The following is a 72,089-nucleotide window of genomic DNA, read 5'->3' on the forward strand; positions in this document are numbered from 1 at the left end:
CATAACCTTCATTCTCAAAAGTTTCTTATTCCAGAGAAGGGTTGGAAGATGGCAGCAGAGTAGAGGACTATAGGCTCATCTCATCACAGGAATAAACTAGATAACTATCAAATCATCCTAAATACCCCAGAAATTGACCTGAAGACTGAAAGAACAAACTCTACAACTAAAAGGAGAGAAGAGGCCATATGGAAGAAGTAGGTGGAAATGGAAATGGATCATGGCCACTGTTGCAGGTGATAGGAAGCATGGTCACAAAGAAAGGTGAAAGAATAACACAGAAGAGTACGCAGGAAAAACAAATCCCTGTGGCAATTGGCTTGGAAAGTGACAGGGGGTGAATTTTTTGAGTTCTTATTACCAGTGGGACTTAACGATCTGAAATTTTAAAAATAAGTGTGCTTGACTCTGGGAGAGCTCAGAGGCTGCTCTCGGAGAAAAAGCAAGGTAAATAGCCTGGGGATATATAGCATAGAAAAAGTCATCTGAAGAGCTTGGAGCACATCCCAGAGAGACAGTGTTGTTAGAGAGACTGCTATAGGAACAAAGGAACTTGCTGATGTCATTTTCCTTTCCCATCCCTCTGCATAAACACAGGGCCTCATGCAGAAACAAGTACAGTGACCACACTTGCAACAAACTTGCTTATACCAAGCCCTCTAAAAAGAAGAACATCCTGGGGCGCCTGGGTGGCTCAGTGGGTTAAGCTGCTGCCTTCGGCTTAGGTCATGATCTCAGGGTCCTGGGATTGAGTCCTGCATCAGGCTCTCTGCTCAGCGGGGAGCCTGCTTCCCTCTCTTTCTGCCTGCCTTTTCATCTACTTGTGATTTCTCTCTGTCAAATAAATAAATAAAATCTTTAAAAAAAAAAAAAAAGAAGAAGAAAAACATCCCATTTCAGTTACACTTGCTTCAGGCCCAGCTTGGTGGGCCTCATCCCCAAAAGAATGGCCAAATCCCTGCTCATACCATGTTTCCCAACATGGGGTTTTTTGGGGTGTCAGTTCCAGTGAGAGTGGCAACAGATCTCATTTCACAAATAGGTGAGGGGATACTTGGTTAAAACCTGCCACATTTAGGCCAGGAATCAAACATTATCCACAACCAGCAGAGAGTCTGCAGACAACTGGCCTGAAAGATAAAATGGCCAAGAAAAAACAGAAGAGCATAAACACCACACCTCAGAGACACTCCTGGAAGTGTCAGTTTCTAGGGAACAGGTAACACTATACTGTGGTATACTACAGGACCTCTTCTTCATAAGGCCATTACTTTGAAGCACAGGAGACATAGATAGAAATAGGCACAGAGTCTAATCTTATTGGCCATGGTCTTCTCCTGTCCTTACATTTGGGATAAATTCCTCAGTTTTCTCATTTTATGCAAGTGTAACAGATATAGTAACATTCCAGATAGAGAATTGAAAGTAATGATCATAAGGATACCCACTGGACTTGAGTAAAGAGTGGAAGACATGAGTGAGACCCTTGACACTTAGATAAGTAATAACACAGAAGAGAAAAAAGTTTCAGTAAATGAAATGAGGAGCATGCTTGATGGATTGAATAGCAGGATGGAAGAAACAGAAGAATGAATTAATGACTAGAAAATAAAAGAAAGTAATCAAACTGACTTTAAAAAATTACATAAAATGAGATTAGAGAGGGAACACAGTGACTCTGTCAAACATAATAATATGTATATTATAGGAGTCCCAGAAGAAGAGAGAAAAGAGGGAAGAGAATTTATTATAAGAAATAATAACTAAAAACTTCCATAACCTGGGGAAGGAAACAGTTATCCACATCAATAAAACTCCCATCAAAATCAACAAAAGACACATTGTAATTAAGCAGGTAAAATATAGTGATGCAGAAAAATGTTTTAAAGCAGAAAAACAAAAGATGGTAACTTATAAGGGAAAACCTATAAGGCTGGCAGGAGATTCTTCAACAAAAATGTAAGTCAGAATGGAGTGGCATGATATATTCAATGTGCTGTAAGGAAAAAAAAAATGAAGCCAAGAATAGTCTTTTCAGCAAAGCTAGCATCCAGAATAGAAGGAGAAATAAAGAGATTCCCAGAAAACAAACAAACAAACAGCAATAACAACAAACCCTAAAGGATTTCATGACCCCTAAACCAGCCCTGTAAGGAATATTAAAGGGGATCTTAGAGTGGAAAGCTAACATCAAGTTTCATGGGGGAAAATGTATGCTTTTTCCCTTAAGGTTAGGAACAAGTCAAGGATGTCCACTCTCACAATATTTATTAAACATTGTTCTGGAAGTCCTAGCCACAGCAATCAGATAACAGAAGAAAGAAAAGTCATCAGAATTACAAAGGAAGAAGTAAGACTTTCACAATTTGCAGGTGACATGATACTCTATGTAGAAAGCCCAAAAGATTCTACCAAAAAACTACTAGAACTGATTTAAAGAAAAAATTCAGGACACAAAATCAATGTACAGAAATTTATTGTAGTTCTATATACCAATAATGAGACAGCAAAAAGAGAATAAAGAAAATCTCATTTACAAGTATACCAAAAATAAGATACTATAATACAATATTACCTTATATATTATTATCTTCTATATTATATCTTATTACTATCTTATATTATTTTGGAGATAATATAATACCTTATTTTTGGTGTGATTATAAATGTACTATTTTCTTAATTTTTCTTTCTGTTGCTTCATTATTGGTGTATAAAACTGCAATAGATTTAATCTGCACATCTCTGTATTGTTCACTAGCATAATGCTGATTGAAAAAAAGGATTCCCAGAAGACAACATAGACCATCATGATTGTCCTCTTTGTAAGTTCAAAAAAAAAAAAAACCAAACTTCAACATATTGTGTAGTTAAACAAATACGCATGATACAAGTTAAAAAATGATTTTTTTTTAAGCATTTGGATTATGTTCAATCTGAGAGTGATATCTGGATGAGACTGTGGGGAAGACAAAAATGTTTAGTATTGGCAGCATTCTGGATTTGAGAGTTAAATGGTAGCTATTATAGCTAATTATTTGATAGTATATTTAAATAATAAAAATAGATACATAATCGGTTTTTATAGTACAGTACAAAATTATTTTTTTTCTAATTCTGAGGTCTATAAAATATTATAAAAATAAAAAACCAGGTAATTTAATAGGAGATGATAATAGAAAACTAGTTAGTTTTATATGAGGAGTTCATCTCAAAAAGGTATATTATGGTCCAGTAAACAAATACCATTCTGAAGCTGTGTTGTGTGCAGGGGTGTGTGTGTGTGTGTGTGTGTGCATGTGTGTGTGTGTAAATGATATTTTGGAGGAGTATATAGGTGTATGTGTATGTATAAATGTGAAAAAGTAGTCTGATATGGGCAATATACAGCAAACTCATATAATTTAATTATTTTTAACACATGTGTGTTTATTTTTAATTTAAAAATTTTTTAAAAGATTGTTATTATTTGAGATAGAGAGCAAGAGAGAGCATGAGCAGTGGGAGGAGCACAGGGAGAAGGAGAAGCAGGCTCCCTGTTCTAGAAGATAATTCAGTATAATGCTCTCAAATGTATACACTATGACACCACAATTTTGGAAATAGAACCCAAAAATAGTCTCATAAGAGTACTTGAGAAAATATCAATGGAGATAGTCACCTTTGTTTTTGGTGACAGTGATATATTCAAAGCAATATTCAGGTTCAATCAGTGGGAAAGTGTAAAAGGAAAATATCATTCATGCAAAAAGTGACAAGGTTTTGGGATTGAGCCCTGCCCCATGAAAGACTCCCTGCTCAGTCCCCCGACCCCTGTTTATACTCACTCTCTTTCTCTCTCTCTTTCTCAAATAAATGGGTGAAATCTTAAAAAAGAAAAAAGAAAGTAAATACTTTTGATAATAAAAGAGGAGGGATTAAGCAAACCAGAGTAATAGTTTTGCATAAAACTGACAAATATATCAAAAGATGTTACTAAGATAGGGTAAGCCCCTAAGTATAGTTTTTCTTGTCATGGTGTTGCATCAAGGAAGATGAAGCAATGAAAAAGTTTCTCCTCATTAGAATAGTCTTAAGTTTTTATAACATTTAATAATAGTAAGTAATATCTTTTGGGCATTCCCTTATTCATGATACTGATCTATGATATTTATATTTATTACATAATTAAATTTTATTACAACACAATGAAAATATATGATTATTCTTAATTTTATTAGAAAATAGAACTTCAGAAACTTTAGCATGCTTAACCTCATGCAGAAGTAAACCACATTCTGACTTTCCATGTTGTACTGTTAACTATCAAATGAAAACATTCATATTACAAATTCAAAGATAAAAAGTTATTTATCTGAAAAACAATCTTTTGTTACCAGACAAGTGCCCATCAAAAATGAATACCACTCCCATTTTCTTTGTTCTCTATAGTATTTGAATTTCTAGTATTTTACACATCTTACCTTTTAACTTCTATCAATGTTTTGGAAATATTTTTATTTCTATCATAACATATTATGATATCCATAGTTCCTTATTAAATCATCTTGGTCAATCTTTACGATGAAAATATGAAAGTGTTATCAGCCTTTTTATATAACTACAGCTCAAAGAAATTTTTTTTTTTAATTTATTTGACAGACAGAGATCACAAATAGGCAGAGAGGCAGGCAGAGAGAGAGAGGAGGAAGCAGGCTCCCTGCTGAGCAGAGAGCTTGATGTGGGGCTCGATTCCAGGACCTTGGGATCGTGACCAGAGCTGAAGGCAGAGGTGTTAACCCACTGAGCCACCCAGGCACCCCTCAAAGAAATTTTAACTAAGATCATACTACTAATAAATGGTAATGTATCAAGATAAGAAATTAATTTTGATAATTCAATAATTACTCTTACGTTATTCTAATGTTTTTAGATTAAGCCAGCAATTTAAAGAGCTCTTATGCTAGAAGATACTTTCTCTTTTTGAAATTTAAAGAAATAATAAAACATTGAAAGTTCAAAACATACATAAAATATTTTTTAGCAGGGAAATTATGTTCTACAAAATACAAGACTTTTACATCCACATGAGCTTACAACATTCCTGATCTCAATCCAAAATAAGGATATCTCAAGTGCCAATGTACAAATATTCTCAGAATTTCTAAGTAAAGCAAATAAAGATCACATTTCTAGACTTATATATGAAGATTAGTCATTTGAAATGAATCTCCAATGGAAGTTTTTAATATTCATTTTATGTGTATTGGAGCTTATTATTATAAACAGATATAAACAGATATAAACCCAGAACAGTGTATTTGTTGAAATATAAATAGGATATATTACTATATGTTATTGAAAATGAAAATCTCTGGAATTTTACTCATTTTCATATATATAATAATTTCCATTTTTTAATATTAAGTGATTATTTTACTAATGATTTTAACTAGAGTCACTATGAAGAAAAAAGTTCCAACCAGTCTCAAAACAAAGACTTTTTTTTCTTTATTCTTCAGGTGTATACTAGAAGGGATGAAAAGAGACAAATGCAGGGTTGTGTGGTCAACAGCCAGTTAAATGATATTGATATTTAACTTAATTGTTATGAAAATGTAAATACCATGTTTATCTATATTTTAAATATAATTCAAGACAATAAAATCAAATTCTGCGTTAAAATTTATGATCTACTTTGATTCAATTTAAATGTATATACAAGGAAATAACATGGCCTTTTTTACTCTAAAATTACACAAATATTTAAGTATTTTAAACAGGAGTCTTTTTCTCTTTTAAATGGCATACTGTTCCATAAGCTGTTATTTAAATACTATATATATAGTATGTGTATGTGTGTATGTATATGTGTGTGTGTATATATATATAGTATATATATATATAATTATATATGTCATATATTATATATATATAATATACAATGAATTTCATACAGCATTTCATATAGCATATTATTGCTGATTCAAGAGTTTTAATATGAAATTTAAAGTGTTAAATTCTTTTTATAAAGTTTAAGGACTAAAAGGCTAAATAAGAATTTCGTAGTTGTGGCACCTGGGTGGCACAGTCAGTTGGATAAGCATCCAGCTCTTCTCAGGTTGTCATCTCAGGATCCTGAGATCAAGACCTTCTTTGTTCAAGCTCTGTGCTCAGCATGGAGTAAGCTTAACATTCTCTCTCCCTCTCCCTTTGCCCCTTCCATTTGCGCTTTCTCTCTTTCTCAGATAAATACATTTTTAAAAAAAAGAAGAAAAAGAATTTCATGGTTGTGAATTAGGAAGCTAAATAACATAACTCAGTCACAGTAAAAGAGGCATTTAAACACATGCTCTCATAAGGAATATAGCTGAGAAAAGAGAAAACTTCTTTCCTGTATTCTAATTGACTTAGATATATTTTGAGTAATGAGACATTAAGTTTGTTATCATTAAAATGCCTAATTCAGTTAAACATTAAATTTCACTTGAAATTTTTTAAACTATAAATAATTTATAAGAGTAGTACAACAAAAATCTTCATCTTCTACACAGATCCACAAATTTTTATTTTTTCTACTTTTGCGTTATTTTCTGCTTCATAGATATTTACTTTCACACATATGCTCTCTATCTATAAATTCTTTTTGTTTCTATGTGCCATGAAGTTATACATAAAAAATACTATCAATTACTCAAGATGAAATGTAAAGTTTAACCCACAGCAATGCACAAGACAATCATAACAAAAAGAATCTAGAACAAGAAGAAATGGAGAAAACTTGATACTGTTTTCTGTTGTGATTGCACTAATTAACATTCTTGCTAGCAGTGTATAAAGATTCCTTTTTTTCCACATCCTTGTCAACACTTGTTACTTCTTTGACAGTGGCCATTAAGACAGGTGTGAGGTGCTATATATTTTGTGGTTTTATTTGGACTTCCCTTATAGTGACATTTCATGTGTCTGTTGACCATCTGTAGTACTTCTTTGAGGTAAAAAAAGTGTATTCAGGTCTTCTTCCCACTTATTAAGTGGATTATTGTTGTTCAGCTGTGTGAGTTATTTATGTATTTTAGATATCAGTACCTTATTATGTAAATTATTGCAAGTATCTTCTCTCATATAGTAAGTTGTCTTTTTATTTTGATCGTTTCTTTTGCTGAGCAAAACTTGCTTACATTTGCTTTTGTTGCCCTTGCCTGAGGAGACACAATAGTGTATATGTTAAGATAATACATCTTCTGTAAGACTGATGTCAAACAAGTTACTGCCTATGTTTTCATCTAGTTTTATGGTTTCAGGTTTTGCATTGAGGTATTTAACCCATTTTTAGTTCATTTTTGTACATGGTATAAGAAAGTGGTAGTTTTCCCAATACAATTTATTGAGAGACTGTCCTTTTCCCATTGGATGTTTTTGACTTTCTTTGTTGTAGATTGACCATATAAGTATGGATTTATATCTGGGCTATCTGTTCCATTGATCTAGGTGTCTTTTTCTGTGCCAGTATTGTAGTGTTATGGTAACTGTAGCCTTTTAGTATAGTTTGAAATAAGGGAGCATGATGCCTCCAGCTTTATTTTTTTCTGAAGATTATTTTGAAGAGTTCTGAGTAGTACAGTTGGATGGGAGCCCAACTCTTGGTTTCTACTCAGGTCATGGTCTCAGGATTGTGAAATTGAACCCCACTTTGGGCTCAATGATCAGTGTAGTCTGCTTGAGACACTTTCCCTCTGTAATTCCCCACCCCTAACCTCTCTCTCAAATAAATAATGAAAAGTCTTTAAAGAATGCTTTGATATTTCAAGGTCTTCATGGTTCCATACATATTTTAATTTTATTAAAATTTTGTAAAAAATTATGTTGGTATTTTGGTTAGTATCACATTTGAATCTATAGATTGCTTGGGGTAGTATGGATATTTTAGCAATATTTTTTCAACATGTGCATGGTATATTTTTTCCATTTGTTTCACCTTCAATTTCTTAATGTCTCAGTTTTCAACATATAGGTATTTCATCTTTTTGGTGAAATTTATTCCTAGGTAATGGATAAAGAAGATGTGGTATACACACACACACACACACACACACACACACACAATGGAATACTACTCAGCCATCAAAAAACTGAAATCTTGCCACTTGCAACAATGTGGATAGAACTAATGGTATGATGCTAAGTGAAAAAGTCAATCAGAGAAAGCAATTATCATATAATGTCACTCATCTGTGGAATTTAAGAAAGAAAACAGATGATTATTAGGCAAAAAGAGGAAAAAATAAAACAAGATGAAACCAGAGAGGGAGACAAACCATAAGAGACTCTTAATCATAGGAAACAAACTGAGGAATGCTGGAGGGGAAGGGAGTGGGATTATCAGGTAACCAGGAGATAGACATTTAAGGAGGGCATGTGATATAATGAGCACTTGTTATTAAATAAGAGTGACGAATCACTGACTTCTACCTCTGAAACCAATAATGCATTTATTTTAATTAATTGAATTTAAATTAAGAAAATGAAAAAATTAAAAAATTTATTAGTTGTCTTACTTTTTTGATGCAATGGTAAATAGAATTGTTTTGTTTTCTTAATTTCTCTTACTGATAGTTTGTTACTTCTGTTCAGGAATGCAATTACAATCTGCAACTTTGAAACAAAGACTGTAAGATGAGATAAATCAAACCATTGTATAATGATATGGGATGAATCAAAAAAGAGGATATAACAATTGTAAATATCTAGGTGCTCAATATAGAAGCATCATATATAAAGCAAATATTAACAGACAGAAATGAAGAAATTGACAATAATCCAATAATAGGGGACATTAACACCCACTTACATCAATGAATATATAATCCAGACAGAAAAATCAGTAGGAAACATTGGACTTAAAAGATGTGTAGACCAGATGGACTTATTGATACATACAGAACACACCATCTAAAAAGTAGAATATATTTTCTTCATATACATATGAAACATTTTCCAGGATAGCTCAAATTTCAGGCCAAAAGACAAATCTTAATAATTTAAAAATACTGAAACCATATCAAGTATTTTTTTTTCCAAATACAGTGTTATGAAACCGAAAACCAATTACCACAAAATGGCACCAAAAAAAAAAAAATGTGGAGGCTAAACAACATGTTATTAAATAACTAATGGACAACAACAACAAATCTAAGAGGAAATTAAAAAAAATACCTGAGACAAAGAAAAATGGAAACACAACACTCCAGAATTTATTAATGCAGCTAAAGCATTTCTAAAAAAGGGAAGTTTATAAAATTACAGGCCAACCTCAAAAAACAGTAAACATTTCAATCTAACCTTAAACCTAAAGGAAGTAAAAGGAGAACAAAGCTCAAAGTCTGTAGAGGGAAAGAAGTAAGATCAGAGTGCAGATAAATGTAATAGAGACTACAAAAATAGAAAAGATCAATCAAACTAAGAGCTGATTCTTTGAAAAGATAAACCAAACTTCATATACCTTTAGTCAAACACAAGGAAAAAAAAAAAACACTTAAGTAAGATGAGAAATGAAAGAGACAAAGTTACAGCCAACGTCACAAAAATAAAAAGGTTTATAAAAGACTATGCAAGACAAAAAACTGGACAATCTAAAAGAAATGGATAAATTCTTAGAAACATACAGCCTTCCAAGACTGAAGCAGAACCAAGTAGAAAATCTGAACACACCAGTTACTAGCAATAAAATTGAACCTGTAAACAAAAAGTGCCCAACAGGGGCACCTGGGTGGCTCAGTGGGTTAAGCCTCTGTTTTAGGTTCAGGTCAGGGTAACAGGGTCCTGGAATCAAGCTCCGCATCGGGCTCTCTGCTCAGCAGGGAGCCTGCTTCCCCCTTTCTCTGCCTGCCTCTCTGCCTACTTGTGGTCTCTCTCTCCGTCTGTGAAATAATTAAATAAGATTTAAAAAAGAAAAAAGTGTCCAACAAACAAAGGTCCAGGATCAGATGGTTTCTCAAATGGATTCTAAATATTATATTATATTATTATATTATATTATATTATATTATATTATATTATATTATATTCATTTAAATAGTAACTACTCTTTTCAGGGGAGGCAGGTCAGGGGAATGGAGAAACAAAGGATTGGGCATTAGGAGGGCATGTGATGTAATGAGCACTGGGTGTTATACACAATTTATGAATCGCTGAACTCTACTTCTGAAACAAATACTATGCTATATGTTAATTAATTGAATTTTAATAAAATAAGTAAATAAATACTACCTACTCTTCTCAAATTAACCCAAAAAACAAAAGGAATGCATCCAAACTCATTTTGCAAGGCCAGCCAAAACTAGACAAAGACATCACACACACACACACACACACACACGCACACACACACACACGTCCCTGTGCTAGGCCAATATTCCCAATGAAGAGAGATACAAAAGACCTCTACAAAATATTAACAAACTAAGTAAAACAAGACATTAAAAGAAGCATACACTCTAATCAAGTAAGACTAATTCTACTTGGGATTCAAAGATGGTTCAATATCTACAAATCAACTCACAGATATATATCACATAAAGCATTAAAATATATGATCATCTCAATAGGTGCATAAAAAGCATTTGAGTAAATTCAACATCCATTTATAATAAAAACTCAATGATCATAGATCTGTACCCCTGGGGCTAAAAATACATTATATGTTTATAAAAAAATTTTATATAAAAAAAAAACTCAGTGAAGCAGACATAGAAGAAACATACATTAACATAGTAAAGGCCATATACAATAAGCCCACAGCGAACATAATTTCGTGGTGAAAAGCTAAAAGGTTTTTTGGGATTTGTTGTTTTTTTGTTTGTTTGTTTGTTTTTGTTTTTGTTTTTTTCCTAAGATCAGGAACCAGATCAAGATAACCACCATTGATACTTTTATTGAACATAGTACCAAAGATATAGCCACTATAATCAGAAAAGAAACAGAAATAAATTTCAACCAAATTGGCAATTAAAAAATAAAAGTCACTGCTTGCAGCTGACATGGTATTATATACAGAAAATCAGAGTGCCTGGGTGTCTCAGTTGGTTAAGCAACTGCCTTTGGCTCAGGTCATGATCCTGGGGTCCTGGGACGGAGCCCAGCATCAGGCTTCTCTTGCTCCACAGAGAGCCTGCTTCTGCCTTTCCCTCTTCCTGCCACTCTCCCTGCTTGCTCTCTCTTTTTCTGTCAAATAAATAAATAAAATCTTAAAAATAAAAAAAGGAAAAAAAAAAAACAATGATTCTACCAAAAAGCTATTTGAACTAAAAAAAGTTCAGTAAAGTTAAATATAAAATTAAACAAAAATCTGGTGTGTTCCCACACACTAATAACAAACTAGAAGAAAGAGAAATTAACTAAATCATCCTGGACTTTGTTGCTTAAGTAGGCAGGAAGATGGAATAGGAGGAGGATCCAGAGCTCACAGCATAGCATAGACACACCGACACAACATCTCTATCCCAGTAACTAACTCTGAAAATACCTGAAGGCTGGCATAATAGTCCACCTACAGTTAATTGTAAGAGAAGGCCATATCAAAAAATGTAGGAAGGGTAGAGACATGGTTGGAAACCAAGCCCCTGGCAAGACTAACCATGAAAGGAAAGGATATAACTGTCAAAGAGAAACATCCCATGTATCCATTGACAAGGGAATGTATAAAGATGTGATACGTGTATATGTATGTATGGAATATTACTGTCACAAAAAAGAATGAAATCTTGCCCTTTGTGATAACATGGAGAACCTAAAAGTTATTATGCTAAATGAAATAATTCAGACAAAGAAAAATACCATATGATTTCACTTATGTGTGGAATTAAAAGCAAGCAAACAAACGAACAAACCAAAACAAATAGACTCATAAATACAGAGAACAAACTGGTTGTTGCCAGAGGGGAGGAAAGTGTAGAAATGGGTGAAATAGATGCAAAGGATTGAGAGGTAAAAATGTCCAGTTATAAAATAAAATAGAGAGTAGAGATGAATAGCACAACATAGGGGATATAGTTGATAATACTATAGAATAAATGGTGACACTGTGAGTACACCTATTATGGTAAGCACTGATTAATGCATAAAAGTGTCAAATCACTATGTGTATACCTGAATTAACACTGTATGTTAGTTATGCCTCAATAAAAATAAGAATACATAAATAAAAATGAGACAATCCTATTTACAATTCCAACAAAAGAATAAAATACCTAAGAATGTATTTAACCAAGAATATGTAAGATCTGCACCCTGAGAAATATAAGATATTGATAGGGGAAATTGCATATGAAACAAATAAGAAGGATATATCATACTCATGGATTTGAAGAATGAATATTATGAATATGTTCATACTTTTTAAAGCAGTCTACAGATTTAATACAATACTCAAAATACCAATAGAATTTTTCACAAAATTAGAACAAATAGCCCTAAAATTTGTATGGAATCTTAAAAGACCCTGAATAGCCAAAGAAATCTTGACAAAGAAAAACAATGTTGTAGGTATACATAGTAGGTATACATAGTAGTAGGTATACATAGTACTGGCACAAAAACAGACACATAGACCAATGGAATAGAGGGCCTAGAAATAAGCACTATGGTTAATCTACAACAAAGGGGGCAAGACTATAGAAGGGGGAAAGACTCTCTCTTTAATAAATGTTGAGGAAACGGGACATCTACATGTGAAACAGTGGAACTGGACCACTTTCTTACAACATATACAGAAAGAAACTAAAGATGGATTAAAGACCTAACCATAAGACCTGAAACCATAAAACTCCTAAAATAAAAGATCAGCAGTAAACTCCTGGACATTGATATTAGCAATGTTTTTTGGTTCTGACTTCTCAGGCAAAGACAACAATAGTAGCAATAAACAATTGGGACTATATCAAAATAAAAGACTTTTTCTACAGTGAAGGAAACCATCAAGAAAATGAAAAGACAACCTACTGAATGGAAGAAGATATTTGCAAATGATACATTTGATAATGGGTTAAAATAAAAAATATATTAAGAACTTCACACTCAACACGAAGAAAAACAATCTGATTAAAAAGTGGACAGATAACCTGAATAGACATTTTTTCAGAGAAGATCGATAGATGGCTAAGAGACACGTGAAAAGATGTTCAATGTTACTAATTATCAGAGTGATGTAAATCAAAAGCACAATGAAAAATCATCTCATGTCAGTCAGAATAATGAGTATTATAAAGAATAAATAACAAGCATTGGCAAGGATATGAAGGAAAAGGAAGCACTGTGGAAAAGGAAATTGGTGCTGCCATTATGGGAAGAAACTATGGAGGTTGTTCAAAAGATTAAAAATAGAACTACCATAATATCTAACAATTCTAGTTTCTGGGTATTTATTAAAAAAGATCCCCCTCCATGTTCATTGCAGGATTATTTACAATAATAAAGATATGGAAGTAATCCAAGTGTGTCCAAATAGATGAATTGAAAAAAAGATGTGATACACATAGACCCAGGAATATTTCTTAGTCATAAAAATAAATGAAATCTTGCCATCTGTGACAACATGGATGGACTTAGAACATATCATTCTAAGTGATATAAGACAGAAGAAGACAGATACCATGTGGAACCTGCTTCAGATTCTCTCTCTCCCTCTGCCCCTCTACTCCTCTGCTAGCTTGCTCTCATTCTTGCTCTAAAAAATAATAATGTAGATGTTTACATATACAGCATAGGGAAGATGGTAAATAACATTATAATGACTTTGTATGGTTATAGATGCTATCTAAATTTTTTATAATCACTTCATAATGTATATAAGTATTGAATCATACCTAAAACTAATATTATATATCAACTATACTTCAAAAGAAAAAAATCTCAAGTTAATAATTCAAACATTTTATTTTCCTCAGGAAAAATTAAAAACAGATTTTCAATAATATGCTTCATTTTAATGTCACTTGTAGTCTAACAAAGAGCCAGAGTATTCATGTATTTTTAAATGTTTTTGAAAGAATGGGTCTCTATAGAATTACTTTCAATCAAATGTAGATTATTTCAAATATTTTAAATTTATTTTATCTTTTAATAAACATACATTTACATTTAAGTTAATGTGTTTTTATGTGGCAGAACATAATGCGTTTAATGTGGCAGAAAACTACCCTGGCTCATCAGTAAAGAAGGCAAACTGGCATATTTAACTGAAAAAGTCCACATGTTGAAGAAGTAGCCTATTAGTGTTCAGTCAAGGCTTTAGCTTCTTTCTGCATATCTCTCAGCTCTGAGTTTGCAGTTTTAGTCTTAGTCTGAAGTAAAATGCACTTTTTCAAATGTATGATGTTATACAGAGGAAAAAAGCTACCTCTTGTTTATTCAGCAACAATCTCTTATCAGAAAATAAATGAATAATCTGAGATCTCTCTAGAATACTTCTCCCATCTACTTGGCCTGAATTGAGCACATAATTATCTGAAATAGTCCCTTGTTGAGTGCAATGCCATGCTCCAATTCTCTCAATTCTGGATTCCTTAAATGAATCACAAGCAAAGCAAAGGGCTTATCCTTAAGAATCAGTTCTGACTTTGGATAGGGGTAGAAACCTGCTTTTTAGAGAGACATGGTTTGTGTGGTCAGAGTACATAAGAAAATGAAAACAGAAACTACTAATGAAATGGAAAGTGGATACTTTTCAGGCAATGGAAGTGTGTTTTATAGTTTCAAAAATTAAAATCACTGATCAAAGTTTTCAGAATATTTTTTGAAAAACAAACTTTTTGAGTTATCCCTAGAAATTTCATGATGGGTTGCAATGCTTTGATGGGTATTACTATAATAACACCATATGCATAATTATTTAATGGATATAAACACAAAATATATAGATTATTATAAAACTGGGAAGGGACACAGGTACTATTTTAAAGGAAGCACAGTGCCACATTAGGAAAAATATTTGAATCTTGGAGCTAGTACACCTGGATTCTTGTCCAAGATCAAAAATTAACCAGATTTTTCTTCTCCTCCTTCTCTTTAAATTAGTGTATTAAGGATGCCTGGGTGGCTCAGCTTGTTATCCTAAAAATATATATAAATCCCAATCTGTAAATAAGTGTGCTAGACTCCAACTTCAAACAAGTACACTAAAGAAGTCTCAGTCATTTGAATATTCTGAAACTGCAAATAAGGGAAATGAGAAAATAAAATCCCATACAAATCCCTAACAAAATGTAAAATGTAAACAACATACATAAAGGTTGTTACGATCACTGAAATTTGGCTAAGTTAAGGAAAGAGAGTGCTGATTATTATTGATTTAGGGTAAGTGAACAGAGACAGGAATTTTATAGACTAGATTGCGTACTCAGAGGGGAAAAAAAATATGTCCTGTTTGGTATAATGCAAACAGAATGTTTGGGCTGGCTACAGGGGTTTTCCTAAAGTTATCTGCCACTATAAAATGACAGCACATATGGCACTAAAAGGAGATATATGTACGTTCATATGGCAAAGTGGCATTGGATATAGTTCTCAATGAAGACATAGCACACTCATTTTCTTTGCGAGTAGCAGCTTATGTTATGACTGGAAAAGCTAAACATAAAAGACAATCAGCTTTACAGCAACTATACTTGATCAATGAAAGATGAGTAAAAGCATATTAACACACACTCCCAGGAAGATTTTCTGCCAATAAGAAAGAGATCTATACTTAAAGTCAGAATAGTGATTAAAGATTTCTCCACAGACAAAATTAGCTCTATTTTTGAAGCACACAAAATCATTTCAAGAAGATCACAGTTGATAATTAATTGCTGGGAAACAACCACAGGTGAAAAAGTTGAATTCTGAAATAAAGTATAAGTGGAATAAAACAAGAAAGGATCTTATTTTAGTCAGTGTAGAATACTCTATAACATATTATATATCAAATAACAGTTTTAAAATATATAAACTAAAAATTGTTTTAAGTAGTAATTTATAGCAGCAACAAAATAAGAAAACGTATTCATGGCAGTTTATATATACAACAAGTAGATATGGTATATACACATATATATGCTTATGTGTGTATTTATGTATATGTCTGTATATGATGAGCAACTGAGGCTACATGTGATGAATAAGTAAATCTCACAAAGAGAAGTTTTTAAGTATTTTAAGCCATGTTTTATTTATTTATTTTTAAAAAGATTTTATTTATTTGACAGAGAGAAAGCACAAGCTAGTAGAGGGGAAGGCAGAGGGAGAGGGAGAAGCAGGCTTCCCACTGAGCAGGGAGCTGGAGGCAGGGCTAGATCCCAGGACCCTGAGATCATGACCTGAGCTAAAGGGAGATGCTTAATGGACTAAGCCACCCAGGTGCCCCAAAGCCATTTTTGAATAAACCCGAAAATTAATAAAACATAAACTAAAAATCTTAAATATTTAAAAATGGTTAAGTGATCATGAACAACTTACATGAAATCAAAACATCAATGCTATAATGCTTTAAGATATATATATGATATATATATATATATCATATATATATGTCCAGTATATAAAATGAAAAAAATGAAATATCCACCTAACTCATGGAAATAAGAACAAGAAAATTCTTTGGAAAACAGAAGAATCTTATACATAGTAGTAAACAAAACTGAATTATAAAAGGAACACAACTGAAAATTATCTCAAGTAGTTTAAACATACTATAGTTTATAGAGTATACTAAATGAAAAAGGATATATAGCTACAAATCTGAGAAGACAAAACAAACCATGGAAAATACAAAAATTTACAAGTCAAATACTTGAAAATCTAAAAGGAGTGACTAATTTTCTAAGAAAACACAGATGTTAACATATATTAACACCAAAAATGTAAAGTTTTTACTAATAAATACCTACCGAAGTATTTCCCAAATTATCCTGATCATATGAATCTTCAGGGATACTTGTGATAAATCTTCGCCTGGAGATTCTGACCTAGTAAGGACAATGGGACTTTGGAGTCAGTATTTTCAACAAGCACTGGTGAATATTCGATGAGGAATGTTTATATATTTTGCCTCAATAAAGTTGCCAGGTCTAGAGTTTATTACAGATGAATTATAAATTTTTCATGACTGTATATTTTATAAGCTACATAAACATCTTCACAGGCTGCAAAAAAAGAGAAAATTTTTATTCTGTGAAACTTTAATTCTTATCAAAATATGTCAGCGATGCAGAGAAAATATAAAGCAAACTCGAAAACACAAAGGTTTACTGACCTTCATTAATAGCTGATGACTGAGCAAAAGCTCTTCTGACACTATTGTTCAGAAATATTAAAATCTACTGCTTAATATAGGACTGACACCAAAAGTGAACACCAAAGAAAGAAGAGAAAAGGATTAATAAAACCAGGAAATAACATCTAGAAACTGTTTTTAAACAAGACGGTCTCATTCTGCAGGGGCTGTTTACATTTCCTAAGAAAATCAGAGAAAAGCATTACCCAACACAGCCGCATTCCTATCGGCTTCCAGGAGATCCCTTGATATCAATAAAGGAAGATATTAAAGACAGATTTAGACACTTCTCATATTACTTTTGAAATATGTATAAAGGATTAAAGTTTTTGTCTGGAACATAGATGCATCAGACTACCCACATGTTTCTTTAGTAAATAAATGTATTTTCATTTTCACACTACAAAGAAACAGATGCAAAGCATTATGGACATTGGGGAGGGTATGTGCTTTGGTGAGTGCTGTGAAGTGTGTAAACCTGGTGATTCACAGACCTGAAACCCTGGGGATAAAAATATATGTTAATAAAAAATAAAAAATTTTTTAAAAAGTTGATTTAATACTTATTGTGGAGGAGATATAAACCCCTTATGACTTTAAATAAATTACTTTTGGTGTTTAAAAATTAGATCAATATTAATAATAACTACAGCATTTCTATGCATCTATGGGCCCTCAAGAGAAACCCTTTTTCCTCATGTTGGTTACATAAAACATACGAATGCAACCCGCAGAGGGCCTGACATGCCTGTTTGTTGTGACCAATTTCTCCAGTTTTTTAAAAAAATTTGATTTCTGGGGCACCTTGAGCGCCTCAGTCCTTTAAGAGGCTGCCTCTGGCTGAGAATAGGATCCCAGGGTCCTGGGATCGAGCCCTACTCTGGCCTCCCTGCTCAGCAGAGAGCCTGCTTCTCCCTCTCCCTGCTGCTCTGCCTTGCACTATCTCTCTGTCAAATAAATAAATGAAATCTTCAAAAAAATTTATTTCTTCCCGGCATCAGGACATATTTTTAACTCATCATCCATCCTTGGGGACATTTTAGCCTGAGTATACATTTGTGTGCTTCTTTCCATCAACTCCTGATCATTCTCTCAGATTCAGATATTGCTACATATAAAGGATTCATGTGATATTTATTATTTATGTGCATATATACCATGAGCAGATATAACATGTTAGTGCTCTTAGATAAATAAGCCCTAACTTGATTAAAAGAAATATGGATTCAGAATTTAGTGAAGAGGGTTCTTAGTGACGGTGTTTTCATATATCATACTGTGCAATAAGGATGTAATTTTATGTAATGTGCTCTCAAACCTATGTTATATAAAATAGTTTTATGTAACACATGTATATGTACACATTTAGAGATCTTTAAAGAGGTGAAATGGAATATTAGAATGATTTAGAACTGTATTTTTTTCTAGAATAGGAAGTATATTATTTGTATTTATATTTTCATAAACTTGTTTGCTAATTCCAGGGTTTTGCAGCCATCAGAAAAAAAATATATTGGGAAAGGGGCAAAGTTTATGGCATCACATCTATTATCTAGCCATAGGTCAGATATTTATTCATAAATTTATACTATTCTATAATAAACACATCTTTATCATTTCTTACTTTTGCTTTTTATTTCTATTGCCATATTGGGAATTTCTGTGTTGGCTAGAGAACATTATATCAAAGAGAATATCATTTATAAACTTTCAGTTAAATCATTTCTAAAAAAAGAATCACTTTAATCATTTTATAACCATATTCAATCAAAGGTGTTAAAACATTTTATCATAATAGTTTGACTAATTTGAATATCCTTTTATTGCATATGAGCCTAAATAGAATAGTCTTATGAAGAAGAAATACATAAACATTATTTTATGCCAAATAGCATATGTAATTATATTATTGTGTTTTGTATCGTTACTATAATTCATTTTGTGACCACCCTTAAAATCTGTCCCTACCTAAGAAAATAAACAGTGAAAAAATTTTTGGCATTTGTGCTTGTATATAACAATCATTTTAACAACTATTTTAAAACTTCTTGTATTAGAAATCTTTTTTGGTGTATATTCTTTGTCTGATTTGAAGATCTCAGTTAATGGAAATGCTCTTATTAACCTTCAAAAGACATTATGTCAACACATTTATAACAACAACAACAAAAAACAGCATTCTCTCAGTGTTTTTATAAGAATAGCATGTCATATTTCTTTTATACATTGTAAAATAATGTTAAACAGAGCTTATTAATTTATTCACAATTGTTTAGTTTGACAAGCTTGTCACAATTGATCTGTCACCTGCTCACCTGCTATTCATGACAAGTCTCTAACATTAATTCATAATTACTTGGGGAAAATTAGTGTTTGGCCTTTAGCAGTCTAACCTAACTAGGCTTATAAAAGCTGTACACTTTCTTGCTTTGGATAAAAAGACCTAATTAAAAATTAGATTATATATGGAATGCATAAATGTATACCTACAAAGCCAAAAGTACATATGCCAAAAGTGTACAAGCCAAGACATAAGGGGAACATATTAAGTTTACTTCCAGATTATATAATTACTAGAACATGTTGATTTATACATTGGTCACAACAAATAATTTGACATGGTTAGCTTTATTATATGCCATTTGCAAATCGCACACCTGACTGCCACTTCAAAACTCCATTTTCCATTGTGAACATGTTTTTATACATGATATACACATATATTGCTGATTTTTATTTTCTGCTTTTGTCATTCTAAGTTAAATATTTACTTATATTAAACGTGGGACTCACATTCTCAAACTCCTGCCTCTGTATAGACAAACATACTAATATAACATCTTAATTCAAATCAAAATGAATATTTAATATTCAGTGAATTGAAAATTAAATAATATAGCATGAGACAAAATTTAAGACAGAGGTAAAGGCCTAAGACATTTTGTGGGATCAAAAAAAATACTAGATTAAGATTTTCTACCTAAAAAAAAAAAAATGGAAATCAGAAAACAATTTTAAGATTCCTAATTCAAATGAAAATCAGGAAAAACAAATTGGATTTGCATAGCTCTCACTCTCTAGGTACTTTCAATTTATTTCTCTATCAAAGATACTAATGCAATTCATTTAAAATTTTAGTTTCCATACATTTGCTTTGAAATCACATTTGTATAGGGAAGTTAAGTTAGTTACATTTGATCTTAAGTATAGTTTTAAAATAATGTCAAAGTTGTTTTTTCTTTGCAATGTTAACATCTTTTATTAATTAATCATTAATTAATTTTCTTTTTTTTTATACTGGGTATTATCTCCAGGCCAGTGGAGTGATCAGTAGTGGGCACCTTTGTCTTTCTGATAAAGAAAGGATTGTCTCTTTTGACAAAGAAAATTTTGTATTCTGTCTTTATCTTTCATTTATTATATTAAATCATATAGATTTATTTTATATTAATGAAACAAATACTATTTCTTTATATTTAATATTTTATTTATTTATAAATATATAACAGAGAAAATTGACAGAGAGAGAGAGAGAGAGAGATCACAAGTAGGCAGAGAAGCAGGCAGAGAGAGAGGGGGGGAAGCAGGCTTTCTGCTGAGCAGAGAACCCCATGCGGGGCTCAATCCCAGGACCCTGAGATCGTGACCTGAGCCGAAGGCAGGGGGTTAACCCACTGAGCCACCTAGGCACCCCCTAATACTATTTCTTAAATAAACTCAATTTGTTCACATTGTATTATACTTTTATTCTTTTTTTTTAATTTTTTCTCCTAGAGTCAGGTCAGTTAAGTAGTATTTTCTGTAAGATGATACTAATGTTAATTGCATTTTCAAATGCATTAGCATAATGTTATCTGTAAGATTTTTAATTACCTGCTTAAACCACCAGCACTGGCAGCTAGGTTTTCTTATTCTTAATATTTCCTTTCTTAATACTTTATTAATATATATTTCTAGATGTTGCTATTAGATAAAAAGACAAAAATTTTAGTTACATTTGCTTTCTCATTGTTTTTGTATTTTCCTTTTTTCTTCTTTCCATTAAATTACTTTACCTCTTAAATTGGATGTTTAAATGATTATATATTAGCCACTCATTAAATATGTTTCCATTCACTTTAGCTTCAATCTATAATTTTTTAAAATCTTTTCATTGTTTATGCACCATACCCAGTGCTCCATGCAATACATGCCCTCCATAATACCCACCACCAGGCTCACCCTAACCCCCACACCCTCTCCCCTCCAAAACGGTCAGTTTGTTTCTCAGAGTTCACAGTCTTTCATAGTTTTTCTTCCCCTCTGATTTCGCCCAATTTGCTGGGTGCATCACATTGCCTGATTCTAAGCCTTATTACAAAGCTGTGGTCACTGAGACAGTATGGTACCAGCACAAAAACAGACACATAGTCCAGTGGAACAGAGTAGAGAGCCCAGATATGGACCCGCAACTCTGTGGTCAAATAATCTTTGACAAAGCAGGAAAAAATATACAGTGGAAAAAACACAGTCTCTTCAATAAATGGTGCTGAGAAAGTTGGACAGCTATGTGTAGAAGAATGAAACTCGACCATTCTATCTTTTTTTTTTTTTAAGTAAGCTCTATGCCTAAGGTGGGGCTTGAATTCATGACCCCCAGATCAAGAGTCTCATGCTCTATTGATTGAATCAGCCAAGCACCCTTCAACCTATAATTTTTGAAAATAAGTATTCTCATCAAGTATTACCAATTATGCATTCTTTCTTTTTTTAGTTGGGTTTCTTTTATTTTGATACAATATCTATCTAACATTTATTAATATTATTAATTATATTATTATATTAATTTATATTATTATTTATTATTATTAATATTCTGTATAATATTTGTTCTCAGTGAAGGTGTCATGTATACCAATACTTTTCACTTTGATTGGATCTTGTTGCTTGACTTTGAAGATGGCCAAAATTCATAAATGCCACATTATGTGTCAGAATGGCTAGACTAAAAAAAACAACAAATAGCCAGTGTTGGTGAGGATGTAGATAAAAGGGAGCCCTCCTCATATGATATTTATTGGTGGAAATATAAGTTGGTTTAGCCATAATAGAAAATAGTATAAAGGTTCCTCATAATATTAAAAATAGAATTGTAATACCACCATCAATTCCATTTCTGGTTATTTATTTGAAGGAATAGAAAATGCTAATTTAAAAAGATTTATGCACCTCTATGTTAATTGTGGAATTACTTACAACAGGCAAGATATAGAAGCAACCTAAGTGTCCATCACAGTGTCCTGTGAAATATGTCACAGGAAAACAAAAAAGCATATGATTTCATCCATATGTGTAATCTAAAAAGCAAAACAAATCAGAAGTAGACTTACATATACAGAGAACAAAACTCTTCTTATGAAAATTATTATTAGATGATCAAGAGCTAGAGGGTGTGAAAGGTGAATAGCTAGATACTATAGGTGTAGGGAATTAAGAGGTACAAAATTTCAGTTATAAAATAAGTCACAGGGATGTAAAATATAGCATAGGGAATTTAGTCAATAATATTATAATTATTATGAAGACAAAGGGTAACTAGACTTGTTGTGGTCATTTTGTAATGTGTATAAATGTCAAATACCTTTGCTGTATACCTAAAACTAATATAAGATTGCATGTCACTATACTTCAATAAAAAAAGAAAAAGGAATGCATACCTTTTTGTCATGACAGAAATGTACCTTTCTCTTTATTTATTCTGGGAAGAACAGCTGATTGACAGCCGCTGACTGACAGCCTGCCTGTGTCTGCTGCCTTCCTTGATCTACTTTTGCATTCATGCCAAGGCCACACTTCCCCCAGGATGCTTCCCAGCAATGACTGAGCATAGTAGCATGCAAGTGCAGATGCATTTCTGTATTATATGGACCTCCTCAATTGCACAACTCTGGCTTGAGAACTATGTTGTGTAGGCTATAATAAGGGCCAGAAATGTGGCTTTAAACAACTGAAATTCTTTGTCAGTCAGTTGTTGTAGATGCTAGAATTCTGAAATCAGTAGCATTGGACTATAATCAAGGAGTCTGAAAAGAAGTGTTTTCTCTGGATGCTCTAGGGAGGAGTCCATTCTTTGCTTCTTCCAGCTTCTGGTAACTGTTGGCATCTTGACACTAGTGGCTGCATCACTCCAATCTGTCTTTGTGGTCATATTGCCTTCTCCTCTTCTGTGTCTTCTTTTTTTCTGTGAAATATCCCTCTGCTACTCTTATGGGAACACATCTGATTGCATTTTCAAGATTATGTCCACAGCTCAAGATCCTGAATTTTACCTTATGTTTTACCACATAATGTAACATCCATAGATTCCAGGAACTAGTGCCTGATACTTGGGGAGGAGTGTGCATTTTCAGCATACCACAATGTGTCTCCCTTTTATCCTGGCCAAAATGTTCTTAAAGGTATACTTCTGTATAAGATATATCCTATTCAGTTGTCCTTTACTACCTCATTAATTTCACAGTTGGAAGATCTGCATTGCTATCTAAAGATTCATTCTGTACACTCCTGCTTTCTATTTTTTAACCCATCACTAGTAATATTTTTCCTGTCTAAATCTTCTTAGTCTTTACTATGACTCAACAACAGAACTAGCACATGTGCATATTAACAGAGTAGTCAAAGTAGCAGAAGTAAAGGTCCTATATGGTCCCCAGAGCATAAATTGCTACTTATCAGGTTCAATCTAGCCACAGATATTTCTGAATATCCAACCAGTCTGCAGCAAAGATCAATGCTGAGAAAGTGATAGGACACTTCTACTTGGATAGGCAAAAAATCCACTTGGCAACAAATTGAATATTTGGGCATTTTCCATCAGGAAAGATTAAGTATTTTATTCCCAGAAGGACAGGTATCTATTCTGAATCTAGATTTACATTTTTAATCCACAATGACTCAACCACAATCTGCCTCTGGGCTTATTAAATAGCCAGTCCATAAGCATGAGATTCCATGCAACAGAGTATAAGACCAGTGATCCACTTGACTGTGAAAAAGATATAGAATGGTCCATTGCACAGTACCTGGAATAATAGACATTCAATAAATATTAACTAAATTAATAAATTGAGGTATAAGTTTTGTTTTCATATAATTTAATGGTGTGAAGAATGTTTTTTGGCATAAATAATAGCTAACACTTATTGAGTCCAAGCTTTACAAATATTATGTGGCTTAATTCTCACACAATCAAAAATGGGATCTCCCTGATATGAGGAAGTGGTGATGCAACATGGGGGCTTAAGTGGGTAGGAGAAGAATAAATGAAACAAGATGGGATTGGGAGGGAGACAAACCATAAGTGACTCTTAATCTCACAAAACAAACGGAGGGTTGCTGGGGGGAGGGGGTTTGGGAGAAGGGGGTGGGATTATGGACATTGGGGAGGGTATGTGCTTTGGTGAGTGCTGTGAAGTGTGTAAACCTGGAGATTCACAGACCTGTACCCCTGGGGATAAAAATATATGTTTATAAAAAATAAAAAATTATAATAAAAAAATGGTTCCCCAATCTTAAATGATGAAAATCAGACATTGTATCAATCCCTTAATTCAAAAATACATTGTAATTCCAATGTAAAATGTAAAAATACAATATACTTCTAAAATACATTGTATCAATTCCTTAATTCACACAGTTACTAGGTAGAACAGGTTTATAACAAATGATTTGACTCAAGAGCATTTGCCTTTCCATCACTTTTTAGAGAAAACATAGTAACCTTTCACTAGGTAGAAATGCAGATCACAAAGTAACCTATTCATTTTGTGGTGAATAATCTCAGCTTATGGATATTCTTTGAAAATTCAGGCTGCATCATGATATTAGGAAAAACTCTAAATAACATAATAGTAGTGATGCTCCTAACATCAGCAAAGATGGAATCTTTAAATGACAATGAAAATTTTAAAATATTTTAAATTTTTTTCATATATTTGATTACAAAGGGAGTAATTTAAAGTTTTAGGAATTTAGCCCAAGTACCTTAGTCTTAGACAGACACTCTGCACAGGTAGACTTTACTGAAGAAGTTTTCACTTCAGCATAATTTTCAAAGTAAAATGGAGCAGAGAAAAAAGAATTATGCAAAGTTTCCAATTTGGCAACTGCACTTTTGACAAAGACTAAGGAAGCCCTAAAATTTTTCAAATAATTATTTTATCTAATATTCTGTCAGGTAGCACATACTTACTATACAATTAGATGTTTTATAAACACAGCAGCAATATTATCTTTCATAAATAGTTATGAACATAATTAGTGAAAAGTTTGACTAATACACTTTTTTTCTTTTCCTACAGTCATTTCAGAACATTTAAAATATGTGAGTGTATGTAAACAAATACATACACATACATACGAAAAATTACATACATACATTATATATATATATATATATATATATTTATTTATTTATATACACTTTAAGAAACATTGCTATAGAAAGAACATTGCTATTCCTTGTAGTGTATTTGTGGATACCAAAAATTAGGAGTTTTATATATTTGAGTCTGTACCGGCTTTTCAGAAATTAAAATTATAAAAGGTCAAAATGCATTATAGTGTAATTAAAATATTAAGTTAAGCAAAATCCTTTCATATCATGAAGGGGAAAAAAATCTCTAAGTATAGTCCACATAAATCCTGGGTGTTTCCCAGCCCTTTTCTATAGTCAGTGCTTTGTTGTATGAAGATAGTTTATTTCCTCATTCAGCCTAGAATTTTTCTACCAATGTTTTAATTTTCAGCATAGTCATCTACGCCCCTCCTCTCAGGTTTTCTCAGACCATCCATCCTTTCTCAGTTAAGATACACTTGGTGGCAACCAAGCTCGCAGTTTCACAGCCAGGTCGCTGGCACCCCTGCTGGCAGGGATCTTGTCAACAGCACTCAGGTGATCCAGGGCTCCCTGCCCTTCAGAGATGCCTGCCAGCACTGCTGTCATCCTCAGCCCCTAGTTCTCCAATGGGCTCAGAATCTCAGGCTTGGTGGTGAGGTTTCTTTGAGTTTGATTTTTTTTTCTTCTTTTTCTTTTTTTTCTTACTCTCCATCAGCCCTAGAGGTAGTGTTGTTCCCCTACATTTATTATCTTTTTATTCCTTAGAGTTTCCTTTACCTCGTTGCATAGACAATTTCCTTCTACTAGTTAATTCTCAAATTAATTTTGTTGTTTTTCCTGTTGTTGTGTTTTCTGACACCTACCTGGACACTAATACAAAACGGAATACCATTACTCAAAAGTTAAGATTTCTTCACTACTTTCATTTCTAGCCAAGTGTTTAAATGATAATTTTATCAGTGAAGTTTCATCAGTGAGATCCACTTGTTGGCTCAAAGAGCAAAAATTATTAACAGGCCTTACAAGAAGGGCCTGTATAAAACATCTATAAAACATACCTTCTGTCATTGCCACAACCTGCTCAGCAGTGACTTCTGTCATGTCATTTATGAAGTATTGTTTAGCACTGTCCTGGATACCAATATTTCAGATGGACAGCAGTCTGTTTCAAACATGTTTTAGTGTCAGCAGAAAACACAATTGAATTCAAGATGGATGGAAGGTGAGCCTTTCTCTTAAGTGATGAGATCAGGGATTGGGTAAAAGTACATGCGAGAAGGACAGCATCAAAGTTTCTGTACCACCTTGTCACTTGGGCACAGACCGGTTTGGGAACAATGCTCACAGGAGCTTTTGCTATGACAGAATATATGCATTCCATGTAAACATGCATTCTACAAAATCTTAAAATACTCAGGGCTTATTAGAGTAATGAGGTTGAACCAGTGCACATAAAACTAGTATACTTCTGTAAAATACAACATACAACAAGAACAACATAAAAACTTCGGGACATTGACAAGTAACCTCATTACCAAAGGCAGGTAGTTCATTATGGCTCTAGACTTCCTATAGGGATAACTAATTTACACCCCCCAAAGTTAAAATACTGGCTTGCTGACTCTGAGATAATGTGGATATAACTGTACCTCAAAGCATTAGGGGAAGTACAACATGTCAGAAGCCTAGAACTGGATAAGGTGCAGGATTTATATCTTTATGAAAGAACAGTTTGCAAGCATTTCCTTTATCAATAAAGCAACAATAAAAAAAAAAATCCTGTAGCATTCCTTCCTGAGCAATAGTCATGCTTATTCCTTTCTTGTTAAATATTATATTTCTATTTATGGTATTCTGGCTGTGTTTACTGCAGATAATAGTTCATATTGAGACACCTGGGTGGCTCAGTTGTTAAGCAACTGCTTTTGGCTTAGGTCATGATCCCAGGGTCCTGGGATGGAGTTCCAAATCAGGCTCGTTGTTCAGTAGGGAACCTGCTTCTCCTCTGCCTGCTGTTCCCTCTGCTTGTGTCTCTCTAACAAATAAATGAAGTCTTTAAAAAAGAAAATAAATAAATAAACTGGTTCATACTCAATGTATGTCCATTTTATTGTAATTTTCCCATTTTTCAATCACTGTTGTTTTGGGAACATGCATTGTAACAGAATGCAATGTATATGAAAATTGAATACCTGAAAGTTGATTTCCTCAAAATTCTTTACTCAGTTACCTTTATGTATTTCTATTACTCCTAGACATCTGCTTATCTCAGTTGGAAGTCTGATGGCTTATATCATTAGTCATTATATCTCTTTTTGTACTATGATGGAAGACTCATGGTAAAAATATAATTGCAAAGTCCAATCTATAAAACAATGTGCTCTTATGGGTAGTACAAATTATGTCACCAATCATGTTTATCTAATTGTCAAGAAGATCAGAGACAAAATGGAATTTCAATTTTTGTAAATGTTTTATTCCATGTATTTTGTTCAATCTGTCATGATGAATAAAAGATCCCATAGACTATAATTTTTCTTACATTGTTTTGAATTAGAATTCCCAACTTCTAAAGCAGAATATTTATAAACTAGAAAAATATAGATATGAATTATTTTCACATATTAAGGAATAAATTGGTATATACATTATTTCTCTTTTTTTTTTTAAGATTTTATTTATTTATTTGACAGAGATCACAAGTAGGCAGAGAGGCAGGCAGAGAGAGACAGAGAGAGAGGAGGAAGCAGGCTCCCTGCAGAGCAGAGAGCCCGATGTGGGGCTCGATCCCAGGACCCTGGGATCACGACCTGAGCCGAAGGCAGAGGCTTTAACCCACTGAGCCACCCAGGCGCCCCTATTTCTCTTTTTTTTAAGATTTTATTTGTGAGAGGGAGAGAAAGAGAACATGAGCGGGCGAGGGACAGAGGGAAAAGCAGACTCCCTTCTGAGTGGGGAACCAGATGCAGGGGCTCGATCCCAGGACCCGGGATCATGACCTGAGCTGAAGGCAGAGACCTAATTGATTTTATTTATTTATTTTAGAGAAAGAGAGAGTGCAAACCAGGGTGGGGGGAGCAGTATAGGAGTGGGGAGAAAATTTTCAAGCAAGCCTGACCTGGGGTTTAATCCCATGACACTGAGATCATGATCTGAACAGAAACCCGGAGTCAGACATTCAACTGAACGAGCCACCCAGGTGCCCTAAGCATATACATTATTTCTAAGAGAAAATGTTTGATATACTACTTATTTTAAACATAATTTAGTTACTTCTAAAATATTAGCCAAGGTGATACCTGAAGTATTGCCCTTAGATCTATGATTTTATAATCTTCAACAATCTGTAGAATATACCAGAGTGACCTAATTATCTGGGATTAAAGAATCCTACATTAATTATAAAAATTCAATCTATAACACTAATAAGCTCATTAAAGCCGGCATTTACAAATAAAATTCCATTAGACAATTGTGATTCCAGGATTATAAAATACACGGATAATTAGTTCTTTATAAAACTTTTTAATCATTAGAGAATTTTTTTTTAATGTAGCATAATGTCAAATCTTCTTATTGTTGAATGCTACACCACTCTTGATATCATCTATGATGTCGTCATGGTGGCGGCCATCAACATTGCCAGGCAGTCCCTCCATCTCTTTAATGGTTCCAGAGAGCCCTCTGGCTAAAGACAAGTGCTGCATCTATTGGGCAATGTGACAGTTTCATCAAAAGTAATATTTCCATTGTGCTTAATGTTTCTCTGCTTCTCTTTGTCTCTTGGCAATTCCTTGAAAGCGTTAATAATCGGGCCAGAAGCAGAAGGTACCACTTAAATCTGGGCCTGTCTGTTCTGACTGGTCAGTTTCACTGCAATCCTCAGCTCCTTCCCATTACCGGTTCCCTGGGTGATGTCATCACAAACTTTTTTTGGAGACAGGCTCAGGGGGCTGATCCTCAGGGCCAAGGCAGATGTGCATTGACTTCCCAACCCCATGCACCTCAGGTATAGCACTCTGGTCCTTTTAGGGTGGAATTTAAGCAACATGGTGGAGTTAAATGGAATTGGATGAACCTGAATTCTGGAGGACAAAACAGAGCTGTACCTGGACCTTCTCTAAGTCAGAGACAAAAGACTTAGTATCAGATAATTTCCGAATGCAAGTTAATACTGGTGAGTAGTTGCTATCCACAAATATATTACTTTTTATCCCTAATACAAAAATAGCTATATAAAAATGATATTTGCAAGACATATATTATCTACAAAATGTTTAATAAGACCTCTTACCAAACTAACTCTTACAGGCAACTAGAAGAGGACATGTCAGAGGTTACTCCCAGGCTAAAAGTAATTATAACTCAGCAAACACATGGACTGAATTCAAATTTCAGCTCCCCTCATTCCTAGGGCAAGTTATATATAGGATTCAATTTTCTTATTCCCAATTGAGGATAATAATAATACCTTCCTCCTGTGGGTGTTGTAAAGTTTAAATGAATGCATACAGTGCTTGACAGTACAAACCGCAATAAATGTTATTACTGTTGTTACTATTTTCAGTGGAATCAAATTTTTAAAAATTACAATGGAGGCATTATATGAGGTAATAACTCTTAACTTTTGTAATTATATTGAATGTCAGACCTGAATCTTAGTTTAGTGATGCATAGTAATTCTATTATTTCCACTGAGGACTCCAATTTTAAGTATACAACATTGGTTGTATCCTTCCATTATTAAACACAAATGTTTGCATTTAAATAATATAAAAAAGAAACAAAGAATGAAATATTTTATCTATATATCAAATTTATTAGAGTTTCTGGAGGAGTGTTTCTCAGGTTCCCAGGCTAAGACTAGATTGGTCAATTCAAACCAATAATAAAGTGCCTTGCTCACTTTTTAATTGGATTTTTAATGAGTTATAATTCTTTATATGTTTTTGATAGTAGTCCTTTATCAGGTGTATGGTTTGCAAATATTTCCTTCTATTCTATGAGCTACCCTTTATTCTATTGGTTGTGTCCTTTGATTCACAAAGATTTTTAATTTTATTATGGTACAATTTAATTTTTGTTTTGTTGCCCATACTTCAGCTGACATTTCCAAGAAATCATTGCCAAACCAAATGCTAGTTCTTACATTTATCTTCAATGAATTTCAGATAATTTTTTTAAATCTGTTTCAAGAGTCTAAGTTCATTTCTTTGCCTGTGGACATCCAGTTTTCTTACAATCATTTGTTTAAAACATCTTTCATCAATATATGGACTTGAAACCCTTGTAAAAAATCATTCTCCCATACATGTGAGGGTTTATTTCTCAGCTCTCTATTCTATTCTAATGGTGTATAGCTCTGTGTTTCGTGTCAGTAATACTACAAAAATATGGAAATCAAAATAGTCCAAGTTTTGGAGCCAGGAAGTGTTAAGATTTCCAACTTCCTTAAGATTCCATATGAATTTGAAAAGGGCCTTCTATTTCTTTTTTTTTTTTATAAGATGTTATTTATTTGAAAGAGACATAGCAATAGAGGGAACACAAGCAGGAAGAGTGGGAGAGGGAGAAAGCAGGTTTCCTGCCCAGCAGGAGCCTGATGTGGAACTCAATCCCAGGACCCTGGGGTCATGACCTGAGCTGAAGGCCAACACTTAATGACTGAGTCACCCAGGCACCCTGGATTTCTATTTCCTCAAAGAAACATCATTAGGATTTGTAAGGATTTTGTTAAATTAACGTATGTTAAGTAGAGCCCTGGTAGGGTGTCAGATGATGAGTATAGCTCAACAAAGACCACAGAAGAAAGTGAAATAGAGAAGTTTATTACTCACAGGTCCTGGAAGAGGTACAAAGCAAGTCCTGAGGGGTCACATGAGAAATTAAAGGTTGAGTGCTGGGACAGGACCTAGGGAATATGATTTTATTAGCATTCACAGGGAGAGTGTTTCTAGGATTTCCTGGACTAAAACCGCATTGGTCAATTCAAACCAAAAATAATGGCAAGTTGGTAAACTCAGTTGTGCGGGGGTGGGGGGTGGAAGAAGGTGGTCTTATTTTAAGGGGCACACAGGGAGAAGGAGCTGAGAGTCAGGAGACATCACCAGAAGTGTTGAGGGAGTCATATCAGGGACTTAAACTTTATTGTTTAAGACTTGTTGGAGGCCATGGCATGGCTGGAGTCGAGGACCAAACCAGGCCCTGATTTGTGTCTCCTTCAAAGTCCGGACACCTTGACAAGGTTAAGCACGGGAATGTTGAGTGCACTGAGAAAGGGTCTGTGCTATGTGTCATGCGCTCGCCTATGTGACTTCCCACACACTCTCCCTGCAGTAGGGAACAATGTGGCCAGAGTCCTGAGTTCTTAGTTAATCCTTGTTGTTCTGTACCTCCCATGATCCACTCCCTGCTTGATTGTCTTGCTAATGGTTTTAGCCTAAACTACCTGGGCTCAGAGGTTTGCTTGTAGTTAATGTAAACTTGTTATAGGAACTTGAGGTCATCTGACTAGGTACTGATGTAATGCTCCTCCTATTCTGGTTTGCCTTATAAATGCTTGTAAGACGTGGAATAAATTTGGCACTGTTGGACATCATCTTCAGTGTCCCTCCTGCCCCCATCTCTGTGTCTCTTAACTTTTTTTCATCATCCTCTTAGCCCCCACGGTTACCCTGGTCGATTCGTCGTGCTGGCCGCAACAAAGACTAACTCTCTAGGGGTGCCTGGGTGGCTCAGTGGGTTAAAGCCTCTGCATTCGGCCCAGGTCATGATCCCAGGGTCCTGGGATGAAGCCCCACATCGGGCTCTCTGCTAGGCAGGAGCCTGCTTCCCTTCCTCTCTCTCTGCCTACTTGTGATCTCTCTCTGTCAAATAAAGAAATAAAATATTAAAAAAAAAAAAAGACTAACTCTCTGGGCTTTTATCTAGGGCATGGACTTGGGAGGTGGGCTAGTATCAGTTCAACTAGCCACTTAGCAAACAAATTGGATTCTGAGGAAGCAAAATTATGGAATAGTTTAAACTCCAAACATCATTTTGATAGGAATTTCATTGACTCTGAAGATTCCTTTGCATAATATTGACATCTTGACAATTGTCTTTATCCATTAAAACAGGGTGTCTTTCCACTTATTTGTGTCATCTTTAACTTCTTTCAGCTTTATTTTGTAGGATTTCAATGTACAAGTCTTTTCAGCTCCTTGGTTAAGCTTATTCCTAAGCATTTATTCTTTTTGATATTGTTGTAAATAAAATTGTTTAATTTCCTATTTGGACTGTTCACTAGTATATAAAATGAAGGATGGTATGTTTTGTATCCTTTAACTTTGCTGAATTTGTTTATCAGTTCTAGAATTTTTGTTTTTGTTTTTGTTTTTTGATTCTTTAAGATTTCCTACATACAAGATCATGTTATCTCCAAACAGAGATAAATTTATTTCTTCTTTTCCAATCCAGCTGACATTTCTTTTTCTTGCTTAATTGGTCTAGTAAAAACTTCCAACGTTATCTTCAATAGAAGTGGTGAAAGTGGGCATCATGTCTTGTATCTGATCTTAAAGGAAAAGCTTTCAGTCTCACTAATGAGTTTAATACCAACTGTAGGTTTTTCTTCTATAGACTATCATGTTGTAGTACATTCCTTCTATTCCTGGTTTGTTGAGGGCTTTTATCATGAACGTGTGTTAAACTAATATGATTTTAAAGGCGTTATTAATTGCAAAATTGATCCTAAGTTTATTTAAAAAGTTATGTCATTTATTTCTCTAGAAGAATTCAGAGTAAAACTTGCTACATTTACTTATACTGCAAAAAATGATAAGAAATATGTTTTTAGACAATATTCAGGCAAGGAATATTTAAAAATTGAAAAGTCTGAGAAAATTGAAAGTTGACAAGTAGGAATAGGAATGTCAACTTCCTAGGTACTGTATTCATAATACAGATTTATTATGTGCAGATAAGATATTTAATTCTCTTAAATGTATACATTCATATCATAGATTCCATGTATTCTATATATCAAAATAACACAGCATCTATGAACATGAAATGGATTTTATATTTAATACTTTCCTTTAAGTGTCAATATTTACTAATAACATTTAAATATAAATTCAGGTGTTAGTCTTATTAAGTAACTATTTAACAACTTTGGGTATTTTATTTAATTCACTTTATATGACAGATTATCTTGTAAAAATATTTTATTTGACTGAAATGTATATTTATGAATCTTGGAACACTGCATCAAACACTAATGATCTATTTTATGGTGACTAACATAACATAATAAAAAATAAAAATAAATAAATAAAATCTACATTTATGGACTACAAATCATTATCAGAAAGGTACTGGATTTTTTTTTTTTTTTTTGTCTAATAGCAATTGATATTACTAGTCAGTATTTCAAATAAAAAAAACTGTTTTTTTTTTTTCTAAAAAGTATTAAAATCGAACAGACTCACTTTCTCTAATTACTGTAGTGGCTGAAACAAAGACTGTCAGATATATTGCTTAATACAGAGCAAATGACAATATTCTTTAAACATAACTTTTCTAGCTCTAGCAAGATTTCAAGAATTGGCAGTTTTATACTTAAATATCTTTATGTGATGAAATCAATGGTATTTAATAGGCAAAGAAATATGTGTGTATAGGTTAAGGAGGGGCTGTATGAAGGAAAGACAAAGTCATGACAGAAATGATCCTAACACATTTGATACCTTGGATGATGGAAATTTACCCAGTAATAATTAAAAAAACAAAAGTTCAAAACCAAAATAAGTTTAGCGATTTTAAAGTAATATCATAAGCAATACATAATTTACATTTAGGATTATTTGACTGATATATTTTTAACATTTTAAAATCTAAAAATAATTTCAATTTACGAAATATAAAATTACTGCTACTAGGCACTGGTCAAAATGTGTCAATCAGTTAAGATGTAGCACCTGGGTGAGCTTTCTATTAGCCTATAACTATGCCTTAATATCACTGATAGGAAATAATTAGTTTAGAGATTTTCCTTTCTAAAGAAAAGAAGGAAGATCTTTACTAAATGCTAAAAATCAACTAAAGTGATGGCAGTTATGATAGGCACTTAAAATAAGAGAAAGCAAATGCCAGATGATTTATACTGATAATCACCAAATATGTGGCACCACTGAAAACTTTTTTAAAAATTTTATTAACATATGGATTATTAGCCCCAGGGGTACAGGTCTGTGAATCATCACTTCACAGCACTCACCATAACACATACCCTCCCCAATGTCCATAACCCAACCACCCTCTCCATACCCCTCTATTCCAGCAACCCTAAGCTTGTTTTGTGAGATTAAGAGTCTCTTATGGTTTCTCATCCTCTCCATTCCGTCTTGTTTCATTTTTTCCTTCTCTACCCCCCAAACCCCTCATTCTGCCTCTCAAATTTCTCATATCAGGGAGATCATATGATAATTGTCTTTCTGTAATTGACTTATTTCGTTGAGCATAATATACTCTAGTTCCATCCACATCATTGCAAATGACTAGATTTCATTTCTTTTGATGGCTGCATAGTATTCCATAATTATGGAATTATACCACCTCTTCTTTATCTAATCATCTGTTGGTGGGCATCTAGGTTCTTTCCATAGCTTGGCTATTGTGGACATTGCTGCTATCAACATTCGGGTGCACAGGCCCCTTCAGATCACTACAATTGTATCTTTAGGGTAAATATCCAGTAGAGCCAAATGCTGGGTCATAGGATGGCTCTATTTTCAACTTTCTGAGGAACCTCCATGCTGTTTTCCAGAGTAGCTGCTCCTGCTTTCATTCCCACCAATAGCATAAGAGGGTTCCCCTTTCTCTGCATCCTTGCTAGCATCTGTCATTTCCTGACTCATTAATTTTAACCATTCTGACTGGTGTGAGGTAGTATCTCATTGTGGATTTGATTTGTATTTCCCTGATGCTGAGTGATGTGGAATACTTTTTCCTGTGTCTGTTGGCCATCTGTAAGTCTTCTTTGCAGAAATGTCTGTTCATGTCCTCTGCCCATTTTTTGATTGGGTTATTGTTCTTTGGGTGTTGAGCTTGATAAGTTCTTTATAGATTTTGGATACTAACCCTTTATCAGATATGTCATTTGCAAACATCTTCTCCCAATCTGTCAGTTGTCTTTTAGTTTGATTGACTGTTTCTTTGCTGTGCAAAAGTGTTTGATCTTGATGAAATCCCAATAATTCATTTTTGCTCTTGTTTCCCTTGCCTTTGGTAATGTTCCTAGGAAGAGGTTCCTTCAGCTGAGGTCCAAGAGGTTGCTGCCTGTGTTCTCCTCAAGGAATTTGATGAATTCCTTTCTCACATCAAGGTTTTTCATCCATTTGGAGTCTATTTTTTGTGCGTGGTATAAGGAAATGGTCCAGTTTCATTTTTGTGCATGTGGCTGACCAATTTTCCCAACATTATTTGTTGAAGATAATTTTTTTTTTCCCCCCATTGGACATTCTTTCTTGCTTTGTCGAGGATTAGTTGACCATAGAGTTGAGGATCTATTTCTGGGCTCCCTATTTTGTTCCATTGATCTATATGTCTGTTTTTGTGCCAATATCATACTGTCTTGATGATGACAGCTTTGCAATAGAGCTTAAAGTCTGGACTTGTGATACCACCAAATTTGGCTTTCTTTTTCAACATTCCTCTGGCTATTCGAGCTTTCCTTTTTCCATATAGATTTTAGGATGGTTTATTCCATTTCTTTGAAAAAAAATTGATTTTTTTTTTAAGATTTTATTTATTTGACAGAGATCACAAGTAGGCAGAGAGGCAGGTGGGGGAAGGGGTAAGTAGGCTCCCTGCTGAGCAGAGAGCCTGATGCGGGCCTCGAAACCATCCTGGGATCATGACCTGAGTCGAAGGCAGAGGCTTTAACACACCGAGCCACCCAGGTGCCCCAATTGATGGTATTTTGATAGGAATTGCATTAACTGTGTAGATTGCTTTAGGTAGCATAGGCATTTTCACAATATATGTTCTTCCAATCCATGAGCATGGAACTTTTTTCCATTTCTTTGTGTCTTTCTCAATTCCTTTCATGAGTACTTTATAGTTTTCTGAGTATAGATTCTTTGCCTCTTTGGTTAGGTTTATTCCTAGGTATCTTATGGTTTTGGGTGTGATTGTAAATGGGATCGACTCCCTAATTTCTCCTTCTTCTCTCTTGCTGTTGGTGCATAGAAATGCAACTGTTTTCTGTGCATTGATTTTATATCCTGACACTTTACTGTATTCCTGTATGAGTTCTAACAGTTTTGGAGTGGAGTCTTTAGGGTTTTCCACATAAAGTATCATATCATCTGCTAAGAGTGAAGTTTGACTTCTTTGTCAATTTGGATGCATTTAATTTCTTTTTTTGCCTGATTGCTGGGGTTAAGACTTCTGGTACTGTGTTGAATAGCAATGGTGATAATGGACATCCCTGCCATGTACCTGACCTTAGTGGAAAAGCTCTCAGTTTTTCTCCATTGAGAATGATATTTGTTGTGGGTATTTCATAGACAGCTTTAATTATATTGAGGTATGTACCCTCTATCCCTACACTTTGAAGAGTTTTGATCAAGAAAGGATATTGTACTTTGTCAAGTGCTTTTTCAGCATCTATTGAGAGTATCATATGATTCTTGTTCTTTCTTTTATTAATATACTGTATCACATTGATTGATTTGCAGATGTTGAAACAGCCTTGCAGCACAAGAGTAAATCCCACTTAATCATGGTGAATAATCCTTTTAATGTACTGTTGGATCCTATTGGCTAGTATTTTGGTGAGAATTTTTGCACTCATGTTCATCAAGGATATTGGTCTATAATTCTCCTTTTTGATGGGGTCTTTGTCTTGTTTTGGGATCAAGGTAATGCTGGCCTCATAAAATGAGTTTGGAAGTTTTCCTTCCATTTCTACTTTTTGGAACAGTTTCAGGAGACTAGGAATTAATTCTTCTTTAAATGTTTGGTAGAATTCCCATTGGAAGGCATCTGGCCCTGGGTTCTTGTTTGTTGGGAGATTTTTAATGACTGCTTCAGTCTTGTTACTGCTTATGTGTCTGTTCAGGTTTTCTATTTCTTCCTGGTTCAGTTGTGGCAGTTTATACATCTCTAGGAATGCATCCATTTTTTCCAGATTGTCAAATTTCCTGGCTTATAGTTGCTCATAATATGTTCTTATAATTATTTGTATTTCTTTGGTGTTGACTGTGATCTCTCCTCTTTCATTCATGATTTTATTTATTTGGGTCCTTTCTCTTTTCTTTTTAATATGTCTGGCCAGGGGTTTATCAATCTTATTAATTCTTTCAAAGAACCAGCTCCTAGTTTTGTTGATTCGTTCTACTGTTTTTGTTGTTGTTGTTGTTTGTTTTGTTTTTTTTCTTTTTGTTCCTTTGTTTCTATTTTATTGATTTCTACTCTGATCTTTAGTATTTCTCTTCTCCTGCTGGGTTTAGGGTTTCTTTGCTGTTCTTTCTCCAGCCCCTTTAGGTGTTGGGTTAGGTTGTGTAAGATCTTTCTTGTTTCTTGAGAAAGGCTTGTCTGCTGTATCTTTTCCTCTCAGGGCTGCCTTTGCTGTGTCCCACAGATTTTGAACAGTTGTGTTTTCATTATCATTTGCTTCCATAAGAATTTTCAGTTCTTCTTTAATTTCCTGGTTGACCCATTCATTCTTTAGTAGGATGCTCTTTAGCCTCCATGTGTTTGGGTTCTTTCCAAATTTCCTCTTGTGATTGAGTTCTAGCTTCAGAGAACTGTGGTCTGAAAATATGCAATGAGTGATTCCAATCTTTTGGTACCAGTTGAGACCTGATTTATGACCCAGCATGTGATCTATTCTGGAGAATGTTCCATGTGCACTAGAAAAGAATGTGTATTCTGTTCCTTTGGATGGAATGTTCTGAATATATCTGTGATGTCCATCAGGTCCAGTGTGTCATTGAAGGCCTTTATTTCCTTGTTGATCTTTTGCTTGGATGATCCATTTCAGTGAGGGGGCTGTTGAAGTCACCTACTATTATTGTATTATTGTTGATGTGTTTCTTTGATTTTGTTCTTAATTGGTTTATATAGTTGGCTGTTCCCATGTTAGGGGCATAGATACTTAAAATTGTTAGATCTTCTTGTTGGACAGACCCTTTGAGTATGATATAGTGTCCTACCTCATCTCTTATTATAGTTTTTGGCTTAAAATCTAATTGATCTAAGGATTGCCAACCCAGCTTTCTTCCGATGTCCTTTAGCATGGTAAATTGTTTTCCACCCCCTCACTTTAAATCTGGAGGCGTCTTTGGGTCTAAAATACGTTTCTTGTGCCAGCATATTGATTTTTTTTTTTTTAAATCCATTCTGATACCCTGTGTCTTTGGTTTGGTCACTTAGCCCATTTACGTTCAGGATAACTATTGAGAAATATGAATTTAGTGCCACTGTATTGCCTGTAAGGTGACTGTAACTGTATATGGTCTCTGTCTTCCTTTCTTCTCTACTACTTTTAGGCTCTCTCTTTTCTTAGAGGACCTTTCAATATTTCCTGTAGGGCTAGTTTGGTGTTTACAAACTCTTTTAGTTTTTGTTTGTCTTGGGAGCTTTTTATCTCTCCTATTTTCAGTGATAGCCTGGCTGGATATAGTATTCTTGGCTGCATGTTTTTCTCATTTAGTGCTCTAAATATATCATGCCAGTTCTTTCTGGCCTGCCAGCTCTCTGTGGAAAAGTCTGCTGCCAATCTAATATTTTTACCATTGTATGTTATAGACTTCTTATCCTGGGCTGCTTTCAGGATTTCCTCTTTGTCGCTAAGACTTGTAAATTTTACTATTAGATGACAGGTTGTGGACACATTCTTATTGATTTTGATGGGGGTTCTTTCCATCTCCTGGATTTTGATGCGTGTTCCTTTTGCCATATTAGGGTAATTCTCTCCAATAATTCTCTCCAATATACCTTCTGCTCCCCTCTCTCTTTCTTCTTCTTCTGGAATCCCAATTATTCTAATGCTGTTTTGTCTTGTGGTATCACTTATCTCTAAAATTCTCCCCTCATAATCCAGTAGTTGTTTGTCTCTCTCAGCTTCTTTATTCTCTGTCATTTGGTCTTCTAATTCTTTCTTCTGCCTCATTTATCCTAGCAGTAAGAGCTTCCATTTTTTATTGTACCTCATTAATAGCTTTTTTTATTTCAACCTGGTTAGATTTTAGTTCTTTTATTTCTCCAGAAAGGGCTTTTATTTCTCCAGACAGTATTTCTCTAATATCTTCCATGCCTTTTTCAAGCCCACCTAGTACCATGAGAATCATCATTCTGAACTCTAGATCTGATATATTACCAATGTCCATATTGATTAGGTCCCTAGCCTTCAGTACTGCTTCTTGTTCTATTTTTTTTTTTTCTTTTTGGTGTGGTGAGTTTTTCTGCCTTGTCATTTTATCCAGATAAGAATATATGAAGGAGCGAATAAAATACTAAAAATGTGGCAAAGACCCCAGGAAAATGTGTTTTAATCAAATCAGAAGAGACCCCAAATCATGGGTGGGAGAAAGGGGGTAAAAAGTTCAGGAAAAAAAATTAAGAAAAGAAAACAAATAAAGAAAAAATAAAAAAAGAAAAACAATATATATATATATATATATTATATTTTTTATATATATATATTTTTACCATTGTATGTTATAGACTTCTTATCCTGGGCTGCTTTCAGGATTTCCTCTTTGTCGCTAAGACTTGTAAATTTTATATATATATATATGACTGGTGACTAGAACAGGGTCACCCACTTAATTTTGGGCGTATTTTGGTCTCTTAGAAGAAACTACCTTCCAAAATTTTAAAGAATAAAAATCATACATAAGGGTAAACATAATGAAGGGATGGAATATGACTTTAGAAATGAATTTTTTTAAAAAATTCTAAAAAAGGAGTTGATAAGTTGGTTGGGAAAAGAAAGAAAAAGAAAGTGGAGAGAATTTGCTTAGGCTGGAGACTAGAACAAAGTGCTGTGCTAGATTTAGGGTATATTTTGATCTATTAGAAGAAGTTGTATCTCAAAATTTTTTAGAAGTAAAAACCCCATGTGTATACAAAAAGTAAAGTTAGATACACTGATTGATAAAATATGACTATAATAATAAAGTTTCAAAAAGATTTTTTTAATGAAAGGATATTTAAGATAAACATTAAAAGAGGAAAGAGTAAAGTTGCAAAAACTATAATAAGAAAAAAATAAAATGAAAAAATTAATTAGCTTTGCAAGACTAAAGATTCATGGGGAGAAAGCCATGAATTCCATGCTTTGCTTTCTCCTCCTCTGGAATTCTGCTGTTTCCTTGTTGATTGAGCTTGGTCTTGGCTGGACTTCTTGCTGATCTTCTGGGGGAGGGGCATGTTGTAGTGATTCTGAAGTGTCTTTGCCCCGAGGTCGAATTGCACCACCCTTGCCAGGGGCCGGGCTAAGTAATCTGCTCTCATTACTTCTCGGGAGCTTTTGTTCCCTGATCACTTTCCATAGAGTTCTGGAGGATTGGAATGAAAATGGCGGCCTCCCAATCCCCTTCCCAGAGGAGTGGAGAGCTCAGGGCCCCACTCCTCAGTGCACCCTCAGAAAAAAGTGCTCAATCACTCCCATCTCCCTGGCCTCTGGCTGCACTCTGAGCCCACCTAGCCTGTTACCTAGCATCTCTGTCTCTGGCACACAGCTCTGCCTGGAGTGGCTGAACCCCACAGATCCCAGAGGTCTTCTGGGGGGGGCTTCTCCCTGGATCCTATGGGGTACCCACTCATAGAGCAGTGACCTGTGCCATGGGTTATGGCTCAAGGTAACCTCAAGTTGAGAGCTCACTCCTCAGCTCCGTCTCTCTAGCTGGCTTCCCTTCTCTAATACCTGTGAGCTCTGTGACACTCAGACACCCCCAATCCTTCTATGACCCCACGGGACCTAAGGCCATGCTGTCCCCATGTGGGCTTCACCCTGGTTTAGCCTATGGAGTGATGTCCCTCAGTGGAGCAGACTTTTAAAAGTTCTGATTTTGTGTTCCATTGCTTTACCACTAGCCAGGAGATCTCCCCCTCCACCTCGCAGCAGTCTACTTTCCTCTCACTTTGGATTCACTTCTCTGCTGGTCCGACCTTCAGAAAGTGGTCGATTTTCTGTTTCTAGAATTGTTGCTCTTCTCTTTGATCTCCCGTTGGATTTGTAGGTGTTTGAAATAGTTTGATAAGCTATCTAGCGGATCTCCTGCTACCTGATGTCTTCTCAGCCTGCTACTTCTCTGCCATCTTGACTCCTCCTTCTCTTACTTTTCTTTTTTTTTTTTTAAGATTTTTATTTATTTATTTGACAGACATAGATCACAAGTAGGCAGAGAGGCAGGCAGAGGGAGGGGAAGGGAAACAGGCTCCCCTCTGAGCAGAGAGCCCAATGTGGGTCTCAATCCCAGGACCCTGGGATCATGACCTGAGCTGAAGGCAGAGGCTTTAATCCACTGAGCCACCCAAGTGTCCCTTCTGTTACTTTTCTACATCACTTATTTTCCTCTTTTCTGAATCATTCCCATTAGCATATAAATACATGTTGGTTCTACCATTTTAATAAAACTTACCTGATTCCATTTATCTTCTAGATGCCACTTCTTTTCTCCCTGCTCCTCTCAATTAAAAATTCTTGAAAGAACTGGCTCTACATGATGTCTGCAATGCTTCTTTTTACATACTCTTGTCTAATCCAGCTTTATCTACATGGTTTCACCAAAACTGTTCTTGACAAGTTCTTCTAAGAACTTATATGCCAAATAAGTCAACCCACTCATTCTATATATTTTCTGCATTTTACTTCTAGCACACCACACTGTTCTGTTCCTCCCCAACCTGTTGTAATTGTAAAATCCCATGGTTCAGTACTCATTCTTTCTTCTCTTTTTTAACCCTTTCCTCTGGGGATTTCATCCTGCCTTAAATATCATCTATATGTTGATTTCCCCAAAGTTATATCTTCAAGCCCTGGCCTATCACCTGACTTCTAAAGCTTTATACCACAAAACATGTTCAGCATAGAAACTCTGAGGTACAATTAACATCTCAAAATTAATGTGTCTAAAGCTGAATTTCTTATGTTACACTATTCTGACCTCAAACTCACTCAATCTGTAGATTTCCCCTTCATAGCCAGTGATAACTTTACCCTCCCAGTTGCTCAGTTGCAAAACTTGAAACCATTCTGTATAATGCTCTTCCTTCCAACACATATATGAACTGTTTTCAAGGTACACAAATCACCTCAACTGTGATATCTTAGCCTATATTATATGGATTTATGTCAATAGTTCTGTAACTGGTGTTTCACATTCCACCCTATTCTCCACACTCATAACAAAACTATTCTCATAAAATTCAAATCATTCCAGATATCTGTTCCAAATTTTCCAGTGGTTTCCTGTTTCCCTCAGAACAAAGACCAAATCCACTTGACTGAATACTATCTACCTTTAATTCCTCTCTAACCTTACCTCCTTCTTCTCTTCCAGAGTCCCTCTACTATAACAACACTGATTCTGCTTATCCTAAAACACCCCAGATATTAGCCCACCCTATAATCTTTGCTCTGTTTCCTCCACCTGGAATGCTCTTCTTCTGTATAACCAACCTTTCCTCCAGCTTAACCTCCTTGACCTTTTTACTCAAATACCACTTTCTTAATGATGTCAATACAATTAACTTGGATTTTACTTTCTCAACTCACTTGATGTTATTTACCCCAATTTTTCCATAACATTTATAACCTTATAGTTTTTTATGTAACAAATAATTTTATAATTATTATGTACTGTATTATTTATTACAACACTATTTTTACTCTCTGCCTTTCCAGAATGTTGAATACAGAGATCATTTGAAGTTTTTTTTCACTAAGATTCAAAGTGCACAGAAAAGTGCTTGCACATTCATAAATAATTACCAAACATATGAATAAGTAAATAACTGAATTTATATAATATGGAAAGGTATTTACCTGCTACATTATAAAGCATATACAAACATGCATATAATAAGGAGATAAAAAATAAGTACCTGTATTTTAACTTTATAACACAGTAGGCCGTTGTGAATGCCTGTGGGGTTTTTGTTGGTGGTGGTGGTCATGAGGTAATATTTATAAAGAAAGGTAAATAGAATAATTTTTTTAAAGATTTTATTTACTTATTTAACAGAGAGACACAGCAAGAGAGGGAACACAAGCAGAAGGAGTGGGAGAGGGAGAAGCAGGTCTCCCGCTGAGCAGGGAGCCCAATGTGGGGCTCAATCCCAGAACCCTGGAATCATGACCTGAGCCAAAGGCAGACTTTTAACTGACTGAGTCACCCAGGTGCCCCTAAAATTTTTAATTTTAAATATTTTAACATTGTGGTGTCAAGTTAAACTGAGCTTGGCATACTTCTATTTAATAATTTTTATATTTTGAATGATAAAATCAATGTATCATTAAGAAATACTACTAAGTATGAGATCAAGTAAAATGAACTATAGTAGTATATTAGATACTTAATGTAGTGCAAGAAATACACTGCCAATTATTAAAAATTAATGTCTTATTATTTGAAGAATAAAATGCAATGTAAATATTCTAGACTTTGAGCTAGATGGTATGGATTCTAAATCTAATTCTACCACTAAGTACATTAGAAAACAGAGTGGGGAAAAATATTTGTTTTCTCCACTTGAGATTCTTCACATATATAATTTGAGAGTTTGGTTACAGGGCCATTTAAGTTTCTTTCCAGCTTTGAGAATATATGACTTCCTCAAATAAAAAATAATAATTTTAAGTATTTTAAAATTTTGGGGGAGTTGATGAAATGTCCAAGTTATATGGAGTTTTTTATAGTAGTTTCCCAGATTTTTCTGCTTGAACTTTTAGATTTAATAGTTAGTGTGTTAAAAAAAAATGTTTAATTTTATAATTAAATTCACAACAGGGGAACCTGGGTGGCTCAGTTGGTTAAGTGTCTGTCTTTGGCTCAGGTCATGGTCCTAGGGTTCTGGGATCAAGTCCCACAACAGACTCCTTATTCAGTAGGGAGCCTGCTTCTCCATTTCCCTTCCCCCAACCCCACACTCTCTATAGCTCTCTCCCTCACAAACAAATAAAATTTTAATTTAAAATAAAAGATAGAACTATAGAGAATAAATTGATGCCTACCAGGGGAGGTGGGCGGGGAGGTTGGGTGAAATAAGTAATGGAGATATAAGAGAGTACTTGTTGTGATGAGCACCAGGTGATGGATGGAAATGTTGAATCACTATATTGTATACTTGAAACTAATATTATACTGTATATTAACTGGAATTTAAATAAAAACTATTTTTAGTGTCAATAAGCAACATATAGCATGTTTAATATTTACTTTATATTATGTTTAATATAGAAGCAAAACATTTCCCAATAGAATTGTCCTACTTTCTATACTGTTATATTTTTGTAGTTACTGAAATAGTAAAGGAAAATGGTGATGTTAAACAAAACTATCAATAGCTCTACAAGTGTAAGAGAAAACATGATTTTAAGAATAAATTAGTTAAGATTATAGTATACTTTTACATATGATCTCTAATCTGACTTAATTTTTATTGTATTCTAGAACAAGCTGCTTATGCTCACTCTAGATATAAAACAATGCTTAATACCACATCATAAGGCAGCTCACAGCATAAGCAAAGACATCTGTTAATAGTACCATTCATACTTAGGAACTGTGGTGCTCAAACGGTTTTGTTTTCAAAACATCGCCACCTAATTTATTTTTATAGCAAATGGGAGCCTCATTTTTCATGGTTTGGTAGTTGCATTCAAATATACCAATAATATACCAATAATTTCAAATGCAATCACTTCTATACTGCAATATTTGAGAACATTAGATGGAATTGTTAGTTCTGTTGATGGGTAGACAGCTTCTCCAACAGCAGTTTGCTTTAGTCTTTTCTTGCTATTTTTAAATTAATTTTAAAATAATATTTTAGCAAAATTTAGGAAGTTTGATTTTATGTAAGAATTAAATGTGACTTCCAAATGTACGAAAATAAAAAATTATAAACTTTTTTTCTTAGAGTTTTGGAAATGTGTCATTTATTTTCCTGTATTTTCAGTAGCTGAAAGCATTTTTACATAGGAAAATGAAAACATTAAAAAATTTATGATTAACATATGTCAAAAGAAATTATAAATAAGAGATCTATGAAAACAACAAATTCCTTTATAGAACAGGATAAAGATGCTGAGAAATTATAATACTCTGTATAAATTTAGCTTTTTCAAATAGAGTACTTCACATGCCACTTTTAAATCATATATTCAAAAGTAGTGATGGCAATTTGACACGTAGTTGTTTCTATTTGTCTCTGAATCAGAAAATATGAAATAAAATAGCCTTAAATCTAAATGTCTAAGTCATGATTTCCCAATAAAATATTTATGTTTGTCTAAGGAATTCTTTATTAAAGTTTGGTAAAATTTTATAGAACAAATCACTACGTTATTTTGCCTATGAAAATGCAGCAATAACAATATTATTTAATGATCCATTTAAGCCTTTGTATAAGACTTTAATGATTTTCAAAATGCTCCTAGATGTAAATAAATGAAACTTGATGAAAATTAAGTGGAACTAGCAGCTCTGCAAGAATCTATAACAATAAGACAATGATAGAAATAATAAACACATTTTGTCATGTCAGAAACAGCATGGTATGCTACATAAATGATGTAGGATAAACTTGCAAGTCTAGCAGACAATGACACAATCACTAATAATGGTAATATTTTTATTTTAAATGTAATATTATAAACATAAATTACAATTTATAATTATAATTTACAATTATAATTCACACTTTATGCTCCATTTTTTCCACACTATTCTATATACAGTAACACTTTATTCTCACAACTCTATCAAGAAAATGTTGTTATTATCTACTGTTAATGTATGGAGTTTCAGAAGGGAAATAACATAACACCACATAACTGATCCATGATGGAACCAGGACTTGTGTGCACTTGACAGTCACCACTGACTATCATTTTAATCGTAAAACAAAGAATCATATGTAGTGATTTTTTATAAATTTATTTTTACACAGATCATAAAGATGGATGGTAAATGAAAAACTGAGAAAACTCCCTCCTAACCTGCTGATCCCATGATCCCATGTCATTTCTTCAGAAGCACAGACATTGTAAGGCAGAGAATGTGTCTGAGACACATAGAGAATAAAGTCAAGGCAGACAGTGGCATGTATTGTTGCCATATTGAGCAAAAAGGGTGGTTTATCATATGAAATACATACTATTATTGGAAATTAGACCAGAGGGGAACATTAGTGTTCAGGTGTCGTCTAAAGTATCCATTCACCTGTGCTCCTCTAATGCCAGCACCCACAGAAAATCACAAACCAGTAGCTACATCCCCTTCTCCAACAGAGTCAGCAGAAACCCTGGCTGAAGATACTGCAAGAAACAAGAAACAACCTATCAGTTCAACATTGCACTCTTGTTCAACAAATGGGAATGGCAAGGGGACGGAGACTTCAACTGGCCTTCGGCAAAACAAACTCAAGTGCCTCTGGAACACAATCTTTGAATGTTCTGCATTAAGGGACTCTGTTGGAATCAGTATTTAGGCTGTGGTGCTGCTAATTTTTTTGGTTACTGTGATTATCAGAAAGTATTTATACATCAGAAACAAGCTGCAGCAACTATATATGGTCTCATATTAGGTCCTTAAGTTGGTGTTTTGCAAAGTGCAGCTCAAGTGTGCACCTAAGCAGCAATACCTGCTTTATTGAGGAGAATCTTTATAACATGGATTAAGACCCAGTGGTCCTCTACTGTTTTATGCCCATGACTGCAGAAAATAGTGATCAAATGTCACCTTATGAGACCCTTTTAAGCTCCAGGGTCATTTATCTGTGTCAGTTTTGTCTGGCATTCCAACATGTCAGTGACATTGCGTAGAATGACTGTAGCTCAAATCTATGTACTGTCAATAATATTAATGATATAGTCCTTTTTTTTTTTAATCCTAATGGACCCAATCTTTCTGGTCATTGCACAATTCTATTCAAAACATCAACACTTTGCAGGTAACACATATATTTTTAGAACCCATGAATCTTATATCCTTTAAAAAGAATACTTTCTGTGAGACAGGAAATGAACTATCTTTGTCTCTCATCAAGGAGAGAGGAATAATAATTAAAATAAACAAATCTTATTTTTCATAATTGTAATTTTTTCTCTTATAATTCTAAGCGTTACATTTCTTCAGTTTTCATTTATTAGAGACAATCCTTTTCATATTATCTGGCTATAGAGTGGTAATTCCAATAATATGGTACTTCTAAGCAGACTTTGGAAAGCAAAACACTGTAGAAATGGAAGGATTAAAATAAATTTCCAATAGTTTGTATTAATAGCATATCTATCATTAGTGCTCAGTAAATATTTTCTATATTGTTGCCTTTCTATGTTTCTTTTTTAATTTAAATAACTTTTTAATTATTTATTAATTATTTTTAATTATTATTTATTATTATATTATTATTTAATTATTATTAACTTTTAATTTAAATAATTTTAAATAACTTTTTTAATTTAAATAAATTTTTGACTATCACCTTGTATATAAAATTTTTCAACAGCTGAGAGATAGAATGGTTGAGAAGGAGATAATATGAAACTCTTTTCTGTAACGGTATCAGTCTTGAGAATGTACTGAAGTTTGTTTGTTTGTTTGTTTGTTTATCTTCTTAGACATAGTTCAGTTTCCACTATCTACAGAATGTCTTGGGACATTAGGGCACTGATGAAATTGAGTATATATTTAGACATAAGAAACTTTACATACCTTTAAGAAGTAGCAGTATCAATCTTTCATTTATGGTTATATAGGTGGTTGGAATAATTTTGTGAGTACAATAAAGTATGAGGTACTTTCAGTACTGTCTAATTGCATGGATGTGTATAAGTCTTTAATATTTTTAAAAATTTGAAACGAAGTTGTTTTACTTTTTTACACCCAGTGTTCTAAATCTTTATCTTTATCTTCAGCCTGTTTCCTTCAATGTCCTTAACCCGCCAAAGAATTCTTTTTTCTAAATTATCTATGGGAAGAAACTGGCATTGAAAAAACAACAGGGGGAGCCTGGGTGGCTCAGTTGGTTAAGCATCTCTTGATTTCAGCATGGGTCATGATCTCGGGGTTCTTAGACTAAACCCTGCTCCAGGCTCCACTCTGAGTGTGGAGCCTCCTTGCAATTTTCTCTCTCCACCTTCCTTCTGCCCCTTCCCCAAGCCCTCTCTCCCACTTTCGGGGGGAAAAAAAGACAACAGATGTTAAACAACATGAAATATGATATTTATTCAGTGAGATGATTGGATTGCAGTTTGGCCATCAGTGAGGAAACTAGGAATAGTTTTCTCTGTAAGTCACACGACATAGAGATACTTTGAAACTGTTTTATGATTCTAAATTATTCATAGCAAGTGCTAAACTGATTTAAGTCTGACCACCTTCGATTGTTTTGGTCAGGTGAGAATGTTAATTGTGTCAAATGACTGATTTTACTTGATTGTACTTATTCTATACCTATGCATTGATACCTATGCATCTATACCTATGCATTGATACCTATGCATCTATACCTATCTATATATGTGAGTGTGTGCATATATAGTATATACACTCAGGCACTGAGACATATACTAACCCATTTACGTCTACATATTTTTAGAACTTTTTAAATGTTCTTGACAACTTAATTTGTAATGATCAAAACCTGGCAACAAAAAAAATGCCCATCAACAGGTGAAGAGAAAAGCAATTATGGCATGTCCATACAATGGAATACTACTTAGTAATAAAAGAGACAAATTATTGACACACAACATGGGTGGAATTGAAAATATTAATGATGAGTGAAAGAAGTCAGACAAAATGAAATACACGCTATATGATTCCATTTATATGTGTCTATAAAATGCAAATAAATTTATAATAACAAAAAGCAATCAGTGGTTGGAAGTTTTGAAGAATGATAGATATATTCATTATTTTTATTTTGGTGGCGACTTCACAGATATATTCATATGTCAATACTAAACTTCCTACTCTAAATATGTAGTGCTTAGTATAGGTTAATTATTCCTCAGTGAAAGTAAGAAAGTTAAGGTTATAAAAGCTAAGGTTATATAAGTTTGTATATATATACACACACACACACACATAACACATGCAAGTATGTATGTATGTTGTATGTATATTTGAAGAAAAAAATAATTCTCAGAATTTTAATTAAATATATACTCTCTAGCCTAAGAGGAAATTATTGAATTTATATTAAAGGGTATATTTCATTAACACATTCCCTAAAAGTAATATTTTAAACTAATTTCCTTTGCTACAAAGAAAAAATAATTAATTTCCTTTGCTGTAAAGAAAAACAATTAACATTTCCAGTTTGCCCTACCTGAAATCAAAGTAGTGCTTTTAATTTCCAAAAGACAAAAGTTAACAAAAACAGAAGTTTAAGTCTAAGATGTATTCTACTGAAATGTCTCCTAAATGCATCCTCAGTGATTAACCTGTTACTGAAACCAGTGCACATTTTGTGGTTTTGTATTCATCACTGGGGACTAAGTCTTGCTTTTCAATTACTCTTCTACTTAGAAAACATAGAACAATAGTCTGCTGATGATAGAAGATTCCTCCTCCAAAACAAAAATGTTCTGAAAATGAAAATCCTCAGAATTCACAGTGTTTCAATTTAAGCATACTAATGACACCAAATAATCATCTTTGACTTGTAACTGACATTCTTTTTTGCAGTTTTGCTGATAGTTTCTTAAATCAAGGGAGAATTTGAAAATTATCATAATATCCTTATGAAAATTATTTTGGTGCTTCAGCTATGACATACTAAAAGTCTGCAATGCTCACCTTGCTAACTATGCATATATTTTTGATAATATTTTTTGAAAAGCCATCTTGTACCCTCGTAAAAATTTAAAAATGCACACACTGTAGTGTTACTATATTAGGTAAAACAAAATTTAAAGTTATGTAATTAAAATCTATACCTTTTCAAACTTTTATTTGTAGTTAACACATAGTGTAATATTGGTTTCAGGTGTAGAATTTAGTGATTCCTCCCTTACATATAACATCAGTACTCATCACAACAAGTGTCCTCCTTAATACTCATCACCCATTTAACCCATCTCCTATTCATCTCCCCTCCATCAACCCCGAGTTTGTTCTCTAGTTAAGAGTCTCTTATGGTTTTCTTCTCTTTTTTTTCCCCCTTTGCTATGTTCATCTGTTTTGTTTTTTAAATTCCACATATGAGTGAAATCATATAGTATTTGTCCTTCTCTGACTTATTACACACACACACACACACACACACACACACCCCATGTAATATAGCTTTGATTTTGCCCATCCTTGGAGGGACCTTGGGCACACATCCTGTTATCTTTATGAAACGTCAATGAAGAACCACCCATGGGATGAGGTAATGTCATTACATGTCTTATAAAAACTAATGTTGTACTGTATGGTGACTGACACAACATAATGAAATAAAACAATAAAATAAAAGTATACAGACTCAGAAAAAAAATAAAGGTATATAGACTCAAGAAAAAGAAAAAAGAAAAAAAATACTGATCCTGCATACATTGCTCCTTTTTCAAATGTGAGAAAATTGAAAAATATCCACCACTAAGTAAGTCAGATAATCTGTGTCCCTGTTTAATACCCTTCCTGTCAGGATGTGGCCAATTCACCAACATACAGTGACAAATAAAACCACAGCAACCCTTCAGCATATTGACTTTTGAAGATTATATAGAAAAAGCTTGAATAATCTGTTATAGTTGAAAAGACACCTTTAGTTTAATATTTGATTAATACAATAATGCCACCAGTATACCAGTTCTCTTTACTTTTGTATTCTACTATATTCCCAAAATTTGGCTAGACTCTCCAAGATATAAAGAATCAATAGTATTGTGAATGTAATGAATCTTACTTCCTTTATACAAATTCATAGTAACACATTTAACCAGTCATAGCATTATATAGCATTATCCATACATATGAAAATAATTTTTAATGAATTGCAATTGACTTTAGATAACTTCACAGTGTACACTTAAACTACCTTATCTAGTAATAAATATTATCAAGGCTTCTCTTATTATCTTAAAAACCTGTTAACCTGTTTAAAATTAAATGTTCCTTTTACTGACTTTGTTTTAAAATGTAATGGAATGTGTAATATAACTCTCTGAAAAAGTTGATTTTTTTTTTTTTTTTGGCTCTTCAAATTGAAAGTGGTTTAGAACACTTGTGGGGTTTTTTTGGGGGGGGTAGTTTCTTTTCTTTTCTTTTTTTTTTAACTGAAATCTTAGAACTCATACCTGAACAGCCTTAAGGTTGCCTTCTGTTTTTATTTTCAAATGAAGAAATAGGTTAATTAGAAAGAAAGGGGGAAGGTATTCACATATTTCAAGACTGTGATTTAATCCTCTATCCTTATTACTTCTAAAACCTTGTTCTTTATTCCTGGCTCATCTTTTTAACTCCTCCATTTGGAAATAACAGTATCAGTATGAGCTCTTGAAATATCAAATTCTTATACTGTTACAGTAGTTATAAATCTTAATTACATTAACATCTGCAAAAGGGTAGAAAGCTTGGTGGTTTTGGAACTTAAGCCAAGATCTATCTTGCATAAGTTTGTATGGTGATGAAAGCTGAAAGCTGAAACATAATCAAACTTTCCAGAAACCCACTAAATGTAGTGTTTAGTATACCTATAAGTAATAAAATTCAGGTGATTTAAGAAAGCTATTATTTGAGAATCTTGATTTATTCACAGGATTTGATGCAGATCTTCCTAAGGAACATCTATCATTTTGCCATATTTTTTTTTAAAGATTTTATTTATTTATTTGACAGAGAGAGATTACATGTAGGCAGAGAGGCAGGCAGAGAGAGAGGAGGAAGCAGGCTCCCCGCTGAGCAGAGAGCCCGATGCGGGACTCGATCCCAAGACCCTGAGATCATGACCTGAGCCGAAGGCAGCGGCTTAACCCACTGAGCCACCCAGGCGCCCTCATTTTGCCATATTAAAAGAAGGAAGTCCTACCATTTGTGACAACATAGATGAACCTTAAGGGCATTATACTAAGTGAAATAAGCCAGAAAATGAAAGACAAATACTATATGATCTTACTTATATATGATATCTTAACCATAGACTTATGAGTAACATTGATAAAGTCACTTATCTGATGGTGTATACTTTAATATGTCCTATTCCTGGACACTATTTAGATTATTCAGGCCTGTTTTGTTCTTTAATTTTTTTTCTGTTTATTTCTGGTATATTTATTCTGTTCCACTGATCTATGTGTCTGTTTATGTGCCAGTATTATACAGCTTTTATTACTACAGATTTGTAGTGTATCCTAAAATTTTGTATTATGGTACCTCTAGCTTTGTTCTCCTTCCTCAAGGTTACTTTGGCTATTCTGATCTTCCATAGTTCCATATAAATTTCTGAATTATTTGTCCCAGTTTTGTGAAAAATGCTGTTGGTATTTTGATAAGGATTGCATTGAATATAAGTATTGCTTTGGGCAATAAAGACATTTTAACAATATTGATTCTTCCAATCTATAAACAAGAAATATCTTTCTATTTTTTGTGTCCTCTTCAAGAAACAGAATAGAGAATCCAAATTTTAAACTCAAGAGAATATGATTAATTAATCTATGACAATTGCAGCAAGAATATACAATAGGGAAAAGACAGCCATTCAATAAATGGTGCTGGAAAAATAGGACCAGCTACATGTAAAAGAATGAAACTGGACCGCTTAACACCATACACAAAAATAAACTCAAAGTGGATGAAAGACCTAAGTGTGAGACCTGAAACTGTAAAAATCCTAGGAGTCAGCACAGGCAGTAACTTCTCTGATATCATCTGTAGTAACATTTTTCTAGGGATGTCTCCTGAAACAAGGGAACAAAGGCAAAAATAAACTATTGGGATTACGTCAAAATAAAAAGCTTTTGCACAGCAAAACAAAATGGCAACCTGTGGAATGGGAGATTATTTCCAATGATACATCCAATAAGAGGTCCATATCCAAAATGTATAAATAACTTCTATAACTCAACACCAAAAAATATCCCCAAACAATCCAATTAAAAATTGGGCAGAGGACCTGAATGAACATTACTCCAAAGAAGACATATAGATGGCCAGCACACATGAGAAAATCCTCAACATCTCTCATCATCAGAAAAATGCAAATCAAAACCACAATGATATATGACCTTACACCAGTTAGAATGTCTAAAATCAAATTGATAAGAGATAACAAGTTTTGGTGCAGATGTGGAAGAAAAGGAATTCTGTGCACTGTTGGTGGGAATGTACTATGGTACCACTGTGGGAAACAGCATAGAGATTATGCAAAATATTAAAAACAAAAATACCATATGCTACAGTAGTTCCACTATTGAGTATTTAATGGAAGAAAACAAAACACTAATTTGAAAAGATATATATATTCCTTTGTCTATTGTAGCATTACTTATAATAACCTAGATACAGAAACAACATAAGTTGAATATGACAAATATTATATATATACATATAGATTCAAATACACATACATACATACATATATGCACACATACATACGATGGAATATTACACAGTAAAAAAAAAAAAGGATGATTGTACCATTTAAGACAACATAGATAGACCTAAAGGGTATTATGCTAGGTAAAATAAATCAGAACAACAGATGCCATATAAGTCTATTCATAAGTGGAATCTTAAAAAAAAAAAAAAAAAGAAAAAGAAACAAAACACAAAAACAGAATCGGATCTAAAAATACAGAGAACTGATGGTTTCCAGACAGGAGGGGAGTGGGGGCTGATCAAATGTGTGAAGGGGAGTAGGAGATAATACACTTCCAGTTATGGAATGAATAAATCATGGGAAAGGCACAGCATAAGGAATATAATCAAGGATACTGTAATAGTGATGTAACAGGACAGTTGGGTAGTTACACTTGTGGTGAACATAGCTTAATGTCAGAACTTGTCAAGTCACTAATTGTACACCTGAAACTAATGTAACATTGTGTATCAACTATACTCACCTTTGTTTCTCATAAAGACCTGAGTTATTGGAATGCCCCGCTGCCTTTTGAGAGCAGACACTATTTCAGCAAAGAAAAAGAAAAAGGAAATTGTTAGCCTTCTTTAATTACTTTGGAAAAAAAATTTAATGAGGATGAATATTCGAATAATAGCCTATATATATATTATATATGACATATGAAATTTTATCTTCTTAGCCTATTGTTTTGGCTAAAAAGTCAAAAAAGTCTTCAGAGTGAGAATACTTCAGAGCTAGATATACAGATTCTTAATTTTCTTTACTACTGGCCATTGTTCCATAAATTGATTGATTAAATTTTAAAGAGTAACACTTAGCTTAATTTTAAAAACATGATCTCAAAGAAGTCAAGATTCTTCTAATTTAGAAAGGCAAGTTATAATTGAAGTTTATAATAGCATTAAACTTATGTTCTGCTTGACTTCTTTTAACCTCAGCTGTTAAAGCTTTGATAAACTCTGTATGCCTTTAGAAGAGTCATTTTGCCTTCTCTGAGGTTGTAAATAATGGATTAGTAATGTATAATGTGTTTCTGAAAGCGAGTACTGCCTTGTTTAACACTATCTGTCAGTTATAATGATGCTGAAATAGAACTCAATGTGAAAGGAACACTGGAGAATGTACTGCTGCTCAGTGTGAATATGAATTAATTTGTATCAGTTGTAAAATTCCTTCATTTTTTAATGCAATTATGTGTTACCTGTATCTCAGAAAGATAGCCAAGTATATGGCATTTTGGTTTGATACTTTTTGATAGGCTGAAATATAGATAATATTATAAGCTTGACTTAAAGAACATTAGGAAAACTTTTTTTTTAAATAAAGACTAAGATTTTTAGGGCATCATATGGTGCTGGAATCTGTATCTGAATTAAACATATTCTTAAATGTTTATAATAAAGTTTTTGAAAAATCTGATTGTGAGCAGTTTTAAAATTGTTCTCAACACAGAAATTCTGATAGCATGTTAGATTCAGCTTAAAGTAGCAAATGAATTAAAATATGTTTGCTATAACTTGCCAACATCCTAAAATCAGATTCAGACAATGTGCTTGAATTAATGTGAAATGTCAGCTCACCAATTGAGAAATCACAGCTCAATTGCCTTAAAAACCAGGTAGGCTCTAAGAAACACAATTCTTATCACAGATTATTTTTCATATTAGAGAAAAAGAAAAGAGGGCACCTTGTGAACTCTCATCAGTAGATTTGGTTGCAATAAAGTGAATCTGAAAAAGTTAATCTTGGGATGTCTGGTTGGCTCAGTCAGTTAAGTATCTGCCTTGTGTTCAGGTCATGATCTCACGGCTCTGGGATTGAGTCCCACATAGAGCTCCCCGCTCATCAGGGAGACTGCTTCTCCCTTTCCTTCCTCCTTCTTGAGCACATGTGCTCTCTTGTTCTCTGGAAAATAAATAAAATCTTTAAAAAAATGAATCAATATGTTCTGGGAAATATTTGAGTTCTCAAATGAGATGACCTCAAATTCATTTACATGTGTCTGTGTTGACAAATGTTTCTAGACTTGAGTGTATTGATAAGCTAACTACCACAAAAAAAAAAAAATGCTGCAAATAGTCTTTTTTTTTTTTTCATAAAATCAGGCTTGTTATGTGTGATTTACTATTTTTTTAAAACATGACACTTCATGTTAAAGATGCCCCATTGCTACAATTTGAAATTTACTATACAAAATTGACTTATTTTTAGAATCAAACATATTTTAGGATCACTTTTGTTAAATACCATACATAGCTTAATGCCTAAATGTATGCACTAAGTGTATATCTAAATATTTTGGATTTAATTTCACTCATGAGTTAAGGACTTTCACAACAATGTGTATACCAGAATTGTTCAGAAATACCAACACAATTTTCTCACAAATACTCAGTTAATTACTACTGTATTTCCCACAAATTTTGAACAAAGGAGGAACAATGGAGGAACAAATCCATTAAGAGTTTATGTGATTCCACTGCACATTTCAGAAAAGTCAGTGGCAATAATAATAGCTATACTAATATCCTACCATTTAACAGCTATTGGTATTTTCACTGTGTCAGGGTAATGTGCAAACTGTATTACAGGGACCAACTCATGACTGAAACATAATTTTATATATATAATATAGTTAATGCTCCCATTTTAAAAAATGAGAAATAGTGGCATATGGAAATAGAACTTGCCAGGGTTTTTGGTAGAAAAGATTTAACTCAGGTTTGTTTACTCAAACCCTCCTCATTCCAAGGATGGCTTGGTCATCATTTTCTAAAGCATAAACTTTGAGCCCTTGGAACATTTTGCCTAATAGGAATTTTTTGTTATGTCTGAGACCATATTGTAATCATTTGGCAAGTTTATCCTAAAATGCGGCTTATGATGAATAAATGTTTTCTTTCTGTGAAGTTAGACTAGAATCTGAGTAGCTAAGGTCAGTCATATGGGCACTGCAAGCTCACATGACTGACTCACAATCAAAAGCCTGGACACCAAAGCACAACCAAGCTTTCTGGCTGAGAATGCTCATGTGTGTTCTCATATCACTGTTGAGAGTAATAAGAATATCTCCATGCAAATCCATGGGGACACCTGGAAGCTTGTACCAAGTGGTTCCTAGACTTTACCTCATGTAACATTCCCCTTTGTTATTGTCACTATAATAAAGCCAAGTCATCTCTATTTAATATTGTATTCTATTTGCAGATAATATAATTTATATCTAGAAAATCCTGAAGACTCCATCAAAAAACTGTTAGATCTAATTAACAAATTTGTTATGTTGCCGGATACAAAATTAACATGCAAAAATCAGTGGCATTTCGATTGTGTGTGGCTGCGCTGGCTTTCCATCTCTCACACCAGTGTCTCAATCCACATTTGACCATGCCTTTCACCCGAGTCTCTTTCCAGCACCTTATGTTGGATAACAATCAGACTTACCTGGGAAAACTCCAGGCTTCCAAGAAACTGCCATGTGAGAACCCAGCTCACCTTGCTCAGCAACAGGAACCCTGTAGTTGGCTCAGCTCAACTCCCACAATCACCTCCATGAGGCGGGATGTTTATTTTTTTGATCCTAAGATACCAAAAGATGACCTGATTTTCCACTTAGCAGCCTTGTACAACCACCACACAGGGATATTCAAGAACAAAAGTGAGATATTCTTACACTAGGAGACTACCCAGGATACCCATGGAATCATCAAGACCCAATTCCCTGGAGAACTTTTACCCCCTCCTCCACCACCTTCCATCACTTCCCAGTCTAACATCAGATACTGGATCAACCCTAAGAAGGAGTCTATTCATAGCATTCAGGGATCCATAGTGTCCCCTCACACTGTAGCCACCAATGGAGGCTACTCCCAAAAGAATGATGATGGCTTCTTCTCAACCCAATGTTGAGAGGCCCCTGGACTAATTAATCATAGTCGAACATCTGCTGCCTACCTCCATTAAATAGATTTTTGCTGAAAAAAAAAAAAAAAAAGATCAGTAGCATTTCATACTATTGCTACTGTTGTTACTAACAACAGATTAATTTGAAAGTCAAAGAAAACAATCCCATTTACAATAGCATCAAAAACAGTAAAATACTTAGGAATAGATTTAACCAGAAGGTGAAAATCTCCACACTAAAAACTATAATACACTGATGAAAAGAGTCAAAGACACAAATTAAATGGAAAGATAGCCAATATTTATCGGGATTGGAAGAATTAGTATGGTTTAATATGTCCATACTACCCAAAGCCATCAATAGATTAAATACCTATCAAGATTTCAATGGCTTTTTTTTTTTTTTTTACTTATAACAGAAGTAGAGAAACTACTAGTAAAATTTATATGGAGTCACAAAAGACCCTGAACAGACAAAGGGATCCTAGGAAAGACCAAGGCAAGAGACAGCACATTCTTGATTTCAAGCTATTTTAGAAAGCAGTAGTAATTGCAACAGTGTGATACTGGCATAAAACAGACACAAAGACCAATGGAACAGAACTGAGAGCCCCATATATATGTATGTTAATTCTGAATATATATATATATATCTCAAATCAACTCAAATTCGAAAAGGGAGTCAAGAATGTTTAAATAAATAGTATTAGAAAAACTAGTAGAAATATTTTTAGGAAACTAGAAATTGGATATTCACATGTAAAAGAGTAAAATTAGACCCTTGTCTTACACTACTCACAAAAATGAACTTGAAATGGATTAAGGACCCAAGTATAGAAAACCATAAATCACAAAACTCCTAGAAACCATAAAACTCCTTAGGGCAGAAAAATAGGGAAAAGCTCCTTGACATGAGTCTTAGCAGTGATTTCTTAGGTTTGACCTCTAAAGCACGAGCAACAAGATAAAAAATAAACAAGTAGAACTATATCAAACTAAACAGCTCTGAATAGCAGAAGAAACAATCAACAAAATGAAAGTCTACATACATGATGGAAGAAAACTACATATCTGATAAGGGCTTAAAATCCAAAATATATAAAGAACTCCTATAGCTCAATAGCAAAAATAATAATAATTCAATTAAAAGATGGGCAAAGGATCTAATTAAATAATTTTCCAAAGAAGATATAACAAATGGCCAACAGGAACCTGAAAAGGTGTTCAACATCACTAATGATTAATGGAGATGCAAATCATAACCACAATGAGAGGGGGCACCTGGGTGGCTCAGAGAGATTGTGTCACACCTATTAGAATGTCTGTTATCAAAAAGAGAAGAGACAAGTGCTGACAAAGACAGAGAAAATAAATCTTTGTGTACTGTTGCTGGGAATGTAAATTGGAATAGCTAATAGAGAAAAGAGTATGGAAGGTCAAAAAATGGATCTACCATATGATCCCGCAATTTCACTCTTGGGGATTTATAAAAAAAAAAAAAAAATTGAAAATACTATGTAAAAGAGATCAGTTTCTGTATGTTCATAGCAGCATTATTTACAATAGTGAAGATATGGAAACCACCTGTGTTCATTGACAGATGAGGGGATAAAGAAGTTGTAGTATATACATATGAAGGCATTAGAATATCATTTGGTCATAAAAAAGAAGGAAGTCCTTTCATTTGTGACAACATGAATGGACCTTCAGAACATTATCCTAAGTGAAATACGTCATAGAGTGAAAGGGAAATACTGTATGATCTCACTCATATTTGGAATCTAAAGAAAAAAAAAAAAAAGTCCTCAGAAAGGATGTTATATGTTTGGTTACCAGGGGTAGGGACTGAGGTAATTAAATGTAAGTGCCCCAAATGTACAAGATGAATGGATACCAGGAATATAATGAACAACATGATGATGATCATAAGTAACACTGCCGTATATGTGCATATATGTATATATATGTATATATGTATGCATATGTATATATGCCATATATGTGTATATGTACACACACAGAGAGATGAAAGTAAAGAGTAAATCCTGATTTCTAATCACACAGAAACTTTCAGTACTTTTGTATTTTCTATTTTATGTATTTTTTAATAAGATGATGAATGGTAACTTAACTTGTAATAATTTCACATTATATGTACGTTAAATTATGCTGTATACCTTAAACTTCTACAAGTGTTTTATGTCAACTATATCTCTAACACTGGAAAAAACTAAAATAAAGACTTTATTTTTACAACAGAACTGAATGGAAGATATATGTCACATAGTCCCTGGCAAATATGAATCAAGCCACTATAATATACATGTACAAGTTTTTGTGTAGACATAGGTTTCCAACTGTTAAAAATTACTAAGGAGAGGGGCGCCTGGGTGGCTCAGTGGGTTAAAGCCTCTGCCTTCAGCTCAGGTCATGATTCCAGGGTCCTGGGATCGAGCCCCGCATCAAGCCCCACATCGGGCTCTCTGCTCAGTAGGGAGCCTGCTTCTCCCTCTCTCTCTGCCTGCCTCTCTGCCTGCTTGTGATCTCTGTCTGTCAAATAAGTAAATAAAATCTTAAAAAAAAATTACTAAGGAGAGTAGTTGCTGGATTAGATGGTAAGAATATATTTAGTTTGCTTTTTTTTTTTTTAAGATTTTATTTGTTTGACAGAGAGATAGCACAAGCAGGGAGAGCAGCAGAGGGAGAAGGAGAGGCAGGCTTCCTGCTGAGCAGAGAGCCCGAAGTGGGGCTTGACCCCAGGACTCTGATCATGACCTGAGCTAAAGGCAGGCATTTAGCCAACTGAGCCACCCGGGTGCCCCTAAGTTTTTAATTTTAATGCAATCCTGCTTGTAAATTCTTTTTTTCATAGATCATGACTTTGGTGTGTATCTAAAAGTCATCACCTTACCCAACATGATTTAGGTTGTCTCCTCTGTTATCTTCTAAGAGTCTTACAGTTGTGCATTCTACTCATAGATCTGTAATGCATTTTAATTTTGGCAAAGGGTATAACAGCTGTGTCTAGATAATTTTTGCATGTGGATGTTCAATTGTCCAGTGTCATTTATTGGAAAGACTTTTGCTCCATTTTGGTATTTAGTCATAGATTTGTTGATCTGAAAACATTTATTTTTAAGCTTCCCTTAGTTCCTCAAATGACAAATTTTGCTAGCTTCCATATATGCTCATAAGGTGTTCATGTATTATATTCATTACAGGTGGATTTAATTTATGCCAACACTAAAGTAAAACAAAAACAAATGTCTCCTAATCAAAGTATGAAATCATTACTGCACAAACTAAAGTAGAACAGAGAATACTATAAATACCTGCTTTATAAAAATCACTCTGTCCAGAATTAGTTAATGGAATTGGAAACATCTACAACATACCATCTACCATGTTCAGTACATACGTTTTGAAAATTCAAGAAATGTGAAAAAAGTGATCCAAAATAATTTTTCAAAATGGGCTATGGGTATGAATAGGAATTTTACATTTAAGAGATAGTACTGAAATATATTCAAACTAATCACTAATGAGAAAAATTCAAATAAGGTAACCATTTCATTTTTAAAATGTAACATCATAATAAATTGAGCAGCCTCATGTGTACCAGTGATTTAAGAAAAAGAAAGTCTCATAAAAGTGAGGAGCATATTAAACTCAACGTTCCTCAGAGGAGGTCTAAAGCAAAATAAACACACAAAAAGCCTTAGTTTTTCACTTTTGGATCCCAACAAATACACTGAAAGTCAAGATAGAAAATGTAGAGAACTAACATCAGCATCATAGCAATGTGAGTCATTCCTTCTTTTTTTCCCCTTTGATTTACAATTAATTGAACATCCATAATTGAACAAAAGTACCTCCATGCATTACACCAGGACATTTAGATTTCTACCCACCTGTACATCCAAAAGTAGGTGGATAGGACTTTGGAGAGGGCTGTGGCTAGAAGTGACCTGGTGAGAATACTCACCCTTACTTATCACAATTGGGGGAAAAGGGAAATCCAGACAGTGCAAAGTTGGCTGGACACCCATGGGAGAAAGAAAATGTGTAGAGGTCCAGACTGACTGATAGGGGAGGCTGGAGTGGGATAGAGACAAGTTTGGAGGCAGAAGAGTGGGAAGAACTTTCTAACACCCCCCTTCCCCAAGAAAGACACTGCAATGGACTGGGTTTGTGGCCATGGCAGGGGAAGTACAAAGTGAAAGTGGTGAGTGACAGACTAACGGTATGGATTACAGCAAGAGGAACTTGTTTTTCTTCCTTACTATCCTCATTTCTGAGGAAGAACATTTGTGAGTGGTTGGAGAGAAGAAAGGGAAGGAGTCAGACAAGAATATCAAAGGACATTGAAAGAACATGTTTGCTATGGTCTGCATTGATATCTCAGCAGAAAGTGTACCCACAGACCTCTCTGGGAGTTCCCCAATCAAGGATCCCCCTACATGATCTGTGGGCACACACAAAACTCCAATGCTAAACCTACACCTGTCCCACTCTGTTGCCAGGTTCTTGTGCCCACTCCCAAGTGCAGCTGCCAAGACGAGGCCAGCTCCAGTAAATGAAACTAATAGCTGGAGCTATAGCACCACCTTCTGGAACATAAAAAGAAAGCTTTCTGGTGTCCCACTTGCTGAACTGAAAGAACTTCCGAAGCAACTAAGAAGAGGTTGGCTAGTTAAATGTGAAAGCAGAAACACCTATCATCAAACACTGTAATATCAAGGAAATCGGGTATCAGAAAGAGGAAATGGTAATTCCTCAACAAACTCAAAGACATGGGATATTGTCATCTGAAAAATAATTCAATGAGCTACAAGAAAACTCAGAAAGGGGGGAAGCAGGCTCCCTGCCAAGCAGAAAGCCCAATGTGGGGCAGTTGACAACATATAATGGTTTACTGTTGTCATTGTCCATGCCTACAGATAATTTATTTTGTATTTTTGAATAAAAAGACATTTGTACATTCCTGATAACTGAGTGCAAGAGCCATGTACCAATGTACTGCTTTCAACTTAAATTACTGAGGCATTTTTACTACTATTCTGTTAAAATCAGGATTTTAGTGTTTTCCATCACCAGATGAAAAGTTAAGCAGCCTTTCTGTGGAGAGTAAGAATAATTGTGTACAAAGTAGAGAAATATCCAATTATGTGACAACCTTTGTGTAATAAAAATTTGTTTAAAGTTAAAAAAAAAAAAAGAAAACTCAGAAAGGCAATTGATGAATTAAGGAATGAAATTATCAGGAGTTCTTAAACAGATATTGAAATTACAAAAAAGAACCAAATTCTAGAGCCAAAGATTTCAATGGATGAGATGAATCAGAGAGCACTGGTACCAGTACAGAAGAAATGGAAGAAATAATAAGTAACTTGGGGGATGGGGATTTAGGACTAATTCATTTGGAAAGAGAACTAAGATTTTTTTTTTTTAAATGAAGAGCTATCAGATTTTATCAGAAAGGGAAATATAAGAATAATTGGTATACCAGAGGGAGAAGAAGGCAGAGTTTAAAGAAATAATAGCTGATAGACTTGGAGAAGGAATTGGACATATAAGTTCATGAAGCTAATAGAACACTCTTTTATTTTAATGCAAGAAGACCTACTCCAAGATACATATTGAAAATATCAAAAGCTAACAGTAAAAGAAATCTTAAAGGCAGTCAGGGGAAAAAAAAAAAAAGACTAAGCTACAAAGAACCACCTCCCCATCCTCCACCATGGGATTTTTCCTAGCAGAAACTGTACAGGTCAGGAGAGAATGGAATGCAATATCCAAAGCATTGAAAGGTAAAAATTGACCGAGAATATTTGATCTGGTGAAGTTATCCTTCAAGATAAAAAAGGGAAATAAGGGCTTTTCAAGCAAAGCTAAGGGAGTTCATTGCCACTATCCCTGCCTTGTAAGAAAGAGTAAAGATTTTCAAGTTGAAAAGATGCTAATTAGTGACATATAAATATGTAAAAGTACACATTTTGGTAAAGGTAAAAAATATATATTTTTAAAGTTTTTATCTAAATTTTAATGAGTTAACATTAAATTGTATTTTACATTAACACCAAATTGTAATTTCAGATGTACGATATTAAACAAGTTAACATTAAATTTTAATTTCAGGTGTACAGTATAGTGATTCAAAATTTCCATAGCACAACCTGAGCTCATCAAAATTGCTCTCCTTAATCCCCATCACCTATTTCATCCATCCTCCTCACTCCCCTCCCCTTTGGTAACCACTCAAGTTAGTTCTCCAAGGAGACTCTTAACTATAAAGAGTCTCCTTCTTGGTTTGCCTTCTTCTTGGTTTGCCTCCTTCTCCCTTTCTCTCTTTTCTTTTCCTCTTTGCTCCTTTGTTTCTTAAATATGATTGGAATTATATGTTATTTGTATTTCTCTGACTTATTTCTTTCAGAATTATACTCTCTAACTCCATCCATGTTGTTGCAAATGGAAATATTTCATTTTTATAGCTGAGTAATATTACAATGTATATATACACCCAACCTCTTTATCCATTCATCAGCCAATGGAAACTTGGGCTGTTTCCATAATTTGGCTATTGTAGATGATGCTGCTATAAATACCAGGGTACATGTATCTCTTTGAATTAGTAGAAAAATGACACTTTTTTAAAAAGACCTGTTACTTATATTAAAATATATTATAATTTTATATTAGAATATTAGAATATGTATCATATATATTTAGAATATATTCTATGTATTATATTATATTAGAATTGTTATATCGATTTTATTAATTAACCACCTAATTACAGTATAAAGGTTAAAGGAAAAGAGCATTAAAAGTAAATATAGCTACTACAATTTAATGAATTAGCACAAAAAGAGGTAAATTTTGATATCAAAAATATAAAAGGAGAGGAGGAAAAAGTATGGAAATTTTATAGGCAAAGAAATATAAGTCACTATCAGCATAAAATGGACAGTTTTATCTATAAGGTGTTTTATGTATGCCTCATGGTAACTGCAAAACAAAAATTTTGAGCAGAGTCATGAAACATATAAAAGAGGAGACTGACCATATCATCATGGAAAACCACCAATTTAAAAAGGTATACAAAAAAATAAAATAAAATAAAATAAAAAGGTATACAGAAACAAAGGGAAAGTATCTGTGGAGATACAAAATAACCAGAAGGCAAATGATAAGATTGTAGTAATAAGTCCTTATATGTCAATTATCACTCTAATTGTAAATGACTTGAGTTCACCAATTAAAAGTCATGGAGTGACTGGATGGATTAAAGCAAAAAAATAAGCCAGAACAAAACCCAATTATATATTGCTACAGGAGACTCATTTTAGCTCTAATGACAATGCATAGGCTTAAGGTGAAGGGTTGAAGAAGACATTCCAGGCAAGTGAAAAACAAGAAAGTGGGTTTCTGCCTATATCAGACAAAGTAGACTTCAAGCCAAAAATGTTAAGAAAAGACAAAGAAGGCCATTATATAATAAAAAGATTGATAGATCAAGAAAATACAACAATTGAAATATATATGCACCCAACATCAGAACACTGAAATACACTAAACAGATACTAATAGGTCTAAAGAGAGAAATAGACAGTACAATAATAGAATTCCATACCCCACATTCAGCAATGGCTAGATCATCCAGACAATATCAACAAGAAAATATTGTAATTGAAACATATTTTAAAACAAATACACTTAACAGACCTATATAGAACATTCCCCAGGGTCATGACCAGAGCTGATTGCAGACACTCAACTGACCTAGCCATCCAGGATTTCTAAATGTAATCATTTATCTCAGGAAGTACCTCAGTCTTCTGTAATACAGCAAAACTGATTACGTTTTACATATATTACGTTTTACATATATTTTACTATATGTCAGATACAATGTTAAGAGTTTCATATGAATTATTTTTATTCCTTGAAATAATTCTATAAGACAAGGACTACTGTTGTTTTCGTATTACATGCAAGAACACCAGCTCTACATAAAATGCAGAAACTATCCAAGGTTATGCAGCTAGTCACAGAAGTCTTAAGACTTTCAGGATTGATTTCTTTTATAAAAATATTTATCTTTTATTCTCTATTCATGTGTGATTTTATTTTGGTTCTTTATAAAAAAAAAAACCTGTTTCACAAAGAGTATTACTAAAGTGTGTAAATCACAAGCATAAATGTTAAGCCTGTTGAAAATATTTAATATATTCTTTTTTTTTAACCTCTTTTTATCCCCCCCCCCCCCCGATTTAGGATCTCTTCTGATTTGGTTAAAGCTTATTTTCCTGGGGTCTTTACTACCCTTTTAGTATTTTATTTGCTCCTTCATGTACTCTTACCTGAACAAAATGACAAGGCAGAAAAATTCACCACAAAAAAAGGAACAATAGGCAGTACCAAAGGCTAGGGACCTAATCAATACAGACATTGGTAATATGTCAGATACAGAGTTCAGAATGATGATTCTAAAGGTTCTAGCAGGGCTTGAAAAAGGCATGGAAGATATTAGAGAAACCCTCTTGGGAGATATAAAAGCCCTTTCTGGAGAAATAATATATTCTTTTGATGATTGGCTTAATTGAAAGGAACATGCAGAACCCTTAAGTATTTCAATGACAGTGAGTCTAGATTTGAGGGGTTTTATCCTTGATTTATTAAAAGGAATAATTTTGTTTTGATTATACTGAACTTTTGAAAACTGAACAATATGGGACCAAACATTTTTATGATAAACCAGCTTATTTTTCTGTCATGTATTTGAATACTGCTATGTGAAATAATTTGCTATGTCAGAAACAATGCTAAAGTTTAAATGGAGCTACATCTATGTTCCATATAATAACATGATAAAATTATTTGATATGCAGCAAATAAGAAGTGATACCTGTATATTAAATAACTTGGTGGACAGACAATTGGTCTATGAGTTCTATATACTGCCATGGTGAAAATGGTCCTGGATTTCCTCCATTACTATAAATCAGACTCAGTCACTCAGTGTTTGTCTCCTCACCCCTATGAGACACACACACACACACACACACACACACACACACACACACTCCTTGAACACCGCAAATCTGTTGACCTGTTGTCAGGCGTAACTTCTGGACATAAAATTATCTGTCCTTTTCTTAAATCAGAGCATGTACTTCATTAGTGTATAATCTTGCATTTGATTACTTTGGGTGTTAGTTTGGATAACATGTTCTTAATAGGTAATAAGATCAGTCAGGACGAGTTAAATTTCTCACAGCTTTAAGTACCCTTGTCTTCTCTAGTTTGGTTAGCTGCCTAACATTTTGCAACTACTAAACAAGCTCTAATTAACTTGGATATTACAGTCAGAATCAGTTAGCTCTTTCTGAACCCAGGTTTAATTTGCTACAACATGAAGGTATAATTTAATGCTCTTGATCAGCAACAGGCTGCATTAGAGAACTGAAAGCCTTAGCAAAATTGATTAAGATCTTAAAACACATCTATAGGATGTGTTTTAAAAACTGAAATTTGTCAAACCAAATTAATCAATGCATTAATAGCTAGATGATCAAAAATTTAAAAATCTGATAAAAAAAGCAATTTTGACCATGAATTTCTCTTTATGCTTGCTCATAGTATACTTTATTTGAAAAACAGTTCATTTAAATTTTGCTATATAGTTGTTTTTTTTTAATCTTTGCCTCTTAATGTCATTCTCTTCTTAATTATTGCTTCGTTTGTAATTCCAAGATATTTATCTTGTTTCTACTTTAATGTGTTTTACTGTATTTGTATCTATTTCCTGATTCTCTCTTCCACATTCTTTGCATGTATATTAGTTGTCACTTCAGGGAACATTCAGATTCCTTGAGGAAGGAAAACATTTCTGTTGCCTTTAATTCAGACTGACTGTAACGGAGATGAAGACTAAGGCTTATTTGTAATGATTGCCACTCCAGTCACTGGGAAATAAGTATATTTATGTAAGTAAGAATGCTGTTACATATAGTCTAATAATAAACTTGATGAGAAATGCTGGACTTCTCCCCTGAGTTACAAAACAGACTCGTTCCTACCCACTCACCCAAAATAAAGATGCCAAGATAATTATTTATACATGAAAATGAAACTGAAATTGGATATGTATCAAAATTCAACAAAATAAAATCAATTGAGCATACTTGGAACTAATGGCAAAGAATTATCTCTAATCAATGTGACTATACTTTACTTATAGCTAAAAGGAGAAATAAGAACCATATCATTATATCCAGAAGACATTGGATATTTCCACAATTAATAAAAAAGACAATTTCAGGATCACTGATTTCTATTTCCAGCAGTACAGTTGTTAGCTCCCAAAACTCTCTCATATTCTCCTTCCTTAGGATAACTAACACAAAAAAAATGTAAGTTCAAAGATGATCAGGTGGTGATAATGTAGTCACCTCATGGTTATGGGAATTTTACATTTCTTTCTTTTAAAACTCTGGTTAAAAGATTATGCTAATTCTATATTTCTTTCCACATTATGCATGATTTTGTGAATCATCTTGAGGCCTCATATTACATGATTTTGCAGGAATTACATCTTGATTGCCCAAAACAATGAATGCTGGGGGGTGTAATTTTCTAGTTCAAGACTGTTTTTGCAAAGGTTGTATTTATATTACATGACAGCACACTGTATAGAGCTATGAATAGTATTTATTTATATTTCCATAGTTATTTTAAGTATCAAGTGAAGAGTAATGTGTAAATCAGTGAGTATTACTCTAAAGTTTTACTGTATACAGAGGAGGGGAGAAAGAGAACCCAGAAGTCATGATAGAAAGTAAAACAACTCTTAAGTTTTATCATAGAAATTATAAATGGTTTAACTAAATTATAAAATAATTAATTTTTTATAATAAATAAATAATTTTTTTTAAGTGAACTCTGCCCCTCACATGGGGCTCAGACTCATAATTTTGAGATCAAGAGTCATATGTTCTAACAACTGAGCAAGACAGGCACCGCTAGAGTTTTGTGGGTTTTTTTGTATTTTTGTATTTTTATTTTTATTTACTTATTTATTTTTTATAAACATATAATATATTTTTATCCCCAGGGGTACAGGTCTGTGAATCGCCAGGTTTACACACTTCACAGCACTCACTAAAGCACATACCCTCCCCAATGTCCATAACTCCACCCCCCTTCAGAGTTTTATAATGCAAAGAAATTTTCTATTGAATTAGCAGCAAAAGTTTTCAAATGATTTTAAATTACACTAATTAGTGTCTATAATCACAAAATCATGTATAAGAATAAAATATATCATATATGCATTAATATAGACACATTAGAATATTTTAATATAATCTAAATTACAAAATAGTTTCAGTAACTATTCTTAATATTGGTATTTGAAAATTATATGTAAAAGAAAAAAAACATAATTTCTTATTTTTAACATTTGTAGTGAAAATTTCAACATAAAAAAGAACAAAAACTTCTATTTCTTATTTTAGAAATACCAGTTGGAATTTATGTTACAAAGTTCCACTAAAAGCTTTATCCATCACTTAAGGGACCTATGAACAATGATGCAGTAACAATGGGCATGTTCACCAATACCTAGATTATGGGCTAAATTAAAATTTTTAACAGTAAAATATATTTTGAATTCTTGGAGAAATTGTTAAATACAGGACAGGGGCAAGAAAACACAAGAAGGACCTGGAACATTTTGTTATCAAATAAAATAAATTTATGTTTTAAGTTTTCTGGAAACAGGGCAATTAGAAGTTTAATAAAAATGTCTAGGAATCAATAAATGGCTATAGTGTTAATATCCTATTTTCTCTGTGTTTTATGTTTTAAAAAGCTTGGTGGAAGATATATTCCAATTATTGAAGCTTATAATCCATAAAACATCAAAAGAAGCACTATGGATAGGGGTTTAACAAAAAAAGATTATATTTAAAACATAAACTGACCCTAGTGGTTTAGTTTGTTCATTTTCCATCACTTACAGTTGCATTTATCCTAAATAGTTTCATCATTCTTGTTCAGAGAATAAAATATTTATCTGAATGCGTGATATGAGGATACATTTTCATACTGTGCAAGAGTAGCACCATTAACAATAAACATTCATCAGGTACAACACCCTCATCACTTACATTTAAAAATCTAACTTTCTAATTCTTCAAAAACAGGAAAAAAATGGTCCTTCCGAAATGTACTATAGTTCACACAAAGAACCAATCACAATATGAAAATGTTAGTTTTCTATATTTTATGAAATAGCTCAGATTATTAGAAATAATGTTATCTTATACTTTGTATTGTAGTCTCTGCTACTTGACTACGATGTTACCCTGATTTATTGATGATTTTGATTGTTTAAACATCATAGAAAACACCAGTAGCTTCAATTTATTTGGGAGGGGGTGGATGACATGCCAATGTAAAGATAACCTTTACTTTCTATTTCTATTAGAATAATAAAACTATTTGATTATCAAAAAAATATATTTTTTCTAAGTTTTAAGGATTAAAGCCTTTGAGATGGAGCTTTGCATGTTTTAGACATTGTTATATAATAGGGACTGCTGTTATTGTTAAGATAATTTTAAAAGCAGAATTTGTTCTTCTAGTATATATTTAAGAGTTTGGGTCCCACAGATATTATTGCCTTAATAAAGGTTTTTTTATCCTCAGTAAACAAACACCAGAGCTTACTCTTAGAAACATGTCATTTATCTTAAGGTTTTCAGATGTCCATAATGCTAATTTTCTTCAAATAAACATTCTATGAAACAATCTTAAAAACATTTCTTTCTTGGGGCGCCTGGGTGGCTCAGTGGTTTAGGCCTCTGCCTTCGGCTCAGGTCATGATCTCAGGTTCCTGGGATCGAGCCCCACACTGGGCTCTCTGCTCAGCGGGGAGCCTGCTTCCCCCGCTCTCTCTCTGCCTGCCTCTCTGCCTACTTGTGATCTCTCTCTGTCTATCAAATAAATAAATAAATAAATCTTCAAAAAAAAAAAAAATTTAAAAACATTTCTTTCTTTTTTCTTTCATTTTCTGTTCTTTTCTTTCATTTCTTTCTTAAAATATAATCTTGCAACAGAATTTTAATGTATAATTTTATTCAGTTTTTTTAAATTCTACTTATTAACATAGCATAATAATAATATTAACAAAGCATAATATTTAATTCTACTTATTAACATAGCATAGACTGATGAATAATCTACTTATTAACACAGCATAACATAGCATAACATAGCAATAATATTTTAATGTATACTTTTATTCAGTTTTTTTTTAATTCTACTTATTAACATAGCATAATATTGGTTTCAGGAATTTAGCAAAACTATTTAGTGATTTATCATTTAGTGATTCATTACTTACATAGAACACTCAGTGCTCAACAAATGTTTTCTTTTTGTTTTTTAAACAGCATGGGTTGATTTGTAAAGAAGACCACAGGAAGTCTCAGATGTGACAGAGACTGACAGACCACACAGGAAAATCTCAGTTCCCAGTTTCCTGCAGTGCAGCAGGAGCTAGGTGACTAAGTCTGCATATACCTTAAAACCCCTGCACAGACTGTCATTTGGAGTGACCTCAAGGCAGTGGACTCTGTGAAAAACTGCGACAAAGCTCAGATGGATAGACAGTCACAAGCTGGAAAGAGCTTGGAATGCTCAAATCACCATGTA

The 72,089-nt window shown here is 33.6% G+C and overlaps 2 pseudogenes; one reads left to right on the forward strand and one right to left on the reverse strand.

The window, feature by feature from the left end:
• Positions 1–29,227: 29,227 nt before the first annotated feature.
• LOC116582245 lies at positions 29,228–33,202 on the reverse strand (annotated as a pseudogene).
• A 24,649-nt stretch (positions 33,203–57,851) lies between these two features.
• LOC116584632 lies at positions 57,852–58,373 on the forward strand (annotated as a pseudogene).
• The last annotated feature ends 13,716 nt before the right edge of the window (positions 58,374–72,089 follow it).

This window comes from Mustela erminea, chromosome 2 (assembly GCF_009829155.1).
Source record: "Mustela erminea isolate mMusErm1 chromosome 2, mMusErm1.Pri, whole genome shotgun sequence".
NCBI lineage: Eukaryota > Metazoa > Chordata > Mammalia > Carnivora > Mustelidae > Mustela > Mustela erminea.